General features: G+C 44.3%; 1 protein-coding gene and 2 pseudogenes across 2 annotated transcripts; 1 reads left to right on the plus strand and 2 right to left on the minus strand.

Moving 5' to 3' along the window:
• Positions 1–21,137: 21,137 nt before the first annotated feature.
• On the minus strand, positions 21,138–33,636 carry LOC129053402 (RNA-binding motif protein, X chromosome-like). 2 transcript variants are annotated; one of them, XM_054545438.1, is made up of 9 exons: positions 33,479–33,636; positions 31,311–31,423; positions 30,793–30,896; positions 28,181–28,358; positions 25,441–25,593; positions 23,330–23,444; positions 22,312–22,425; positions 22,117–22,205; positions 21,138–21,710 (listed from the first exon to the last, which is right to left on the minus strand). In XM_054545438.1, the coding sequence occupies exons 2-9, from the start codon at positions 31,417–31,419 to the stop codon at positions 21,421–21,423; spliced, it is 1,152 nt and encodes a 383-aa protein (XP_054401413.1). In that variant the 5' UTR covers positions 31,420–31,423; positions 33,479–33,636; the 3' UTR covers positions 21,138–21,420. The 2 variants fall into 2 exon arrangements, with proteins under 2 accessions (XP_054401413.1, XP_054401414.1); XM_054545439.1 differs by lacking the exon at positions 22,312–22,425 and having other exon boundaries at positions 33,479–33,616.
• Positions 33,637–34,659: 1,023 nt separating this feature from the next.
• Positions 34,660–45,293, plus strand: LOC129053131 (troponin T, fast skeletal muscle-like; annotated as a pseudogene).
• Positions 45,294–70,249: 24,956 nt separating this feature from the next.
• LOC129053438 (RNA-binding motif protein, Y chromosome, family 1 member B-like) overlaps positions 70,250–72,089 on the minus strand; it is a 10,289-nt pseudogene continuing 8,449 nt past the window's right edge.

Raw genomic sequence — 72,089 nt, forward strand, 5'->3', positions numbered from 1 at the left:
CCTCAAATAATTTCAAATCCTGCACTAAGGATCTTGTGTTAAGGTGTAAACTTCCCTGTACAATCTTAATGATAAATATACAGCCCCCTTGGGTTTCACAACTCTGCGTTGCTGTGATATCCTCTTAACTGAAAAATCTTGGACTCTTCCGTGTCTACCGTTGACGACTTACTTTCCATTTCAAATAGTATTTAAGCCCAGTGACCGCTTTTCTGAGCAATGCTCTTGTACTTCTTAGTATCCTCACATAACCAGTAAGACTGCCTTGCATGTAAGCATTACCAAAGTCACAGCAACTGTATGGCCAGGCAAAGTGGCTCGCGCTGGAGCCAGTGTGGAAGGCTGAGGCAGACGGACTACTTGAGCCAGGGCTTTAATGTCAGCTATGACAATGTAGTGAGATGCTGTCTCTACAAAACTATAGACCAAAAAAAGCATACAATTGGATAGGTGTGGTGGTGCATGCCACTAGTCACAGCAGTTCAGGAGACTGAAACAGAAGAATTGCACTAGTCACAGCAATTCAGGAGACTGAAAAACAGAAGAAGTGCTCAGGAATTTGAGGCTGCAGTGAGCCATCATCTCACCAATGCACTCTGCCCTGGTGAGAGCAAGACTCCAAACTGACAAAGAAACTGAACATGCAATTTTTAGATTGGAACACCAGGGGTCCAATATAAAGGGACCTAGGAAATGGAGGATTTGATTAGGTTAAGAGGCCTATCATCAGACAATACTACCAGGAACTTTAAGAAAACTTAAGAGGAATTCTCTAGGAAGCAAACCATTAAATGGAGTGTTTGCCTCACTGTAATCACTTCTTTGATCTGCAAGTATTTCTTCACCATGGATCTGAAATTCACCTGGTGAGATGGAAAGTGTAATAAAAGCTATGGATCAAAAATTTGTCATGTATGTGACAATTCTAATATGTTTCTCAATCTTAAAGTTAAGCATTCGGGTAAATAGCTCATTTTCAGTCATACAAAACCTACGGGCTGCCTCTCAGGTAGCATTTACCTTGACCTCCCATCCCACCATTTCTTCTTGCCATAGTGGAAGGAGCAGATTTTTTAGGAGGAGGACTCCGAATTCTTGAAGATGGACCTCTTTTAACCCCAAATGTTCCCTTAGAAGAACTCATGTTGAGATCAAGAGTGTGTCCGCCCTCATCTGTATTTCAAACAAAATCTTTTCAGTTGAGAAATATCACTGTTTCTTAAATGGCTAAATTTTAGATGTCTGCAAATCTTTCCTACATATTGTAATCTTAAAATTGCACATTTCTCTAAATAAAACTTAGCATTTGTGTATGAAATTAGTGTAATTCAAGCAATAAAATTCTGTTTAGAAAATCTACAAAAATCATCAGGAATCATTACACATTGGTGTGTGAGAGATGGGAAGCAGAAATCTATCAGTTAAATATCTAATTATAATCTAGATCAAGAAAAACCTATTAGGAGATCAATGATAAATGGCTGCTCATATCATTATGGTATGAAGAAAGCTTCTTCAGAACATCAGAATGTTAAACCAAATTCCACTCAAAGGAAATCAAATAGTTACAGAATCAAAAAGTGACACCTCAGAAAAATAGATTAGCTGTAAAATGTGTTAACAGAATTTAGAATTCCTACAGTTCCTTTATGAGATAGTAATTTTCAGCGTGGCTATGTTCATTTTGATAATCTTTAAGAATTGCATTTTAAATAACGAAAAATGTTTTATATGTCTACAAAAAATGTAGAAATATTCCAGTTCCCTTGTGGTGTCACAGATATCAACAGGGACATTCTCGTACATGGCAGAGTATTATTAAACTTCACCTTCAAGATCAGTTGAGACTAAAAAGGACACAAAGCTCTCTCTTAGAATGGAACATACACTGCAACTTCAACCTGAGAAAACATCTCCAATGAATTACACATCTAGTTGTTCAAACTCCAAATGACACGTTAGGTTTTTGAAGGTTGGTTAATAGACAATACAATGCAACCAATAGGTATAGTTTTAATGCATGATTCGCTTTTTTTTTTTTAAGTAAAAATTGACCCCTCATTCCTATCAAGTTAATCTCTCATAAAAACCATTTTCAGTGACTCATCTTCCAGTGAGGAACTACAAACTTATTTGTGAAGCAGTGGTTTTTAGACTTTTCCTGAGTCACAGACTCTTTGGAGAAATTAAAGTTCTACATTCCTGAAATGAAAGATTCTGCACGGCAGGCCAATGTGCATCTTCTCCACGTCAAAGTGAAAAAGGAATAGATTTGTGTATGTGTATGCACGTATATTCACAGGAAAACAAATATTGTGAAATCGATTCCAAAATACTGAGTTACGAATGTTCTTTTGGAAGGTTGTCATGATTTCGGCGTATTTTGACAATGTAACTTTTATGAACTTGGGGGCCCCAAAGTAAGAAACTCTAAAGTATTATGAGTGGGAATGAGTTCTGCAGAAATCCTGTTGAGTACAGAAAATCAGCAATCATAAACTCAATTCAGTTTGAAATTTGCATTATTTCTATGCAAAGTAATTCAAATTTGAAAACAATTTTTAGATATAAGTTCAATCATTCTTATAATACTTCTTTAGTGCTTGCTAATCATTTTGCTCATTAACAAGAATTTTTACTTTTCATAGGAAGTCAATATAATTCAGAAATTTCTACATCTTCAAACACTGTCTTTCATTCGTATGGTTTCATCTTTATATGTTAAAATATTATCCCAGTGTCCTCCACCTGAGGGATGCCATCCTCTTGTTCCTCCACTACTTTCTCTTTTCAATCTGAGACTTCCTAAAGGGCTTATGTGTCTTGAAGGAGGTGGTGTTCTCCGCATACCACCACTTTGAAAAGATGGTTTGTTGCCTTGTTCTACTTGTATTACTTTTCCATACCAAAACTAAAAGTACTAGGTATACTATCAATAGAATTGTTACATTTAACCTAAACATATTTTACAAACATTTTTTCAACAACTGTGTTTCAGTTCTAGATGTTTTCTTTGAAATACACTTTTTTCTATTTTTTTTTCCTGAAATGACCACATCGTTCACAAGGTGAAACTTGAGACATTTACTGAGTACATGCCTTCCTTGAAGAAATTCACACATATTCTATTATTCAAATTACTTGAAAGGCCTCCAGTATTAAAAAATAACACCTCAAGAAAAATTAACCTATCATAAATTCTGTAAGACAATGTAGCACATCTGCGCCTTACAATACATAATTTACTTCATCTTTGCATCCACATCACTTATTTAAAAACTTCAGTGTCTCAGGTGTATATGAAAGAACGTCTCAATAGAAAAGTAAGGTTATTGTGTGGGCGTGGTGGCTCAGGCCTCTAATCCCAGCACTTTGGAAGGCTGAGGCAGGCGGATCATGAGGTCAGGAGATCGAGATCTTCCTGGCTAACACAGTTAAACCCCATTTCTACTAAAGAAAAGAAAAAGTAACGGGGCGTGATTGCGGGTGCCTGTAGTCCCACTGCTAGGGAAGGCTGAGGCAGGAGAATGGCGTGAACCTGGGAGACAAAGCTTTCAGTGAGCCAAGATCACGCCACTGCATTCCAGCCTGGGCGAGAGGGAGATCCCCTCTCAAAAAAAAAAATAAAAGAAAGAAAGAAGAGAAAAGAAAAGAAAAAAAAAATTGAGGGGAGGTTATTTAGTCAAAATGATTAGTCACATTATCGATTTTGTATTATTTCTTGTTTATTTTGCTTATAGATACGTACGATGTATGTGTGATTTAAAATTCTATACTTATGATTTAAAATACGTACAATATATATATGATTTAAAATTCTATATTTACTCTACTTCTGTTTCCTTAAATGTGATCCTTCGTTGGTCTCATTCATTTTTCTGCCTTACTCATTTCTTTTTTTCCCTATTTTTTTAAATTATACTTTAAGTTTTACGGTACATGTGCACAACGTGCAGGTTTGTTACATATGTATACAAGTGTCATGTTGGTGTGCTGCAGCCACTAACTCGTCATTTACATTAGCTATATCTCCTAACGCTATCCCTCTCCCCTCCCCCCCACCCACAGCAGGCCCCGGTGTGTGATGTTGCCCTTCCTGTGTCCACGTGTTCTCATTGTTCAATTCCCACCTATGAGTGAGAACATGCGGTGTTTGGTTTTTTGTCCTTGCCATAGTTTGCTGAGAATGATGGTTTCCAGCTTCTTCCATGTCCCTACAAAGGACATGAACTCATCATTTTTTGTGGCTGCATAATATTCCATGGTGTATATGTGCCATATTTTCTTAATCCAGTCTATCATTCTCGGACATTTGGGTTGGTTCCCAGTGTTTGCTATTGTGAATAGTGCCGCCATAAACATACGTGTGCACCTGTCTTTATAGCAGCATGATTTATAATCCTTTGGGTATATACCCAGTAATGGGTTGGCTGGGTCAAATGGTATTTCTAGTTCTAGATCCCTGAGGAATTGCCACACTGACTTCCACAATGGTTGAACTAGTTTTCAGTCCCACCAACAGTGTAAAAGTGTTCCTATTTCTCCACATCCTCTCCAGCACCTGTTGTTTCCTGACTTTTTAATGATCACCATTCTAACTGGTGTGAGATGGTATCTCATTGTGGTTTTGATTTGCATTTCTCTGATGGCCAGTGATGATGAGCATTTTTTCATGTGTCTTTTGGCTGCATAAATGTCTTCTTTTGAGAAGTGTCTGTTCATATCCTTCACCCACTTGATGATGGGAATGTTTGTTTTTTTCTCGTAAATTTGTTTGAGTTCATTGTATATTCTGGATATTAGCCCTTTGTCAAATGAGTAGATTACAAAAATTTTCTCCAATTCTGTAGGTTGCCTGTTCATTCTGATGGTAGTTTCTCTTGCTGTGCAGAAGCTCTTTAGTTTAGTTAGATCCCATTTGTCAATTTTGGCTTTTGTTGCCATCGCTTTCGGTGTTTTAGACATGAAGTCCTTGCCCACGCCTATGTCCTGAATAGTATTGCCTAGGTTTTATTCTGGGTTTCTATGGTTTTAGGTCTAACATGGAAGTCTTTAATCCATCTTGAATTAGTTTTTGTGTAAGGTTTAAGGAAGGGATCCAGTTTCAGCTTTCTACATATGGCTAGCCAGTTTTCCCAGCACCATTTATTACGTAGGGAATCCTTTCCCCATTGCTTGTTTTTGTCAGGTTTGTCAAAGATCACATAGTTGTAGATATGTGGCATTATTTCTGAGGGCTCTGTTCTGTTCCATTGGTCTATATCTCTGTTTTGGTACCAGTACCGTGCTGTTTTGGTTACTGTAGCCTTGTGGTATAGTTTGAAGTCAGGTAGCTTGATGGTTCCAGCTTTGTTCTTTTGACTTAGTATTGTCTTGGCAATGCGGGCTGTTTTTTGGTTCCATGTGAACTTTAAAGTAATTTTTTTCCAATTTTGTGAAGAAAGTCATCGGTAGCTTGGTGGGGATGGCATTGAATCTATAAATTACCTTGGACTGTATGGCCATTTTCACAATATTGATTCTTCCTACCCATGAGCATGGAAGGTTCTTCCATTTGTTTGTATCTTCCTTTATTTCATTGAGCAGTTGTTTGTATTTCTCCTTGAAGAGGTCCTTCACATCCCTTGTAAGTTGATTCCTAGGTATTTCATTCTCTTTGACGCAATTGTGAATGGCAGTTCACTCGTGATTTGGCTCTCTGTTTGTCTGTTATTGGTGTATAAGAATGCTTGTGATTTTTGCACATTGATTTTGTATCCTGAGACTTTGCTGAAGTTGCCTATCAGCTTAGGGAGATTTTGGGCTGAGACAATGGGGTTTTCTAGATATACAATCATGTCATCTGCAAAGAGGGACAATTTGACTTCCTCTTTTCCTAATTGAATACCCTTTATTTCCTTCTCCTGCCTGATTGCCCTGGCCGGAACTTCCAACACTATGTTGAATAGGAGTGGTGAGAGAGGGCATCCCTGTCTTGTGCCAGTTTTCACAGGGAATACTTCCAGTTTTTGCCCATTCAGTATGATATTGGCTGTGGGTTTGTCATAGATAGCTCTTAATATTTTGAGATACGTCCCATCAGTACCTAATTTATTGAGAGTTTTTAGTGTGAAGGGTTGTAGAATTTTGTCAAAGGCTTTTTCTGCATCTGTTGAGATAATCATGTGGTTTTTGTCATTGGTTCTGCTTATATGCTGCATAATGTTTATTGATTTGTGTATGTTGAACTATGGCCATACCACCCTGAATGCGCCCGATCTCGTCTGCCTTACTTACTTCTCATGTGGCCTTAGCATGTCCCTAAAAAACAACTCTTAGTGAGTACTGCATGCCATTTCTCAGAAATGCTTGAAAGTCCTAATTAAAATCACAGTAACTTCCTTCAGTTTAATCTTTTCTATAGGCCAAAGTAATGTTTAAAAACAGTTCAGCTCATAACTCTATTTAAAATTTACATGGCTTTTGTTACTTGGTGGAAGATCTTAAATCCCTTCCAAGATCTCTTTCAGCCTCTTAGCCGATTTTCCCTACCTTGAGACTTCTTTTGTTATTTCTGGTCCTAAACCATTTTCCCCAGATCTGCATATGGGTGCTTGCTTCCTAGTATTTTGAGGTTAGTCAAAATTTCTTAAACTATTCATTCCCCTTGAAAAGTCTAAGTACCACCTTTATGTCCATTCTTAATACTTAGGTACATATAACATATACATATATATATATATATATTCATACAATAAACTTTGTGAGATGTAGTAATTTAGAAATCACATCTACACAAATTACCTGTATTCTGCTTGAAAACTAGTGGAAAAAATTATCATAGATTACTATACATAGATCAAAATTACCTCCAGTCCTGACTCCATGCCGTGAACCAAAGGTAACTTTCAAGTTCTACCACACCTTCAGATGCAGAAGCGTAAGAATGAATAAAAATGTACTGTCTGCTGTGTACCTGGAATTGTGCTACATGTAACAGAAATAAAAGCAACTATGAAAATTTAAATATGTACTAAAGGCAATTTAACAATCAAGAGATACGTTATGCATGGTACAGGGAATACAAAATACCTCTTATATTGAATGAGGAAGAAACTATAAGTTCTAGGTTGTGTTTGAAGGATCAATTGTTATTTCTGGGACATTTACAGAGAACAGTAATGCTCATGAAGTTCAAGAAGGCATATTCAAGATGGCGTGAGGGGTAACAGAAACTACAATCAGTTTGTGATAATGTTATAAAACATAAAAAGCTCCTAAGGGTCCAGAATGGAATGATCTTGACAGCAACGTAAAGGAATTCCGTAGTTAATAGTATTACAGAAAAGTTTAAAGCTGTAATAAACAAACAGTCCCTTGAATGTTAAGACTCAGTAGGACAAGGGACCATTGATAGTATCAAAACAAGTTATCGGACACACTGGGAAAAGCAGTAATTACGTACGCATGTTACATAAACCACTCTGATGACTAAAGACGTTCTTAGGAGAAAAGGGCAAAAATGGGGCAAAAATGCCGGTTCCTTGTTCTGTTATCCAACTTCAATGTCCTCATATTATTTTCTGTTTTCAATTTCCTAACACTTCCTTAAATGAAAATGTCTTCATTAAATATACTTTCTCTGGAATATATTTTCAGAGAGTGGGAAAGAATGTTTCCACCTTGTGATTCTGTCTAGGTGTCTTCCGCAGAACATTTCTTCTTGTAAGTCCGTGTCTATCCACAGTGTGTGTATGCTACAGAATTATTTCTGTAAATTGGAAATAATTCCCTTACTAGCATTTAATAAAGATTGACTTATTTCTCTCATTTTCCTGAGGGTTTCTTCCAAGTTTTAAAGCTCTTTGTAAGCTTTGAAAACCTGTTGACACTCCTGTTGAAATACAAACATGGAAACAGGATTACCATATACTAATTTATATAATGTTTATTCCTATGTCCTTTCAACTACACCTGCAGTTATACAGCAAAAGGAAGAGGGTGGCTAAAGCATTTCGGTTCATATGGCATTCTGCTATCTTCAAAAGTTCAGTCATACTAAAAAGACCTAGTAATACTGTTAATTGAAAGATAGAGTTAGGATATTATTCACTAGGGACCCTTAGCTTTCCATTCGTATCTTTGGCAGAATTCTTAGTATCTGCAGGGTTCTCACAGTTAATAAATGTGAAGCCTCTGCACTTGTGGGTTCGATCTTTCTTCAAAGGAACTAAAATATATGAAAACATTTTACATTTATATAACGGAATCACTATAGTACTAACCATCTGAAAAACCATCTGAAAGTTACATCAAACCAAAAAAAAAAAAAATGCATTTTACATCATTAGTGTGATTCTTAAGATTCTTAATACTAAGTCACCCATACAGTCTGCATATTTTATTTCATTTTGTTTGCTACCTGCACAAATAATGGACTTTTTCTTGTTTTCCTTTTGCAGTAGTAGGTGACTCTTAGCACAGACACTTCACCTGCAGGCCACGAGAATTTTTCAAGTATCAGATTGAAACTTCAAACCAGCAATTTAAACGCACACACAAAAAATCACTTTGAATGTATGTATTCAAGCAAATATATTGAGTATGTGTTTACTGGGGTAAAAAACATATACAGAATATACGAAAATGTATGTTGGTGTTAAGAGTTACCTTCCGACAAGGGACCCTGTTTCCCAAGTACTGCCTTAAGTGTCCTTTCATTGGCCTCTCTACTTAGACCACAAACAAACAGCTTGCCAGGCTGATCCGCTTCCATCATTTTGCTGTAAATGGTAAAAAATTATCTACATTTAGATAACGATAAGGAAGCCCAAAAGATAAAATTTTATTACATAGAGTGTTGAAAACTCAAGTGAAATACCTTTACAGAGGCTGACATCTCCTTAGTATTTCTTCCTTGAAATATGAAAACTGTGTAATTACGTATGCATGTTACATAAACCACTCTGATGATAACATACGGAGCAAAAGAAGCACTGACTTCATGGACAAGTGCGGCATTTTACTATGAACCTCACAAACTTGTTTGTGCAAATTAGACAACAAAAGCCTTGTGATTTTCTAAAGTTGCAATACACAGGAAGCCCATTTAAATACTTTAATTTGAAAATTATGCATTTAGAAGGTACAATGTGATTTTGTTTGTTTTCTTTTTTTTTCTTTTTTCCCACCTAGAGACTTCAATTTCCTTCAGCCAAAGTGCACTGCCCACTGAAGCGTCCTCCGCCCAGCCTCAAGTGATCATGCCACGTCTCAGCTTCCCAAGTAGCCTGGAATACAGGCTCTCGCTACCTTAGCTGAGTGTGTGTGTGTGTGAGTGTGTGAGTGTGTGTGTGTGTGTGTGCATATTGTAATAGACACAGGTTTCCCCATGTTGCCGAAGCTGGTCTCAAACTCCTGGGCTCCAATGAACCGCTGGCATGGGACTATAAAATCGATGGGATTTCAAGGGTGAAACACCACGCCAAGCCTGGTATTTTGATAAATGATTAAATTTACCTAATCAATGTACATGCTTTCTTGCGGAGAATATTTCAACTATTTTACAAACTTTCAGTGATTTGAAATATACGAGAGATCAGGGATCCCCGAACACTGGCCTCCAACGGGTACCTGTCTCTGGCCTTTTAGCAACCTGGATGCAGAACAGGTGGTGAACCACTGGCACTGCCTGAGCCCCGCCACCTGTGGGATTAGCGGAGGCGTTGTATTCTCACAGGAACCCTACCGTGAACTGCGCATGCAACAAGTCTAGGTGGCGATCTCCTTATGGAAATGTAATGTCTGAGGATGACCTAAGGTGGAACAGTTTCATCTGGAAACCATCCTACCTATCCTCCCGCTGCCACACCCTGTGCTCCTCACAGATCCCCTGCCCAATTCCTGCCCCCATCACACTGCTGTGACCCGCAGCCCCACCACACGCTGTGCGCACTGGAACCCTGATGCCCACACCCTCCCCAGCGTGTCCAACTCGCAGCCTTCTCCCCCTACCCACCCCTTGTCTGGGGAAAAATCATCTTCCACTAAACAAGTCCTTGGTGCCAAAATGGCAACAGATTAAATGAGCTCATTATGTTACACAGGCTGGTCCCCATCTCCTGACCTCAAGCCATCCTCCCACCTTCACCTCCCAAAATGTCAGGATTACAAGAGTAAGTCAGTGTGCCAGGTTAATAAAATAACTTAAGCACGTATATTTTGCTTCCGTTTTAGGGTGTCTATCGCCGTTTATCTTGATTACACTCACTTATTCGGTTTAAATCATTTACGATACCAGAGATACAGGAAACACGTTTCAAATACTGTCATATAAGGAGGGAGACAATTCAAGGCTTTACAGGGGCAAATTTGAACTGTGATTATTTATGGTCCCAGACTTCTACGTACACTAACGGAATGCAATTTACGTCAAAAATCCACAATTTCTGTCAAGCAAACCAGCAATTTGACAAATGCTGACTAAAAGGACAAGTTTTTAATCACAGTGGATAAGTAGATTGCCTGTCTATTTAAATTATGGCCACATTCACAAAGGAAAACCACCTTAATAAAAAGTGCACATGAAAACGATGGCGCCATAACTCGTTGTCCCACAATTTGCCCACCCGTCACATATGGCCAACAGTAAAAGGAAGAATCCTCAAGAAACAGACAATGAGTTTACAAAAAAGTTTCTTAATGTCACTAGCTATTTCTTTCTCTGTAGGCTCCTCCCATAATTCAACACAGACACATTACAAACCCATCCTGTTTTGTAGACAACACCCAAAAACCTTGCTGTCTCTGTATTTTTGCAAAGAGAACAACCTGACAGAGAAATAGAAAATAAAGGTGCTTTAGAGTAGGACAAACAGCCTCTGGGTCACGGGGCCCTCACGGCGCATGCATCTGGCTTGGGGACCACGGCTGGCCGACTGCGGAGTAGGGGGCCACAGCCATACTATACCTAAAGGATGCCGAAAGTGCTGGAAAATCCACCCTCTCTCCGAGGCTGATCGTGCGAGGGCAGTGGGCATCTTCTGGGGCTCCCCGCGTCCGCATCCTGGTGGCCTGCTGTTCCACCCTCCTGGGGAAAGACTCCTGTGAGAAGGCATCAGATCAGAGCTTGTACCAGGCGGCGCCGGCAGCGTGCGCTTTGGAATTGGGTGCTTGGAAGTCCTACACCCTAACTGGCATCCTGACAGTTGCAAACCATTGTCCCACAGTGAACACATGAAACATCTCCCTTCCTTAGGCAGGCCAGGCAGATGGTACTGAAAATTGCCGATCTAGAGGAGAGAGAGAGGGACCAGCGCTGGTTGCTTGGGCGTCTTGGGTGCAGTGGACCTGGGCAGGAGTGTGGCAGGAAAGTCACCTTGTACAGTGGAATTCCCCAGCTCCTCAGGCCAAGACCTCTGCGGGGACTCTCGCAGGTCTAGGCAAATAGAGTCTCCCAGTACCATGGTTCCTCCCTGAGCATGATACCATGCTGAACTCCCAGGAGCATCCTGAAGGACCTCTTGTCCAGTGCCCTGGAAACACCGGAGGCCAGCAGCCAGGGACGCCCATGGATGGCAAGTGTGGACACTGCTGTGCACTGCCTTGCCGCCCCCGAGGCTCCTGGAAGCACAGAGGTGCCTACGATGCTTGCTGGGAGGGCTCTGCAAGACCAGGACTTTGGCCTATGGCTCTTAGACTTCTGTATGCAGCAGACCGTGCTGTGGCCCAGGGTCCCGCAGACAGTGCAGCAGGCCACGGGCATGGCGGGGCTTCCCAGGAAACCTGGGTCAACGTAGGTGTGGCAAAGGATTGTCATCAGGGGACGCCCACGGACCTCCATGGGAGCAGCCCCCAGAGGCCAGGAGTTGCGATGGTGTGGGGTGGGAGGAGTAGGTCATGGTATGCGGGAGCTCCGGAGGAGGGCGCCCCGTTCAGCCCTGAGGCAGGGGAGGGCACCCGGGGTGCAAAACAAAGAGGCAGCCTTGGGGGACGATGCAGTGCTGGTGGTGGACAACATAATGGCGATGGTCAAGCTGGTGGCCGGGGAGGAGGCCGATGAGAAGTGGCAGAAGGACCAGAGGCCACAGCATGGCCTTGGCCCCAGCCGGCAACAGACTCTCTAGACATCCATCTCTTGGAGGTTGGCTATGTGAACACCCCAGGCCCCAGGGCATCCCTGGTTTCTGGACCAGATCCTAAACCTTGCAGCTGCCCATTCGGTACGGCTGGCAGCTGGGGCTGGGTGTTAGGCTTCCCGAGGCAAGATGGAGTGAGGCCGCGCTGGAACCATAGGGGGTCAGCCAGAAGACAGGGGATGGAGGACAGAGGAGAAACCAAGTCCAGGCTCTTGTAGATAGGAGGGCAGCTTGTTTGCGGGTGCCATGAGCGCACGTGGTAGGTACGGGTAGCCAAGAACATCACTAACCATGGAGAATAATGGCACCAAGGACCCTTCGCACACAGCACAATGTCGAAGGGCATTTTTCTCTTGGAAGGTCCCTGGAGGAAGGGGAGTCTGCATGCGGATGCCAACCATGAAACCATCCTCACTCCCCATGTCTGTTTCTAGCAGGCTCACCCCAGAAACCCAAGTTGCACGCCCAGAAGTCGGCCCGGATCACAGAGCATGAAGAAGTCCTGCTTAGCTACATGATGGAATTGCATGTCAGGCCGTGGAGACTGGGTCTGGGGAAGGGGTCGGGTTTCTGAGGTACCACCACCCTGGTACCTTGGGGTGTCTCAGCAGGAGAGCTGAGAAGAAGAAAAGCATGCTTCACCCCAGCTAGCAGGCCACCTCAGCCCATCTAGATGAAATGGTCCCTTTGAGTTTCTCCTCTTTCTCCTTCTTAGCCAGGCAGGTGGAGGAACTCAGCCATCCCAGGTACCAGGGCAGGATGAAGATCTCCTCTTGTCACAACACTTACTCCTACGTTGAAGTGATCGTTAAGGAGCATCGCGTTGGCGTCCTCCTAAAGGAATGCCTCCCAGCAAGGTAGGGAAGGTGGTATGTCTGCCACGAGCCTTTGGGACTCCTCTCCCTCTAGGATGCAGGGTTTCTCCTTCCACTGCAGTCTAGGGGTTCTGGGATCATGAAGGTCAAGCCCCCAGCTACAGGCAGGACACCGCCTAACTGAGTTCTTCAGCTGGTTGGCTGACCGTGACTACTCATGGTCTGGCAGCCTTGCAAAGGTGGGGCCGCTGTGGGGCCTCACATGAAAGGAGCTTGGGCGTTATTCCTTGGCCTCTGGGGAACTGGCTTTGAGGCAAGAACTGACCTGGCCTGGAACCCTTTCCCCAGTCCCCCCAGGGCCTGTAGCTCAATCCCCTGTAGCACTACCTGAGGGAGTTAGGGCCTCAGATAGGGAACAGAGGGGAGGCCAGGGCTGGGAGCTGAGAGGCCTGTGGGTGCTGGAGCTGGGACACTCCTGGACAACGCAAAGCTCAGGGAAGAGACTCCAGTGAGCAAACCCAGGCCATCCACGGGCTGAGGCAGAAATGCCCATCAGGGAACGGTAACGTCCACATGACAGGACTGTGGAACCTTCAGCCACCTTAGAGGCATAAGCAAGTGTCAGTGGATAGCTGCTTCATCATGCCTTAAAGGCTTCCTTTCTTGCCCTGAGGCCTGCTACAACCTGAGGCTTACTTTGGGTTCAACTAGGGCCCTCTCACCCTCTATGCTGATGTCCAACCCAGGCTCTTCTATGTCTGTGTGCTTTCAGAATGGCTCTCCCAGGCCAGTCATATACTTTTACAATGACCCCAGGCTTTCTTAACATGTTTTCTCCCCGCTGCAATCCTCACTCACCCTGCCATGGCAACGCAGACAAGTCAGGCCACTGCACAGGGAATCTGGGTGACCATACTAAGCTCACAGAAGGGAGGGAATTGAAGAGATGTCCAAATGTCAGGGGACAATCTGTGTGTGTCCAGGGATGGAAGCTGTCTGCACGTTACGGCCCTCCTAAGCACTGATGTGAATACCCAGTGTCACTTGTCCCTAAGCATGTGCACCCAGCCACAAGGATTAAACGACATTTGCATCAGTACCACCTAAGTGACCTACAGAGTCTACGCAAACCCTTTAAAAATATCAACAACCGTTCCTCATACAAAAGCAAACTGAAAATCCTAAATTTCCTATGAAATTGAAGAAGACGCTGCAGAGCCAGAGCAATCCAGTAGAAAGCACAAAGCTGGAGGCATCACACTACCTCACTTCACAATACTCTGCAAAGTTTTACTTACCAAAATAGCACAGCACTGGAGGAAAAGAAGACAGATGAGCTAAAGAAAAACAATAGGGGAGCAGAACTAAGTCACTGCTTTTGCTTCTCGTGACCTTTTTCCAAGGAAGCAAGAACGCACAACGCAAAATCGAGTTTCTTCCATAAACAAGGTGAGGAAGAATCTGAATATCTACGTAAAGGATTTTAAAATTAGATTATTTTGGCCATGTGTAGTGGCTCACGTGTGAGATTCCAGCCCTGTGGTAGGCCAAGGTGGGCGGATCATCTGAGGTCAGGAGTTCAAGACTAGGCTGCCTATCATGGTAAAACTCTGTCACTACTAAAAATACCAAAAAGAAGCCAGGCATGACCGCAGGTGACGGTAATCCCAGCTCCTCGGGAGGCTGAGGCAGGAGAATTTCTTCAACCCGGCAGGCGAGGTTGCAGGGCACCAAGATCTCGCCACTGAAGTCCTGCTAGAACAATAAGAGCAAAACTCTGTCTCAAAAATAAATGAATAAATATGTAAAAAATAAAAGAGTAGATAATCTCCCACCAGTCTCCAATGTCAGGAATGCAACGATAAAAATACCAGAAGAAATAAGAAGGAAGAAGCTCCATGACAAGTGTTTGTAATGATGATTTCAAAGTGACTGCAAAAGCACAGTAAAGAACATCACAAATAGAGAATGGGGTTATATCAAACTAAGATGCTTCAGAACGCCACAGGAAACTAAACAGAAAGAGGACACATCCTACAGGATGGGAGAAGTTATTGGATCACCATACATCTTACAATAAGTGAATATTTACAGTACATACACGACTCAAATGACTAAATAGCATGAAAATGAATGGGCTAATGACGTGAATACTCATTTATTTTAGTAAGACATACAGTTGCCCAGCACACATACTACAAAGTGCTCATCATCCCTAATCCATCAGGCAAATGCAAATCAAACCCACGGTGAAATGTCATCTCACTTCAGTCAGAACGGCTCTTATCCAAAAGGCAAAAGAAATGCATTTCTGGTGAGGATGCAGAGTAAAGGATATACGTGCACCCTTTTGGTGAGAATGTAAATTAGTGCAGGCCTCACACAGAGCTTTATGTCAATTTAAGTATGGAGAGTCCTAAGAAGTCTACAAGCAGAACCACCCATCATATGATCCAGCAATCCAAGTAGTGGGGCAACACCATGTGTTTGGTTCCCTTCTTTCTAGCATATTTCCTCAGTGGACATTATTTAATGAGTCCCTATGTTGGAGACCAATTTTCCTTAAGGGGATTTTTCCCATTTGCCTGGTCTTTATGGAAGATTCTCTCTCTATATCACTATGTCTATGACTGTGTATGTCTATGTCCACGTCAAGGTCTATGTCTATGTCGTCTATGTCTATGTCTATGTCTATGTCTATGTCTATGTCTACGTCTATGTCTTTGTCAAGTCTACGTCTTTATCTATGTCTATCTCTATCTCTCTGTCTGTGTCTCTGTCTGTATCGGTAGGTATCTCTATCTCTATTTCTGTCTCTATCTCTATATCTCTCTCTCTTTATCTCAATTAAAGCTGTCTGACACCTCTTTGTTCTTTATTTGGATACTTGCCTCTGCCATGAGACTCTCTTAGTCAACTAAAACCCATCTTCTTGAACCCTGGTGAATTTAGGCTTTGCTAAATAGACATCCTTGTTGTTGGGATGCTTTTGTAAGGATACTTTGGAACTTCAATGATCTTTGAGAAACTTAACATCTCACTACACTGGTGCGTTTTGACGTCTTCCTTCCTATTACTCGTGTTCCTTGCTTGTCCTCTTACTATCTTCTATCTACTATTCAGCTCCCTTGAATTCTTTGACATATCCTACTTTAAACCTCTCATTGTCCATCCTTCTATCCACTAAACAAGGCTTTTTCTATTTCAGCCTCTCAGCCCACTATAGTCACAAGAAATTTAGGCTCTCTAAATCAGAGGCTCTTCAGGGACTCAACGATCTTCCCCACCCTCCAAAAAATTATCTGACTGAAGCGGAAAGAAAAATAGCTAATTAGAAGAGATTGAGCATTTTAATTGCCCAGCTTTTGGAGGTATTCAGACTGTCACTGGATGTATATTATAAGTAAAATGTAGTCCTCTGACTCACTAGATTCAATCCTATGGCAAAATATTCTCAGAAAATTCTTCTTTACCAATACGGACGCAAAGTATTAGACCTCCTATGGAATAGGTAACCTTGTCTCATTTTGCCGAAGCACAGTTTAGATTAAATATCAAATGGATATAAACCAGTGAGATTTCTATTACCCTATTGCTTAATTCATGGCTACATTTGAGGAGAGCTGTAAACTCTGTTTTCCGCTATCTATACTTTTTGCATATACATTATGTGTGTGTGATATATTACTACCTCTGGATGTGATTACCCTGTTAATTTTGAATATCACTTAAAAGGGTGCCATATTAATTGGCTTAGAGATAAGTAAGCACTATTGTGAATTACATACTCTTAAAAATCCCAGAAATAGAAGGCCAAGTTCACATGATTCATGCAAATATTTAGTAAATGAGATTAGTTTAAAATGGTTTATTGCACACAGCCACATGTTACGAATTGCTGTTATTATTAAGTGCAGGGATACATTTGTGGGCCAGGCATGGTAGCTCATGCCTGTAATCCCTGCACTTTGGGAGGCCAAGGCAGGTGGATCCTCTGAATTCAGGAGTTTGAGACCACACCAGCCTGGGCAATATGGCAAAACTCCATCCCTCCTAGAAATACAAAAGTCAGCCAGGAATGGTGGCGCACACCTGCAATCCCAGCTATGCAGAAGGCTGAGGCAGGACAATTCCTTTATCCCAGGAAGCAGGGGTTGCACTGAGTTGAGATCTCACCACCGCACTCCAGCCTGGGCGAAAGAGGGTGACTCTGCCAGTGAAAAGAATAAACAAACAAACAAACACACAAACAAAAAACCTTAAAAAGGAGAATACATTGGGATTCTTCTTGGATGTACTAATTCACTAATTGAGCTGCATTACATTCACTGGACGTTTAATATTTTATAAATATTTTTATGACAATAGAGGCATTTCTTCTGTTCAGTACAAAAGTGTCCTTTTTTGAACTGAATGTTCTTGGGAACTGGTTTTATTGCCAAGCCTCGTCTGAAATATCAAACACATTTAAGAATGATTTCCATAGAATCAGACATAACAAGGCAGCATTAAAAACTAAAGTTGACTGTGGGGACAATACTTATAAAGCCCTCTTGGGAAAAGCGGCCTCATAATCGGTTACAGAGTTCCTAGCCCAAGAGATGAGAAAAACAGGTCACTTCTGGGCAAGTTCTGGAACCTCACGATATTTGGGGACTCTGAGAGGAGACGAATTCAACCCAATCTACAGGTTCTCGTAGAAAAGCCTGGTGGGAAGTTCCTGGCTTAGCATCTAGTCTCAAGGCTTTAGAAAATATAAGCTGAGCCTAATTATAGAAAGGTCACAGGCCCGGTGTGGTGGCTCACGCCTGTAATCCCAGCACTTTTGGAGGCCGAGGTGAGTGGATCACGAGGTCAGGAGATTGAGACCATCCTGGCTAGCATGGTGAAACCCCGTCTCTACTAAAAGTAGAAAAAAAAAAAAAACAACTTTGCCAGCCGTGGTAGGGGGAACCTGTAGTCCCAGCTACTCAGGAGGCTGAGGCAGGAGAATGGCGTGAACCTGGAAGGCAGAGCTTGCAGTAAGCTGAGACTGAGCTACTGCACTCCAGCCTGGAGACAGAGGAAGACTCCGTCGCGAAAAAAAAAAAAAAAAAAAAAAAAAAAAAAAAAAAAAGACACTTGGTTCTCACAAAGCAAACTGGAAAGGCCTCTGTGGCCAGGCATGGTGGCTCTCACCCGTAATACCAGCACTCCCACAGGTCAAGGTGGGAGGAACACTTGAGCCCAGGAGTTCACATCTAGCCTAGGCAACATGGTGCAAGACAATATCCCCAAACAAACAAACAAACAGAAATACAAAATTAGCCAGGTATGATGGTGTGTGCCTGTGGTCTCAGTTACTTCGGAGGCTGAGGTGGGAGGACCACTTGAGCCCAGGAGGTGGAGGCTGAAATGAGTCAGACACTGTTTCTAATTTAGAAAGGAATAGTGAATACATGAAGAAATAAATAAATAAAGGCCTCGGTGGTCAATGACCATTCTTACTGCATTTAGATAAATAATGACAAAACTAGTAAGACCAGACTTATTTTGTGAATAAGAGTCAGGAGAAGTAACTGCAGAGAGAATTATATTTCAGTGGAAAACTACAGAACATCCACATGAGATGTCTTACAAATTTTATTAGTCTCCATTTTCAATTCTTCTTTTATTCAATACATAGCTACAACTCCCCAAACTCAAACTTCAACTTTGTGTCCCCCTTTCATGATTTAGCATCACTGACAACTAAAACTGCCCAATTATCCCCAAAACTTGTAACCTGAAGCCAGATGACTATGTATGAACATTTTAAAAAATCATCTTCATGCCTCTAATAACTGATGGCAACACCAGAGACACTAAAAACTGCAAACCAGGGAATTCATTCAGTCTTCACTGCCATCCTCACTCCACCATCTAAAATATACATTAAGCTCAACATAGAGAAATGTCAATTGGCTGCCCTCTGGATGGGGAACAGGGCCTTTGATTAGAACTGATGAGGTCAGGAAGACAGCACCCTCATAAATGATATTAGTACCCTCCTGTAAGCAACCCAAGAGGTCCCAAGCCCCTTCTACCATGTGTAGACTCAGCAAGACGGCTGTTTAAAATCCACAAAGTGGGCCCTTGCCAGAACACTGTATTTGCTGATGCCTTCATCTTGGGCATCTCAGGCTCTAAGATTATAAGAAATGTTTGTTATAAACCACCAAGTCTAGGTATTTTCTCATAGCAATCCTAGCAGACACAGATCGTAAAATGTATCCTATTATTCATTAAAAAGTACACTTTTCCTATGAAAATTAAGGAAGAAGTCTTTAGCTCTTGTTATATGAAGGCTTTTCACCATTTACTCTAACTTGCTGAAACACAGCCCCTATTCCAGGGTTGATAAATTGTATCTTACAGGTTGTGCTTCTGTTCCCCATTCCTTTAAGTCATTATGACAGAATGGCTCAAGAAGATAATTTGGGTTAAAAGTTCCCAGGGTCAGAGTATCATAGACACTTTTATTTATTTTTATTTTTTGACAGGGTCTCACTTTGTCACCCAGGCAAAAATGCAGTGGAGCAAACATGCTCACTGCAGCCTTGTCCTCATGGCCACAAACGATCCTCCCTCCTCAGTTCTGAGGGAAGGGGACTGCACTGATGCACTACCACATCCAGCAATTTTTTGTCTATTTTATAGGGACAAGACTGCTGCATGTTGCCAAGGCTTGTCTCAAACTCCTGAGCTAAAGAGATATGCCCACCTCAGCCTCCCTAAATGCGGGGAGTAAAGACCTTCACCATCACATCTTGAAAGACACTATTTCTTATGAGGCCACTGTGAAGATACTAGGGAGTTTCATCTTTTCATTTAATCCTCACGGTCCTACATTAAAGGTGAAGGAAAACATAACTTCATGAGATAAATAACTCACTTGAAAATCAAAGTTGGTAACTTCCTCTTTAAAATTATTTGCAGCCTTTCCCTTTAAAAATTGATGATTCTGTCAACGTTTTCTCATGAAGATGCTTCCTCTTCGCAGATTATTTTGCTACTTGAAGAATTACAGACTATAAAACTTATGGAACTTTGTATATTCCATTCTGTACACTGCCTGTTCAGGAAAGCTAAATGGTTTACCTGTTTGGCTCCTATTCTTTATGTATTTATCATTAGATAATTTATTAAATCTTTAAGCCATCCCCTATCTGAAATTTTTTGCTGTTGTTTTATACACTTCACTTTACAAAAAGCATAAGGTTTAAGGTATTCCTATTCATACCTTCAATGATATCTGATAGGCTCAGCGTGATGGCTCATGCTTGTAATCCAAGCACTTTGAGAGGCAGAAGAGGGTGGATCAGGACTTTTAGAGAAGCCTGGCCAACACAGTCAAATGCTGTCTGTATTAAAAATACAAAATTTCAGCTAGCTGTGGTGGCACACACCTGTAATGCCAGTTACTCGGGATGCTGAGAAAAGAGAATAGCTTGAACCCAGAAGGTGGAAGTTGCAGTGAGCCAAGGTCCAGTCACTGCACCATGGCTTAGGTGATAAAGCCAGACTCTATCTCAAAAAAAAAAAAAAAAAAAAAAAATTGATAAATTCCCAACCCTCCTAGATTATTCCTATTTGTAAGAATATATTGCTAAAACATTGCTTACAACATTCATTGTCAAATATTTGAAGACAATATTAATGTGAGTACCTCCCAAAACTAAACACTCATTTTTCACTATGTAAACTAGGACCATTTAATTTCATTAAGCTAAGTACCTAGGAAACTTAGCAGGTTCAGTTTGATTTCAGTGGAAAATATGTTTCCATTACCACTGTCCCGCTTCAGTCACAGAATGCTTCAAGAAGAATGTTCTGGATGTTTTAAACTCTAGTTTCAACAGTATCTATTACTTTTTGACCTTTACTATTCCTCTGAAGGACAAACGTTTCAGGGTGAGGCAGACAGCTTCTGAGGGCTTCTGAAACTTGAATTTGTGATTTGTCCACCTAGGTCCCCCAAAGAGAAGAGATTATGGGCGTGAGCCACCTTGCACAGCTGAAGCTGGTAAGTTTTTTAAAAGAAACGCAGCCTAATTAGGAAACTTGTGCAGCTTCCAAGGAAGACTGCAATTGCGCCTACTTTTGTATGTTTTTATGTGCAAACCAACAAACGCAAGTTTTTACAAACAACACAGTTTACTCTGCTATTGAATTTGCTTTTGAGCACGTGTAGCAATAAAATCAGGCACTTTGCATTCCATGTATAGATTTATTCTGAAAATTTTACTACACACATTACACCTAAACAGATAGCTTTCAAATGGTATTAAAAATAATGAAATTACTTTGATAAAGATTCCTTTTCAGCTCAAAAAATTCATGGAGGAAGTTAATAGCTACCTCTCCCTACAAAACTAACTTATTTCTAGTAGTGGTACTCAGGTAATAATACAGAAACAACATTGTAATTTTCGATACCCACGGAAGAACTCTTATTTTAAATATCTGCTTCAGTCTCCTTTTTCAGATCGGCTTCCCCCAACACCTTTTCTAGAAGCCCTGTAACTTGAGCTCCCATATTCTTCACGAGGATCACGGTGCACCCTATCCACTGAAGGTGGATAGGTTTGTTCTTTTCTGCCACTGTGCTCACGACCACTGGAATAGGAATCACGATGGCTCCTTGAGTAACTCTCCCGGCTTCTGTCATATCTATCTCGTGTATTGTTATAATCACGGCGACTGCTTCCACTGAAAGTCATCCGAGGACCTGGTGCAGGTGGTACACCACGAGAGGTCCCTGCAGGGTTGATAAAATAATAGCACTTATGTTGAACTACATTGAAACATTTTTACTGGTATCACTAAACCACGAATCAGTTAAAGTTCTATTTGGAAATACCTGCTTTCCTCTGCCTCTCTTGACAGGATATTAATTGTGACTGCAATAGTCAAAATGTTTTATTTAAAAGAAGTGTCAGTGTAGTATTTTGAAGCTTAAGAAAGTCTATTCTAAAATAAAGGTTGAGTCACGTTTTCTGTAAATGAATTGAAGTTCTAACCTTCCTATAGATCCCTAGGCTTTACACTGTTAACCTTTCCCAACATTTAAACATGTTATGGTTTTCCTTTGTAATTTTCCCTAAAATTTTGTTACAGCAATGATCTGCTCTACTAAATATAATTGTATAATTTACAAAACATACCTGGACGCTTACTATAACTCTGACATGCATGTCTGTAGGAACTTCCACTTGGACGTTCTGAATCATCTCTACCATGGCCGTCATGATCACTATTAAACAAAAAACAAAACAAAACAAAACAAAAAACCTCTTCGTTAGTGTCAGAATGAACAATTTAAGACGTATATTGGAGAAAACAAGAAAATGTTATAGTACCCATATCGTCTAGAAGAATGTTCATCACGGAGAGAACGACCATAATCACGCCATGCACAGTCTTTACGTGGCGGAGCATAACACCTGGTGTCTCGGGAACTTCGATGATTTATGCTTGCATAAGTTTTAAAGAAACAAATTTTAAATGATCAACTTCTAGTATCCAAAACATAACCTGTTTACAACTTTAAAAAAAAAAAAAAAAAAAAAAGGCCAGACATCTAAACAGACATTTCTTCAAGTACAATATATTCAAATACCCAAAAAGTACGGGGAACTGATACTCCTTATTAGGGATTCGGAAAATGCATTTCTAAGCCAAAATGTGATACCATACTTCCCACATACTGGAATGCCTATAAATTGTAACAAGCTGGAAATATCAAGTCTTTCAGAGGATGTAGGTAAACTGGAACCCTGATACAGTGCTTGCTGGAATGGAAAATGAGGCAGCTACTATGGAGACATGTGGTGGGTCCTGAAGAAAACAAACATAATTATCATATGATCAAGCAACTCCACACATACATAGCCAGAATTGAGTAAGTGTACTCAAGCTAATATTTGTGCCTAGAAATACTGCGGTGGAAACAACCCAAACAAAATAATGGGTTAACAGCCTGTGTAAGGAGTGAAGTGCGATGACGTAAACGAACCTTCAGGACATCCAGCAGAAAGAAAAGAGACAGACAAAAAAGTCGTGTAGTGTTTGAGCCCATTACAAGGAAATGCCCACAACAGGTAAGTTCATAAACAGAACACAGATTGATGTTTCCTGGTGGCAGCGGGAAGGGAGAAAAGGAAAGGGACTGCTTAACTGATAGTGGAGCTGTAGTCCGGAGTCATGAAAATGTTTTTTTTTTTTTTTTTTTTTTTTTTTTTACTAAATAGAGGTGGTTGTTACACAACACAGAATGCATTTAATGCCATTTAATTGTTAACCCAAAGATGTTTAATTTTGGTATGTGCATTTCATCACCACAACAAAAAACCAACTATTTTTTCAATTTTCCTTTACCTATCTTTAGTTGCATAAGCATCATCTCTTGTTGAGGTACTGTTCTTTCTCCGGGAGGAGGATGGCTCTCTGCGTGAAGGACCTGCATAGTTCTCTCTTCCACGTGAAATGGGACCTTTAATTTAACATGATGACATATTACGTAAAGTACAGAAAATTTGAAGAACTATCTTTTCTACTCTAAAACAACTTTAAAAATTATTTCTCCCATGACTCTCCTTCTCTTTCCCTGATTTACCAGACATTCATGACACCTTCAGCATAGCTTACAGCTTTGTATAATCTCTTGGCTCCTAAAAGGCCAGTTCCTCTTAAACACAGTTTAAGCTAAACATTAATTCTCAGGTTAACAGTTCATTTTTAACTGGAAATAACTAGTTAGTTGTTATCTTCCTTTTCATGTGAATTACTGATGACTATTAATGACACAGGGAAAATGCATAAAACCGTCAAAATTTACACTGATTTTAAAGTTTGCATATGGTGTCCTATCTCAGCCAAAGAAAGTACATTTACCCATCTTGTTCAATCTGTCTCACACACACACACAAGTAGTGCAACCCATGAACTACTGAATGTGAAATCTGTACACAAAAGTTCTTCTTTATCTCCAAGTGGTTGGCTCTATCTTAAATGAGGACAAATTAAAATATGCTCCTCCAGCTTTTCTAACGATGGCTAAGATTTATTTTACATGGAATAAGAAATACTGGTAAAAGAGTCATTACATCATTGTGCCTCATTCAAAATAGAACAGTTTTTCCTTTAATACAGGCTTCACGTGCTATTTCTGACAGGTCAGTCTCTCACCTATGATGTGTTCACTGGCTAATCTTTAAGTGGAAATGTGCTAGCTTAAGTATTGTGAACTCAATTACTACCTAACTTCACCAATCCTCTAATACGAAATGTAAAATTGAAAACAGAAGGTTTCCATTTCCTCCATATTATGATGCATGCCTTAGTAAGAATTTTAATTTGCTCTGCTTAAACTTCTTTGCTGAGAACGGTGACTTTTTTATCGTGCTTTCTTCTGTTCCATCTGAAATCTTACCCTTCTCCTCCTTCTCAAGATTATTACTTCTATTCAATCCTACTGCTCACCTTGTGTTGCTTAGTTCTAAATTCTCTCCTCAAATAATTTCAAATCCTGCACTAAGGATCTCGCGTTAAGGTTTAAACATCCCCGTACAATCTTAATGATAAATGTACAGCCCCTGAACTTCACGACTCTGCATTTCTGTGATATCAACTTAGCTGAAAAATGTTGGACTCCTTCATGTCTACATTTCAATCCTTACTTATCTTGTTAAACAGTATTAAAGCCCAGTGACTGCTTTTCTGCTAAATGCTCTTGTAGTATCCTCAAAGAACCAGCAAGAACACCTTGCACACAAGCATTACCGAGGTCACAGAAACTGTCTGGCCAGGCCCAGTGGCTCACGCCTCGAGCCACTGTGGAAGGCTAAAGCAGGTGGACTGCTTGAGCCCAGGGCTTTAGTGTCAGCTATGACAATGTAGTGAGATCCTGTCTCTACAAAAATAGGGAAAGAAAAATTGGATAGGTGTGGTGGTGCATGCCATGAGTCACAGCAACTCAGGAGGCTGAAACAGGAGGACTGCATGAGCTCCGGAATTTGAGGCTGTAGCAAGCCATCATCTCACCACTGCAGCCTGGCCTGGTGACAGCAAGACTCTAACCTGACAAAGAAACTGAACACACAATTTTTAGATTGGAACACCAGGGGTCAAATAGAAAGGGATCTAGGATATGCAAGGATTCATTAGACTAAGAAGCCTCCCATCAAAGAATACTGCTGGGAACTTTGAGAAAAATTAAGAGGAATTCTCTAGCAAACAAAGCATTAAATGGAACGTTTGCCTCTTTGTAATCGCTTCTTTGATCTGCAGTTAAAAGGTCAAGTATTTCTTCACCATAAATCTGAAATTCACCTAGCGAGATTCAAACTAAAATAAAAGCTATCAATCAATAAGTATGTCCATGTATGTGTCAATTCTAATGTGTTACTCAATCTTAAATTAAGCATTCAGGTAAATAGCTCATTTTCAGTCATACAAAAACTACGGTCTGGCTCTCAGGTAGCATTTACCTTGGCCTCCTATCCCACTATTGCTTCTTGCCACAGTTGAAGGAGCAGATTTTTTAGGAGGAGGACTTCCAATTCTTGAAGATGGAACTCTTTTAACTCCAAACGTTCCCCTAGAAGAACTCATGTGGAGATCAAGAGTGTATCCACCATCACCTGTATTTCATACAAAATCTTTTTAGTTGAGAAACGTCGCTGTTTTTTAAATGGCTAAATATTAGATGTGTATAAATCTTTCCTGCAGATTGTAATTGTAAAATTGCACAATTATCTAAACTAATAACCTTTAGTATTTCTATATGAAATTAGTTTAATTCAAGCAATAAAAGTCCATTTAGAAAATCTACAAAAATAATCAGGAATCATTTCATATATTGGTGTGAGAGAGAGATGTGGGATAAGTGGAGAGTGAAGAGAGAGCAGAAATCTATCATTCAAATATCTAAATATAATCTAGATCAAGAAAAACATATTAGGAGATCAGTAATAAATGGCTGCTCATATCATTCTGGTATGAAGAAAGCTTCGTGAAAACATATCATAAAATTAAACCAAATTCCACTCAAAGGAACTCAGATAATTACAGAATCAAAAGGTGACACCTTAGAAAAGTACATGATCTCTAAAACTTGTTAACATAATTTAGATTCTTAAACTTCCCTTATGTAATAGTAATTTTCAGCTTGGGCTATGCTCAATTTTAATAATCTTTAAGAATTGCATAATAAATAATGAAAAAATTTATATATGTGTGTGTGTATATATATACACATATATAAATATATGTATATATACACACACATATAAATATATGTATATATACACACACATACAAATATATGTGTATATACACACACATATAATTATATGTGTATATATACACACATATAAATATATGTGTGTATATATACACACATATATAAATATGATTTATATGTGATCTTTAGACTTTTCCTGAGTCACAGACTCTTTGAAGAAATTAGAGTTCTACATTCCTTAAACGGCAGATGCTATATGGCAGGCCAATGCGCAAGTTCTCCATATGAAATGAAAAATAAAATAGATTTGCTTAGATGCTTGCACATGTATAGACAGAAAAACAAATATAGTTGAATCAATCCTAAAATACTGAGTTACAGCCAGGTGCGGTGGCTTACGCCTGTAATCTCAGCACTTTGGGAGGGCGAGGCGGGCGGATCACGAGGTCTGGAGATCCAGACCATCCTGGCAAACACGGGGAAACCCCGTCTCAATTAAAAACACAAAAAGATTAGCCTGGTGTCGTGGTGGAGGCCTGTAGTCCCAGCTACTCGGGAGGCTGAGGCAGGAGAATGGCATGAACCCAGGAGGTGGAGTTTGCAGTGAGCCAGGATCGCACCACTGCACTCCAGCCTGGGCGACAGAGCGCGACTCCGTCTCAAAAAAAAAAAAACAAAACAAAACTGAATTACAGACATTACATCTTAACAGACAGTTTTCAAATAGCATTCAAAATTATGAAATTACTTTGAAAAAATTCATTTTCATCAGTATACCTCAAAAAATTCATGGAATAAGACAGTATCTACCTCTCCCCACAAACCAACCTATTTCTTTTACTGGTACTCAGCTAATAATGCTGAAACAACATTTTAATTTTCGATATGTGAGAAAGAATTGGTATGCAAGAACTATTATTTTAAAGATCTGCTTTAGTCTCCTCCTTCACATCAGCTTTCCCTACCACCACCTCTAGAAGCCCTGTAACTTGAGCTACAATGTGCTTCACAAGGAGGATGGTGCACCCTATCTGTTCCTTTCTTCCACCGTGCTCACCATCACGGGAACAGAAATCACCACGGCTCCTTGAGTAACTCTCCAGACTTCTGCCATGTCTATCTCATGTATTGTTATAACCGTGGTGACTCCTTCCACCCTAAGTCATCAGAGGCCCTCCCTCATGTGGTGTACCACGGGAGGTCCCTGCGGTGTTGATAAAATAATAGAAAGTACGTTGAGCTACATTTCAACATTTTTACTGGTATCACTAAAGCATGAACCAGTTAAAGTACTATTTGGAAATATCTGCTTTCCTCTGTCTTTGGGGTCACGATATTCATTATGCCTGCAATAGTCAAAAGGTTTTATTTAAAAGAAGTGTCAGAGTAGGATTTTGAAGCCTAAGAAAGACTTAAACTTAGATATTTCCTGAGTCACAGACTCTTTTGACTAATTAACGTTCTACATTCCTTAAGTGGAAAATGCTTTATGGCAGCCCACTATGCAAATTATCCATATCAAAATATTTGCATCCATGTGTGCACGTGTATACACAGAAAAATAAATGTTGTGCAAGCAATCCTAAAATACTGAGTTTCTACTGTCCTTCTGGAAGGTTTTCAAGATTTCACTGTATTTTGACAATGCAACATCTATGAACTACGGGGCCCCAAAGAGAGAAACTCTAAAGTATTACGAATGTGAATGAGTTCTGCAGAAAACCTGTGGAGTACACACAATCATCATTCATAAACTCAGTTCAGTTGAAATTTATGTTATTTCCGTGCAAAGTAATTAAGATTTTAAAACAACTTTTAGATATTAGTTCAATCTTTCCTATAATACGTCTTTAGCACTTACAAATGATTTTGCTTATCAACAAGAATTTACTTTTCCTGGGAAGTAAATAAAATTGAGAAATTTCTACATCTTCCAACACTGTCTTTCAGTCCTATGGTTCCATCTTTATATTGTAAAACATTACCCAAGTGTCCTCCACGTGAGTGATGCCACCCTCTTCTTCCTCCACTGCTTCTTCTTGTAGACCTCAGACTTCCCGAAGGGCTTCTGTGTCTTGAAGGAGGTGGTGTTCTCCGCGTACCACCACGTTGAAAGGATGGTTTATTGGCTTCTTCTACTTTTATTGCTTTTCCATACAAATACTGAAAGAATAAAGTATACAATCGAGAAAACTGTCACAGTTAACCTAAACACATTTTACAGATGTTTTACATCAACTCTATTTCAGTTCTACACGTTTTCACCAAAGACAAACATTTTTCTTTTTTTTTTTAATTTTTTTTTTTTTTTCCTGAAATGATCGCGTCCTTCACAATGTGAAATTTGAGACATTTGCTGAGCACATGCCTTCCATGAAGGGATAAACAGAAATTCTATTATTCAGTTTCCTTGAAAGGCCTCCAATATTAAAAAATAACACCTCAAAAAATTAACCCATCACACATTCTGCCAGACAATGTGGCACATGTTCTTTACAATACATAATTTACTTCACCTTTGCATCCACGTCACTTATTTAAAAGCCTCAGTGTTTCAAGTGTATATAAAAGAATGTGTCATTTTAAAAAGTAAGGTTATTTATTCAAAGGCATTAGTTACATTATTCATTTTGAATTGTTTCCTGTTTATTGTGCTCATACTCACATACAAGGTCCCAGTATAATTTACAATTCTGTATTTACTCTACTTCTGTTTCCTTAAATGTGATATAGGGTTGGTCTCCTTCATGTCTTCTGCCTTACTAATTTCTTATTTGGCCTTAGACGTGTCCCTGTAAAACAACTCGTAGTAGAGTACTGCATGCTGTTTCTCAGAAATGCTTAAATGTCCTAATTAAATTCACGATAACTTTCTTCAATTTAATCTTTTCTATAGGCCAAAGCAATGTTTCAAAACAGTTTAGCTAAGAACTCTATTTCAAAATCACATGGCTTTTGGTAGTTGGGGGAAGATCTTAGATACTTTCCAAGATCTCTTGCAGCCACGTAGCCAGTTGTTCCTACCTTGAGACTTCTTTTGCTACTTCTGGGCCAAAAATATTTTCCCCAGATTTGCACATGGCTGCTCGCTTCCCAGTATTCCAAGGTCAGCCAAAATTTCTTAAACTCCTCATTCGTCCTGAAAACTCTAAGTACCTCCTTATTTCCGTTCTTAATAGTTATGTGCATATAACACTTATATTTATTTTTATACAATAAAATATGGGAGATGAAGTGATTTAGAAATCACAGCTACAAAAACTACCTCTTCTTCTGCTTGAAAACTAGCGGAAAAAATTATCATAGATTACTATACAAAAGTCAAAATTATCTCCAGTCCTGACACCATGCCATGAAGAGAAAGCAGCTCTCGTGTTCTACCACACCTTCAAACACAGAAGTATAAGAGTGAATAAAAATGTACTGTCTGCTGTGTACCAGGAAGTCTGCTAGATATAACAGAAATGAAAGCAACTAGGAAAGTTTAAATATGCACTAAAGACAATTTAACGATCGAGAGATTAATACATGGTACAGGGAGTACAAAATACCTAGTATATACGATGAGGAAGAAACTCTAAAATCTAAGTTGTTTTTGAAGAATAAATTATTATTTCGTAGACATTTACAGAGAATGGTAACGCTCACCAAGTCCAAGAAAGCATACTCGAGATAGCACAAAGGGTAACAGAAACTACAATCAGATTGTGATAATGTTATAAAACACAAAAAGCTCCAAAGCGTCCAGGATGGAATGATCTTGACTGCAACACAAAGGAATTCGGTAGTTAACAGTATTACAGAAAAGTTTAAAGCCGTAGTAAACACACAATCCCTGGAATTTAAGTCTCAATAGGACAAGAGTCCATGGATTGGATCAAAACAAGTCCAACAACACACTGGGAAAATCAGGAATTAGGTATGCGTGTTACATAAATCACTCTGGTGACAGACTAAAAATGTGCTTAGGAGAAAAGGGCAACGATGGGACAAAAATGTCAGTTAGTTGCTCTGTTATCCAAATTCAATGTTCTCATATTATTTTCTATGTTCAACTTCTTAACACTTCCTTCAGTGAAAAGGTCCTCTTTAAATATACTTTCTCTAGAATACATTTTCAGGGAATGGACAAGAATGTTTCCGTCTAGTGAGTCTGTCTAGGTGTCTCTTTACGGAAGACTTCTTTCTTGTAAGTGTGTCTAGGTATATATCCACGGTTTGTCTACGCTACAAAAGTCTTTCCAGGAATCGGACGTAACTCCCTTAATAGCATGTCATAAATATTGACTTCTTTCTCTCATATTCCTGACGGTTCTTTCTAAGTTTTAAACCTCTTTGTAAGCTTCTGAAAATCTACCTACGCTCATATTGAAGTACAAACATGGAAATTGGGTTACCATAGAGTAATTCATACAACGTTTATTTCTATATCCTTTCAAAAACACTTGCATCTATGAGGCAAAAAGAAGAGGATGGCTAAAGCATTTCAGTTCACACGGCATTCTGCTATCTTCAAAAGTTTAGTAATACTAGAAAGACCTACTAATACTGCTAATTGAAAAACAAAGTTAAAACATTATTCACTAGGGACCCTTACCTTTCCATTCATATCTTTGGCAGCATTCCTAGCATCTGCAGGGTTCTCAAAAGTAATAAATGCGAAGCCTCTACACTTGTTTTTTCGATCTTTCTTCCAAACAACTAAAATACATGAAAACATTTTACATGTACATAACTAACTCACCATAATAACACACATCTTAGAGTTACATGAAATCAGAAAATAATTACATTTCACATCATTACTACGATTCTTAATACTGAGTCACCCGTATAACCTGCCTATTATATTTCATTTTGCTCTCCAGCTGCACAAATAATTTACTTTTGCTCATTTTCCTTTTGAAGTAGTAGGTGACCCTTTCCACAGACCCTTCAGCTGCTGCCATGAGAATTATCCGAATATCAAACAGAAACTTCAAAACAACAGTTTAAAAACAAACAAAAAAAATCATTTTAATTTAAGAATTCAAGGAAATATTTTCAGTGTATGTCTACTTTGGTAAAAAAATAAATATAAAATATACAGAAATATATGTTGGCATCAAGAGTTACCTTCCGACACGCGACCATGTTCCCCAAATACTGCTTTAAGCGTCTTTTCATCGGCTTCTCTACTTAGCCCACCAACGAAAAGCTTGCCAGGCTGATTCGCTTCCATCATTTAGCTGTAAAGGATGAAAATTTATCTATATTTAGATAACAATAAGAGAGCCCAAAACATAAAATTTTATTACATACTGTGTTGAAACCTCAAGTGAAATACCCTTACAGAGGCTGACATCTTCCTAGTATTACTTACTCGAAATATGAAAAATGTGTAACATACAGAGCAAAAGCAGCACTGACTTCATGGAAAAACGCTGCATTTTACTACAAACCTCACAAAAACTCCTTTATAAAACTTAGATAACAAAAGCCATTGCGATTTTATAAAGTTGCAATACTCAGGAAGCCCGCACTTAAATACTTTGATTTGGTAACTAAACATTTAGGAGGTACAATGTGATTTTGTTTGTTTGTGTGTTTGTTTTCTTTTTTTTTTTTTTCCAGAGACTTCAATTTCCTTTAGGCAAAGTGTACGTCCATTAATAGCATTTAATAAATACTGTCTTCCTTCTCTCATATTCCTGAGAGGAGGACTGAAGCGTCCTCCAACCAGCTTCAAGTGATCGTGCCACATCTCAGCTTCCCAAGTAGCTGGGCGTACAGGGGCTGGCGATCTCAGCTGGGCATGTGTGTGGGTGTCTGTGTGTGTATAGAAACAGCTTTCCCCATGTTGCCGAAGCTGGTCTCGAACTCCTGGGCTCAAGTGATCTGCTTGCATGAGGCTATGAAACCGATGGGATTTCAATGGTGAAACACCACGCCAAGACTGCTATTTGGATAAATGATTAAATTCTCCTAATTAAAGTACATGCTTTCTTGGGGGAGTATATTTTAAATATTTTACAAACTTTTAGTGATTTGAAATATACGAGAGATCAGGGATCCCCAAACACGGGCCTCCAACGGGTACCTGTCTCTGGCCTGTTAGTAATCCCGACGCAGCACAGGTGGTGAACCACTCGCACTGCCTGAGCCCCGCCACCTGTGGGATCAGCAGAGGCATTGCATTCTCACAGGAACCCTACTGTGAACTGCCCATGCGAAAAATCCACGTGGCGCTCTCCTTACGAAAACGTAATGCCTGAGAACAACCTAAGGTGGAACAGTTCCATCTAGAAACCATCCCACCTATCCTCCCGCTGCCACACCCTGTCCTCCTCACAGATCCCCTGCCCGGTCCCTGCCCCCTGTCACACCGCTCTGACCCGAAGCCCCGCCACACCCGGTGCCCGTTGGGGCCCTGACACCCACCACCCACCCCAACGTGTCCAACTCGCAGCCTTCTCCCCCTACCCACCCCTTGTCTGGGGAAAAATCATCTTCCACTAAGCCCGTCCTTGGTGCCAAAATGGCAACAGATTAACGGAGCTCATTATGTTACACAGGCCGGTCTCCATCTCCTGACCACAAGCCATCCTCCCATCTTGACTTCCCCAAATTGCCCGGATTACCAGAGTACGTCTGCATGCCAGGTTAATAAAGTAACTCAAGCGCGATTATTTCGTTTCCGTTTTAGGCTATCTATCGCCATTTACCTCGATTACACTCACTTACTCGGTTTAAATTATTTACGATACCAGAGATACAGGAAACATTTCCAATAGTGTCTTACAAGGAGGGAGACATTTCAAGGCTTTACAGACACAAATTTAAACTGTGATTATTTATGGCCCCAGACTTCTACATACACTAAAGTAACGCAATTTATGTCCAATGTTGATCATTCCTGCCAGACAAATCAGAAATTTGACACGTGCTGACTAACAGGACAAGTTTTTCATCACAGTGGTTAAATTAAAGTGCCTGCATATTTAAATTATGACCACATACCGAGAGAAAAACCGCTATAATAGAAAGTGCACACGAAAACAATGGCGCCCTAGCTCGCTGTCCCACACGACCTTACCCACCGGTCAGACATGGCCGACAGTGAAAGGAAGACTCCTCAAGAAACAGACAACGAGTTCATGAAAATTAGTTTCTTAATAACACTAGCGATTTCTTTCCCTCCTTTGTCCTCCCGTAATTCAACACCGACACATTGAAAACCCATCTGCTTTTACAGACAACATCCAGAAACCTCGCTGTCTTTGTATTTTTGCTGAGAGACCAACCTGAGCAGAGAAACAGAAAATAAAGATGCTTTTGAGTAGGACAAACGGCCTCTGGGTCGCGGGGCCCTCACGGCGCATGCATCTGGCTGCCGCACAACGGGTGGCCGACCGCGGCCTAAGATGCCACAACCGGACCGTGCGCCAAGCACGCCGGAAGTGCCGGAACAGCCAGCCACTCTCCGCGGCTGATCAGTGCGTGGGCGGAGGGCGTCTTCCGGGGTTTCCCGCATCCACTGGCCCGCAGCTCCACCATCCCGGGGAAGGCCTTCCGCGAGAAGCCGCGAGAGCTTGTAGCAGGGGGCGCCGGCAGTGTGCGCTTTGGAAGTGGGTGCTTGGAAGTCCTACACCCTAACTGGCATCCTGACTGTCGCAAGCCGTTGACCCACAGTGAACACATGAAACATCTCTGTTCCTTAGGCGGACCAGGCAGATATTACTGAGAACTGCCGATCTAGTGTATAGAGAGAGGGACCAGCGCCGGCGGCTTGGGCGGCTTAGGCACGGTGGGGCCGGGCGGGAGCGTGGGAGGAAAGTCGCCTTCTTTTACAGAAGTACAAGAATTCCCCTGCTCTTGAGGACAGAACGCTTGCAGGGACTCTCGCAGGTCTAGGCAAATGCAGGCTCCCAGTATCATGCTTCCTCCCTGAGGATGCTGTTCTCCCAGGAGCATTCCGAAGGACTTCTCATCCAGTGCCCTGGGTACGCTGGAGGCCAGCAGCCAGGGATGCCCATCGATTGCCTTCGTGGACGCTGTTGTGTACTGCCTTACTGACCCAGAGGCTCCCGCAAGCGCAGTCGCGGCCGCGATGCCCGCTGGCAGGGCTCTGCAAGACCAGGACTTCTGCCTATGGCTCCTAGATTCCTGCACGCAGGTGACCCTGCAGTGGCCCATGGCCCACGGCGAGTAAGGCGGGCTGCGGGCCCGGTGGGGCTTCCCGGGAACACTGTGTCCACGTAGGTGTGGCAAAGGATTGTCAGCAGGGGACGCCCGCGGGCTTCCGGGGAAGCGGCCCCCAGAGGCCAGGTGTTGCGGAGGTGTGGGGAGGGAGGAGTAGGCCGTGGTCTGTGGGAGCTCCGGAGGAGGGCTCCCGTGGTCAGCCTTGAGGCAGGAGAGGGCGGCAGCGGTGCAGAGGGAGGAGGCGGCCTTGAGGGAGGATGCGGTGCTGGTTGTGGACAACATAATGGCGGTGGTCCAGGTGGTGGCCAGGGAGGAGGCCGACGCCAAGTGGCAGGAGGAGGATCAGAGGGAACAGCCTGGCCCTGGCCCCAGCTGGCAAAGGACTCTCTGGACATCCTTCTCTTGGAGCTGGGCTACACGAACACCCCAGGCCCCAGCGCATGCCCAGTTTCTGGGCCAGATCCTCAACCTTGCAGCTGCCCATTCGGGCTGGCTGGCAGCTGGGGCTGGGTGTTAGGCTTCCCAAGGCAAGATGGGGTGGGGCCAGGCCAGAGCCGCAGGGGCTCAGCCAGAAGACAGAGGATGGAGAACGGGAGGGAAACCGAGGTCAGGCTCCTGTAGATAGGAAGGCAGGTTGTTTGTGGGTGCCATCAGAGCACGTGGTAGGGACGGGTAGGCAAGCTCATCAGGAAGTGGGGAGAATATCCGCGCCAAGGACCCGTCACACACAGCACAATGTTGAAGGGCACTTTTCTCTTGGAAAGTCCCTGGAGGAAGGGGAGTCTGCATGCCAATTCCAGCCATGAAACCATTCCGGCTGCCCATGCCTGTTTCTAGCAGGCTCATCCCAGAAACCCAAGGTGCACACCCAGAATTCGGCCCGGATCACAAAGCGTGAAGACGTCCTGCTTAGCTACCTGAGGGAACTTCACCTCAGGCTGTGGACATTGTGTCTGGGGAAGGGGTGGGGTTTCCGAGTCAGGTTGGTGTCACCTTGGTACCACAAGGTGTCTACGGGGAGAGCTGAGAAGAAGAAAAGCATGCTTCACCCCAGCTAGCAGGCCACCTCCGCCCATCTAGATGAAAAGGTCCCTTTGAGTCTCTCCTCTTTCTCCTTCTTAGCCAGGCAGGTGACCGGAATTCAGCCATCCCAGGTACCTACCGGAGGCAGGATGAAGCTTTCCTCTTGTCACAACACTTATCTCTGCATGGAAGGGATCATGAAGGAGCATCGTGTCGGCGTCCTCCTAAAGGAGCGCCTCCCGGCATGGTAGAGGAGGTGGTATGCGGAAGGGTACACCTGGCATAAGACTTTGGGACTCCTCTCCCTGGAGGATACAGGGTTACTCATTCCACTGCAGGCTAGGGGTTCTGGGATCATGAAGGTCAAGCCCCCAGCTACAGGCAGGAATCTGCCTAACTGAGGTTCTTCAGCTGGTTGGCTGACCATGAATGCCCAGGTCTGCAGCCTTGCTAAGGTGGGGCCGCTGTGGGGCCTCATGTGAAAGGAGCTTGGGGGTTGTTCCTTGGCCTCTGGGGAACGGGCTTTGAGGCAAGACCTGACCTGTCATGGAACACTTTCCCCAGTCCCCTGGATCATCAGCCAGGGGCTGTAGCTCAATCCCCTCTAGTACTACCTGAGGGAGTTAGGGCCTCAGAGAGGAGGCCAGGGCTGGGGGCTGAGAGTCCTGTGGGTGCTGGCGCTGGGACACACATGGACAACCCAAAGCTCCGAAAAGAGACTGCAGTGAGCAAACCCAGGCCATCCATGGGCTGAGACAGAAATACCCATCAGGGAACTGTAACACGCACATTTCAGGGCTGTGGAACCTTAAGCCGCCTAAGTGGCCTGGGTGGCTAAGTTCAGTGTGTGAGAAGCAGGTCTCAATGGATAGCTGCTTCAGCATCCCTTACCGGCTTCCTAAACCCACCCTTAGGCCTGCTACAACCTGAGGCTCAGTTTGGGCTCCACTAGAACCCCCTCACCCTCTAGGCAGATGTCCACCCCATGTCCGTCTATGTCTATGTGCTTTCAGAATGGCTCTCCCAGCCCTCTCGTGTACTTTTCCGATGACCCCAGGCTTTCTGGCCCAGCCCAGTTGACAGTGAACAGCTCTTCTGGTGGCAGTCCCAGCTCACCGGGGCTGACCAGAGATGAAGGACTGACCCCCATCTTTTACCGCAGCCAAGCGAGCCCAGGCCCTCTTCTCTCAGCCGGCCAGCCTCCTGTCCTTGCGGCCCGAGTATGCGCTAATCACTGTCTCTGTTTCCTCTCTCCCCCATCCCTGCCTTCTCCTGCTCCAGGCTTCTCCAGCTCTCAGAGGAAGCCCAGGAGGAAGGTAAGTGGGATGCGAGGCCCTGGCCCCCATGTCTCCTCCCCAGCGTTCCTGCTCCAGAAGACGTTGACCTCCACGCCACCTCTAAGAATTGCCACGTGTCCCTGTCTAACCCTCTCCTATCTCCCCCTGCCACCCGCAACCCCCAGCTCTCATCCACTGCAGAAATCCATGAGGAAGGTACGAGAACACAGGACTTCTGGTCCCCAAGAGGGGCCCAGGGCCTGGCTTGAGCCCGTGTGGGGGTGTGGGAGAGGGTGGGGAAGCCACGAGGTACCAGCCAGCCAAGGGGTCCCCACAAGTGGACCTAATGTAACCCACTAACCATGGCCAATGCTTGACCAGAGACAGCATGGAGTCTCGAGGGTGGGACGCCTTCCACGCAGTCCCCCAGGAAGTAGCAGGGCCAGGGACTCCCCAGGCAGGTGTAGGCTAGGCTCTTTGTCACCAGGGCAACCGCAGGCATGGGCCAGAGGGGACGCTTCATGGCCAGAAGTAGGCCCACCCCAGCTTCCACCCCAGGGCGGGAAGCCGAGAACCCGTGGTGGCATTGAGCCCTGGGCCTGGCCGGGACCCCAGCCACATCGTGGGACAGTACAGGGTCGGGGGAGGGAAGGCAGCTGGGGGCAGAGCCACTGTCGGGTCCCTTGTGCACATGCCCTTGCCACCCCCCTGTCGCCAGGCCCCCTCACAGCCTTCTGCTGTGAGACCCTTGTGGTGCACACGGCCTGGGGGCAGATAAGAGGGCTGGGGTCTCATGCCCAGATCAGCAGGCAGAGATGTCATTAGCACCCTGGGCTGCCAGTACCCTCGGAGGGTGGAAAGAATCCCATCAGGGACTGAACGAGTGGGCCCTCAGCTCTTGGGATGGCAGGAGGAAGTGGGGGTCCTGGGGACACCTCCCATAGCCCATCTGTGGCTCTGCCTCCCAGGGCTACCAGCCCTGCCCTTGTGGGCCCCTGGTGCTGCCCAGCCAGGTTAGAACCTCATGCATGGGCCTTGGCGCCCCGGCCAAAGGCACGGACCCCCTTCTGGGGGCACCCCCGGACAGAAAGGGGATGGGGTCAAGCAAAGGAAGGTCCAGCCCCAGTGCCGAGCCTCCTCCACCCAGGGCAAGAGCCACAGCTCCTGGCCACCCTCTGAGGCTCCGTTTTCCCATCTAGGGTTCTCCCGGATGCTGAGAGCAGGGTTTGGGGACATGGGACTGGGGCCGTGCTGGTGCCTGGGCCAATTCTGACCGTGTCCTGCTGGCTCCCCGCACACACCCCACCCTCGGGCTGCAGTGGTGACGGGCCGCTTTTCCATTCACCTGGGACCCTTCTCCTTTGACCTCTGACCCACGGTTTTGCCTCTTGTTCAGTGGCCTCCTTGTCCCATGAAGTTCATGTACCAGGTACTTGCGTGACTTCAATGCCATGTGGGCGCAGGTGTGGCCATCTGGGGGGTGCAGGACCCAAGAAGGAACAAGAGGGGCCGTGTAACCCCGCACGGCCTGGCCTGCTTGCCCCATCACCTCGACCCTCCCCTCCCCTCCTCTGTGTGCTGCCACCGCTCACACTGGTTCTCCCTCCCTCCTGCCCTTTCTGCCTACCATGATGCTGCGTCTGCAGAGGAAGTTCAAGAAGGTACGCCGGCGCTCCTCAGCCTCCAGGCCAGAGCCCCCGTCCTCCCTTTTGTCCTCTCTCGCTTCCTCCCTCTTGCCCACCCCTTGTGCAGTTTGGACCAACAACGTAACCCGATCTGGCCTCTGGGCTCGGGACAGAGTGAGGACCCTGGCTTAGGAAGGGCTGGCCGATGGAATGCAGACTTCCTCTGGGTCTCCCAGGCAGAGAGGATTCATTCTGTAGCTTGGGGACAAGGAGGGTGTTCCTGGGCCGCCAACAGGAAGATGGGAGGTGGGGGTGGCCAGCCTTGAGTCTAAGGCAGAGCAGGCCTTGGTAGGACGGTGCTGGGGTCCACTGGGACTCTCTGGATCCACCGGAGTGGGGTGGGAAGAGCTCAGGACGAGAGGCCTCCACCCTGCCCCGGTTAGCAAGCCAGAAGCAGGAAGGTAGGGAGGGGTGACGTGGAAGGGATTGTGGAGGGGCAAGTGGAGTGAAGCAGAAAGGCAGGCTGAGGCCCAAGCTGGGAACGCTGGGGACCCGAAACAGCTGTGGGCCATGTGTGCAAAGGCCCAGTCAGGTCCCAGCATCCCACCCAGCGCCTGGGCCCGAGCCAGACACACCCGGTGCGAGGACGCCCCCTGGGTGGGCCTGGCCTCGCTGGCAGTGGGGCTGGCAGAACCCCTGGGTGGAGGTTGGAAAGCTGAAGATTCAAGTCAGGGGCCCCAGCTGGGGAATGCTTCTCAGCTTCCGCCGTTCATGAGCCTGTGGGGCTGAGGGGCTCCTCCCTGTTGGGACTGAGCTATTGCATGACTCCAGCCTCAGAGAGTCCCCTGGACAAGAAAGTGCATGCTAGGCGGGGGATGGGGCTCCAGCTGTGCAGGGAGAGGGTGCCCAGGAGATGGCCTGTGGGGGTGACAGGGCTGCCAGGTCACTCTGGAAGCAGCACTGAGGCCGACAGATAGACAGCAAGGCAGAGTGGCGCAGGAGCAGAGGAGGCAGGGCCGCCAGGAGAGCTTTGCTGCTTGGCTATGTGGTCGCTCCCCCCAAGCACTCAGGCACTCAGCCTCCCACCACATCCTGCCCTTCTTTCTGGCTGGCCTTCCCACCCCGAGGGGTTCCTCCTCAGCCAGGCGCTGCGTCCAGCAAAACCCCTAAGTCAGCAAGGCCGGGGCCGGCATCCCATTCATCGTCCTCACCACACCATTCCTTCTGGGCCCTTGGCCAGACTTTGGCGCTCAGGATATCCCAGTGCTCACTCCCCATGCACACGCACCCACCAAGGTATCTGGAACGGGGGACCTCAGGGCCCCCGGCAAAACCAAGAGTGCTGGCAGGCTCTCTGTGATGTGCAGGGGGCTCCCAGGCAACCGAGGGATCTGCCAGCCTGGACACTCGAGGGCCACCGGGCCCCGGGCTGGGCACTGGCAAGGCAGGATCCCTACCCCCACCCCCGGGCCCAGGCCTGCTGGCATCAGCCAACTGCAGAGGAGGGCGTTGGTTCAGACTCGGAGGGCCGAGGGCATCTTTCTCTTCCCCTGACGCCTGGGCCTCGGAAGGCCAGGCCTTGCTGCTCCACATGGTGCCACCGGGTTCGGGCTGTCAGGGCCTCGCAGATGCCAAGGCTCTGAGCTTCTGCCACACAGCAGAGGGGGAAGTGGCAGGACCACCCGGCAGCGCCAGAGCCCCGGCAGGTGCGCCCCCTCTCCCCTTTCTCCCGAGCCTCTTCCTTCCCCATCTTCTTTCCAAGCCCCTATCCTCTTTCCTCCCACTCCTCCCTTCCCAGCCTTCAAAGACTCTGCCTGTCTAGCTCCTATTTCTTCCCTTCCTCTTCCTCACCCTCCCTCCCGGCTCCAGGCCCTGTGCTCTTCCCCTTCAAAGCCCTTCAAAGGGGCTTTTGGAGGCCTAGAGCAGAAACTGGGCTGTCTTATTTCTGGGGGGTGGGGGTACACCCAGCTGAAAAGGAGGGCCGCCTTCAGCAGGGGGATCCCAAGGCCCCCGGCCTCCGAGTCTCACGCGAGCTTTCTCTCTCCCTCTCCCCACGCTGATGGTGTGCTGACCAAAGGAGAGGCCAAGGCCCAAGTGAGTGTGGGGTCCTGGCAGACCTGGTGCTGAGTGTGTTCCGTGGTGGAGGTAGGGGAGCAGGCCAGGGCCCGCTGCCTGGAGCCTGCACTCAGAGAGATGCTCGGAGGGATGCTCAGACTGCAAGGTGGGAGGGATGAGGCTCACCTGGAAGATGGGCTTGGGAGTCCCAGAAGGGTGTGATTTTGCCCAAGGTGATGCGGTGCAAACAAGGAGGGCTTCCTGCAGGAGGAGGCTACAGACAAAGAAGGGAGGAGACGGGGGTGGGAGAGAGTCGAGGAAGGAAGGCGGGGTGCAGGGAGTCGGGCCACCACAACACCCCACGGCCTTCGGTGGACTGCACCATGCCCCACTATACTTTGAGGACTCCCAGAGCCCTAGATGTGAAAATCGACAGGAAAGTGAGTCAGGAAGTGGGAGAAAGGTGGGGGACTCACCCCAGAAACTCACTGCAGAATGACACCTTGACCGTGTCTAAAATAGCTTTGGCTGTGCAGGGGCCCCTGTTCCCCTTTTGGGCAAATTTGGAGGCTCTCGTCCTCAGCGTAGCTGCTTGTCAGCACTTCGTAGATTTGTTTTTTTAATGCAGCTCTTGCGAATTTTCTGCTTTTGATCAGTACTCAGAAGCCACAGCACTCACTATATGATTCATCTCTTGAGTGCTTTTGCCGTCGTTTTTCTCTGCACGAGGAGCAATCTTAGAGCATCTTAGCACACACTCACTGTTGGCTCCCACTTGGGGAGCACTGCAGAGTCTCAGAAGAAGAGTGAGCGCATCTAAAGGGTATAGCCGGCCTATTTCCATCCTTTGCGTTTTATTTGTCAGTGATTTTAAGAAAAGTAATGCCAGATCACGAGATATTTTCTCCTTTTAGAGAAAACGTTTGTTTATTCATTAAGAAAATAAAACACCTCATGAAGGAACATTTGGAAATATATAAAAGTCAAAGGAGAAAAGAAAAGTCACCTATAATTCTCCCACCCAGCCAGCCCGACTGTGGAAAAGAGCAGAAGGAACTAAAAAGCCTTATCTCTTCCTTTCTTCCATACATAGGGCTGGGAAAAAAAGATTTCAACTTGGCGCTGTTTTTCAAACATCATACTGTCTATACAGCCTTGAATTCTGCTTTTTAAAAAATTTAGCACTATTCATAAGTATTTTTCCAAGTTTTCACACTGTCTTCTTAAATACTTTGAATAGCCACATGATATTCCACCAATGGACAAACCATAATTTTCCTAACCATTCCCCTATTGCAGGCTTTCCCCAATATTTTACTATCATAAATAACGCCGGTTGGAAAGCATTTTCCATCTTTAGGGTTATTTCCCAGAACTGGAATTACAGCGTGAAAGACGATGAATGATCTTAAGTCTGTGACATCCACTGCCAAATTGCTTCCCACAAGGCCTGGCCAACACTGTCTTCTACCGTGGGATGTGAGCAGGTCTGTGTCCCACACCCTCCTCACCCAAGGACAGAAATGTGCTTTGATGTCGCAGCCTCGGATGGATGAGAAAGGGCACCTCGTGGTTGTTTGGCTTTGAGCCCCAGTAGTCACTCGGGGCCAACGATTCCCTCTGTTTGTGGATGGGTGGTCTCTTCTCTGAGAACTGGTAGCTATGGCCGATGCTCATTTGCCTCATGGTAGAGGTGTCTCTGTGTTTTCTTAGTCATCAGCTTGCCTAAGGTTATAAGTCTTCTCTGTATTTGCTGAAAATATATTTTGAGTCTTTTTTTTTTTTTGGCCTACATATTGTTCTTTTTTTTCACGTACAGAAGTTTTTCATTTGTGTGGCATCATGTGGCCTTCCTTCCCTTAGAGCCACCTTCTGCTGCTTCTGAGCCTAGGAAACCTTTTACTGCTCCAGTTTTTGATTGATATTGTTGAAAAAAAAAAAAAGTGTTGTTTTAACTCTTTACTGCAACTGCAGTATATTGGTTAGAGGAGGGGATCGCACACTGAACCGGAGAGGGGGCCTCATTTCCCCTTCAGATTGCTTCCTTCCCAGCCTCGACTCCTCTTTCCTTTGGACCCCAGAGAGGAAGATGAAAGAGGGGCTGGGGAAAAGGAGGGGCTGGAGAAAAAGAGGGGCTGGGGAAATGCCCAGGCTCGCAGCAGCCATTCTTGCCCAGGGAGGCCACCGCACCGTGGCTTCTCACACGACCTGGCTGCCTTTGTTTTTCTGTTTGAGAAGGAAACAGAGGTACCCTCCCTGGTATCTGTGGTGCAGCGACACTTGCAATGGAAAGAAGCTGAAAGGCAGACAGGGGCGCTGGAAGGTGAGGCCTTCTTGACGAGGCTCAAGCCACTCTCAGGATGGTGGGCTACAAACCTCAGAAGCATAAAGCTGGGGCAAACCTGCCGTTAGGCAGGGCATCCTCAGTTGGAGGCCAGAGCAGGAGGGCACCAGGGTCAGGAGGAGCCAGGCAGAGAAAGGCACCAGGCTGACCCTCTGGGTTGGCTTCCCGTGTCTCTGCTCATCGGCCTCTCTGTCTGCTCTTGAGACTCACAGCTCCTAAGATCCCAGAAAAGGAGAAAGGAGACTTCCATGTAAGTTTATAGGACTCTGGTCAACATGGCCACAATTTCCCCACCACCCAGGTTTTGGGCTCCAGGCCAGGCCTCAGGAGGTCACTTCCTCCCAAGTACTCAGAGCTAGGGACCCCTGGGTCTGGGCAATTCTACCGTAACCTATTCCTGGACCAGAAGAAACCCCTCTAAAAAGAAACATCTCTCTACCCTTCTCCTCCATCTATCCTTCTATCCATCCATCCACCCACCCACATAAGCACCTTCCCATTCACCTACCCATCAATACACTCACCCATCCACCCATCCATCCACCCAACCATCTATCCCTCATTCATCCGTCCATCCACCTACCAACTTGCCCACCCATGCAACCCCCTAACCATTGATCTCTCCATCCATCCATCCACTGACCCATCCACCAACCCATTCGCCCTTCAACTCATTCATCCATCCGTTATCCACTCACCTATGCAATCACCCACCCACCCACTCATCCACCCATTCATCCATCCATGGACCCTTACTTCCATCCACCCAACCAGCCACGTATCCACTCACTCATTCATGGATCCATCCACACACCCAATCACCCATGCATAAACTCACCCAACTATCCACCCACTGTTGTATCCATTCACCTATCCATCCACCTGTCCATCCCCCATTTCTCCAATCATCCATCCATCCATCCACTCACTCATCTGTGTCCATCCTGTATCATTCATCCACCCATCCGTGAGTTCATCTGTTCACATTCCCATCTATTTATCCAACGAATTTCTGTCACTCAGCAGTCTTTTCTCTGACAGGTCCATTCAGGGAATCTCTGAGGTTGATGACAGAGCCAAGTCTGAGCCAGTCCACCCCAGTGATGCTGAGGACCTTGTGGCTGGGCACCATCCCGGCCGTGTGGCTCTGAAATCAGGTCACCCTTGGCCCCTATGAGGATAGCAGCCATGGCAATGTGAAGAAGGCAAAGCATTCCTTGCCACTTGCCATTTTCATGGTGGCCGAGGGAGACAGGGCTTCTCTGCTGGAGCAAAGGAAGGGGCCTCTTGCTGCAAGGCAGGCCAGGCAGGGCAGAGGTTGGAGAGAGGGGTGGGGCTGATGCCCACTGCCCCTGCCCACAGGACATCCAGAAGAAGTGTCAGAACAAAGACCTAATGGAGCTCCAGGCCCTCATTGATGGACACTTTGAGGCTCAGAAGAAGGAGGAAGAGAAGCTGATCGCTCTCAAGGAGAGAATTGTCAGTGGGGCAGTTCAGGTTGCAGCAGGGACTGGGGGGAACCATGGGAGCAGTTGGGGAGAAGGCCCAGCAGACCCCCTTTTCTGGCCACACCAGAAGCACCGTGCAGAGAGAGCAGAGCAGCAGAGGACTCGTGCAGAGTAGGAGAGCGAACGCCAGAGCAGACTGGCGGTGAGGAGTGCACCGTCCCCACCCGTGCCTCATCAGCAAACGAGACCCAGGCCCAGAGAAATGCAGGGTGCTGCGACCTTCCTTCTCCTGGGTTTCCCATTGTCATTGGCAGCTGATCAGAGCCAGTGACTAAGGCCTCCACACCCTGCAGAAACCCGTGCAAGAGAACGAGTCCTGGCCAAGACCTGGAGCTTCCTTCCAGACAGTTCTAAGCCCAGGATGGGTCCCTAAAAACTGCCCAGGAAGCACAGCACTCCCTCCATCCCTGAGCATCTTGGGGACAGGGTGTCCACTGGAGGAAAAGGCCAGAAGGGAGGAGGAGGACACCACGAGGAGGGCAGAGGACGATCTGAAGAAGAGTAAGGCTCTGTCTTCCATGGGAGCCAACTAGAGCAGCTATCTGGCAAAGGTGCATACCGCTGCTAGGAGCATGGTGGCAGCCTTCAGTGTGGGCTGCACCCAGTGACCTCCAGAGACTGGGCCCCTCTCTTTGGGCCTGCACCCTACAGGCTGACCAGAAGAGGGACAAGAAGCGGACAGCCTTCGAAATGAAGAAGATTCTCACTGAGAGATGCAAGCCCTCTCTTTGGGCCTGTCCCCTACAGGCTGACCAGAAGAAAGGCGAGAAGCAGACAGCCCGCAAACTGAAGATTCTCACTGAGAGATGCAAGCCGCTCAAGATCAACCACCTCAGTGAAGACAAACTGAGGTGAGGGGTAGGTGTTGCCAGACTCAGCGCCAGGGTGTAGCCCTGCAGGACCTGGCGACTGCTACCCAGGCTACCAAAGTCCCTGTTTGTCCATGGCGGGAGGAGGACACCAGGCGCCTGGCCTTACCTTTGGGGCTTATTTAACAAAGCCTCACCATTTCCTCTGCCCCAAAGACAAGGCTGAAGGGAGCCAGAGTTCGTAAGGAGGTGTCCACAGGCCTCACCTGCACCCTCTCCCCATCCATGCTCCAAGGCCCCGGCCCCACATCCTGCCACAGGCTAACGGTAAGTGGCCAGGTCCAGGCTTCCATGTGTGGCAGCCCAGTCCGGTACAGGCCGGTGAGAGTAAGTCCAGGCACGAGCCAGAGGGCCAAAGGATAGTGTCCCCCTGCACAAAGAGCCAGGAGGCAGTAAGGGAGCCAAGGAGCCCTAGTGGTGTCCCAGCAGCTCCACCCACCCTGCGGTGGAGATGGGCCTTTGCCCAACACACGCAGGCCTGGCCCTCGGCTCACCACAGTGACTCATTCGTGTTTTTCACAGATCACCACGCTCAGGAGCGGCATCTACCAGGCCCAGAACCAGTGAGTAGCCCTGCCGTCCTTGCTCCGTGCTGCACACAGGGGCCCTCCGGACCAGCTGCTGTAGCCAATCCCTAACAACGGCTGGTGGTGGCTGGCCTCAGTAGGACAGAATTGAGACTAATTTGGCCAGGTCACTTGGGACAGCATGTGCAGGCCTGTGGCCAGGGACCCGGAGCCTCCTTCCTCTCCTGCACCCAGAGGAGCCCTAGGGGATAGCAAAGCCAGGAGGAGGGTGCCCAGTGGGACTCGCCCATCATGCCCTCACCCTGAGTCTGGCAATGGCTGCAGGGAGAAGGTAGCCAGGGAACCTCCAGATGGGGCTGCAACGGCGGCCTTTGGTGTGGCCAACCTGGGCCCCGGGTCATCCCTCGAGCGTCCCACCCTCCAAGGGACCTAGGACAGGAAATTAAGCAGCCAGGGCTTCATCACCAGCCCCTCTGTTACACTGGCCAAAATCATGGACTCCTCAGGATGATGATGATGCCTCTTCCATAAAATCGTGTCCCTGCAGGCTGTGGCATCCCTTGGCATAGCTACTCGATCACCTGCATGGGGCTGCACCCAGGTGCTTCCAGTGATGCCACTCTGGGGGTCCTGTCACCGAGCCCAGCGGTGCAGCCAGTTCCATTTCCCCAAGGATTGCAGTGTTTGGGGCTACTTGGGGTTTTGATGTTTTCTGGGATCCCTCTCCCTCCTCCTGTGGCCCTGGCTTCCTTGCAGCACCCAGGGCAGTGTCTTCCATGGTGCACGTGACCTCAGAGCTTCCCTGTTGTGTCATCAGGGATCCTTGCAGGTCCCTCTGATGGCAGGCAGTTGACATGGTGGGCAGGCGCCTGCCTGTGTCCATGTGCTGAGGGTGCTCAGGAACACGTGAGAAGGCACAGCCTTTGCCAGCCATGTGTCCTGCTGAACAGCCTGTCTGTAAGGGGCCCGCCTGGCAGGCTGGTGCACTCCTGTCCCCTGCCTGCCTCCATGGCTCACCGGCACCCAGCTCTGCCTCACTCACGGCCATGTGAAGGGCTCAGACAAATGGGGCAGGCTCCTGGGACTGCCAGACCTCGGAGGCCACCGCCTGGAGGGGCATGAGCTCTTTTGAGGCCTGGGAGGATTATCATTATCTGCAAAGATCGTCTTTCCCAGCTCGGGGCTCTGTCTGCAGTGGTACCTCAGGCAAGGAAGGGAGGACAGAGGGAGGGTGTCCCAGGCTCACGTGCCAGCCCCCTAACCACACTAATGACCTCTGTCTGCCAGGCACAGGTGAGTGTGCACTACCTGGACTGAAGCCGGGGGTGTGCCCTGAGAGCACCCTGGCGTCGGGCTGACAGTCCTCCCAGTGTGGGGGAGCAGGAGGGACACGGCCAGAGGCCCTGAACCTCAAGGACCACTTGCTTCCCATTTGCAGCAGCAAGAAGGTTGGTTCCTGGGCCAAGGGAAAAGTGGGTGGGCGCTGGAAGTAGAGAGGCCAGAGAGGCCCCTCGAGGCAGAGACCCTCCACCACTCGTGGGACTCCACATCCTCCAGCCCCCACAGTCTTGTAGGGGCTCCCTGACAATCCTGGGGGTGGAGAGGCCATCCTGGAGCACCATCCCATCCCCGTCGTCTCTGTCCTTGCTGCCTCCATCCCCTGGGGCCTGTGAATAAAGACTCAGACCCCCCTCCACAGTGTGCTCTTGTTTCTGCATGTGGGCCCCAGGGAACATGGTCTGAGGGAGGGTAGGGGCTGCCCAAGCTCAGAGCATCCTGGCCACCTGCAGGCTAGCTGAGGAGAGGACTGGCCAGCACAGGCCACCTGCTGCTACAGCCAGGGCGGTGCCCGGATGCCCATCAGACGCTGCCCATGGCTTTTCCTTCTAAAACGCGGGCTTCATCCCCACCAGAGCCTATAGGACCCCTCTGCTGTCCACTTCCATGGGGTCTTCATGCAGGAGGGATCTGCAGGCTTCACCCCCAGCCCCCCACCCTGTCCGTCAGTAACAGCTCTCAATCCATTGCCTCGGGAGGAGGTGAGGGAGGAATACAGGGCTGTGAGGGAGATTTTGCCGCCCCCAAGAAAGGCGGAGCCAGGCAGGAGGGGATGCCATGTCAGGGGTGCACCCCAGGCCCTGGTCAGGGAAGAGCAGTGCAAGAGAGCAGCGCACTCCCAGCAGACAGCAGGCAGGCCAGACACAGACGGCCTTCTCTGGAATGCATGACAGCAGAGCGTATGCGGGTCATAAATCTGAAAATCCTGACCAGAGAGAATTATGGAAAGTATAAATCACAACAACACAGCAATTGGATCAAGACACTGACTTGTACAGCAAAATTTTCATAGAGGAAAGTATGGAGTACAGAAGGCGGCCCAGAAAGTCTCAGGGCCCGGCAGCCTCCTCTGGGAGTTCTGCTGCTGCGGTTGACCGGAAAATGCAGGGTGGGTGGCAGCGCAGCCCCCCTTGGTCTGCGATGGGGATGGGGACAAGGCCAGGAACCGGAGGACAAAACAGAACTTCCAGATAGCATCACACACGTGTGCAGACCCTGAAACCCACACACACAACACTCCCCACAACACACACACACACACACACACACACACACACGCGCGCTGAAACATCATCTCAGGGGTGTGACCCCACAACACACACACACACGCATGCAGAAACATCATGTCAGGTGTGTGACCCCACAACACACAAACACACACATGGAAACATCATCCCAGGTGTGTGACCCCACAGCACACACACACAGCAACATCCCAGGTGTGAGACCCCACAACACATACACACAAAGGATCACCCTTCCAAAACACACACACACACACACACACACACACACACACACAGCAACACAGTCCCAGGTGCGTGAGATCCCACGACACACACACATACAAAACATCACCCCTTCACAACAGAGACACACACATACAAATGTCACCTCATGTGTGTGACTGCAGAACACACACACACACACACACACAGAAACATCATCCCAGGTGTGTGAGAACCCCCAACACACACACACACACACACACACAATCATCCCAGGTGTGTGACCCCACAACACACACACAGAGGGAAACATCATCCCAGGTGAGTGACCATGTAATTTACACACACACACACACACACACACACACACACACAACATCTGTTAAAGGTTCTCCGTGCTATTTCTTGGAGGTCAGTCTTTCACCAGTGTGTTCACTGGCTAATCTTTTAGTGGAAATGTGCTAGCCTGTGTATTGTGAACTCAATTATTACCTAACTTCACCAGTCCTCTAATAGGAAATGTAAAACTGAAAATGGAAGGTTTCCATTTCCTCCATATTATGATGCAGGCTTGAGTCAGAATTTTAATTTGTTCTGCTTAAACTTCTTGGCTGAGAACTGTGACTTTTGTGTCTTCCTTTTTTCTGCTCAGTCCAAAATCTTACTCTTCTCTTTCTCAAGAGTATTCCTTCTATTCTATCCTACTGCTCACTTCATGTTGCTTAGCTCTAAATTCTCTCCTCAAATAATTTCAAATCCTGCACTAAGGATCTTGTGTTAAGGTGTAAACTTCCCTGTACAATCTTAATGATAAATATACAGCCCCCTTGGGTTTCACAACTCTGCGTTGCTGTGATATCCTCTTAACTGAAAAATCTTGGACTCTTCCGTGTCTACCGTTGACGACTTACTTTCCATTTCAAATAGTATTTAAGCCCAGTGACCGCTTTTCTGAGCAATGCTCTTGTACTTCTTAGTATCCTCACATAACCAGTAAGACTGCCTTGCATGTAAGCATTACCAAAGTCACAGCAACTGTATGGCCAGGCAAAGTGGCTCGCGCTGGAGCCAGTGTGGAAGGCTGAGGCAGACGGACTACTTGAGCCAGGGCTTTAATGTCAGCTATGACAATGTAGTGAGATGCTGTCTCTACAAAACTATAGACCAAAAAAAGCATACAATTGGATAGGTGTGGTGGTGCATGCCACTAGTCACAGCAGTTCAGGAGACTGAAACAGAAGAATTGCACTAGTCACAGCAATTCAGGAGACTGAAAAACAGAAGAAGTGCTCAGGAATTTGAGGCTGCAGTGAGCCATCATCTCACCAATGCACTCTGCCCTGGTGAGAGCAAGACTCCAAACTGACAAAGAAACTGAACATGCAATTTTTAGATTGGAACACCAGGGGTCCAATATAAAGGGACCTAGGAAATGGAGGATTTGATTAGGTTAAGAGGCCTATCATCAGACAATACTACCAGGAACTTTAAGAAAACTTAAGAGGAATTCTCTAGGAAGCAAACCATTAAATGGAGTGTTTGCCTCACTGTAATCACTTCTTTGATCTGCAAGTATTTCTTCACCATGGATCTGAAATTCACCTGGTGAGATGGAAAGTGTAATAAAAGCTATGGATCAAAAATTTGTCATGTATGTGACAATTCTAATATGTTTCTCAATCTTAAAGTTAAGCATTCGGGTAAATAGCTCATTTTCAGTCATACAAAACCTACGGGCTGCCTCTCAGGTAGCATTTACCTTGACCTCCCATCCCACCATTTCTTCTTGCCATAGTGGAAGGAGCAGATTTTTTAGGAGGAGGACTCCGAATTCTTGAAGATGGACCTCTTTTAACCCCAAATGTTCCCTTAGAAGAACTCATGTTGAGATCAAGAGTGTGTCCGCCCTCATCTGTATTTCAAACAAAATCTTTTCAGTTGAGAAATATCACTGTTTCTTAAATGGCTAAATTTTAGATGTCTGCAAATCTTTCCTACATATTGTAATCTTAAAATTGCACATTTCTCTAAATAAAACTTAGCATTTGTGTATGAAATTAGTGTAATTCAAGCAATAAAATTCTGTTTAGAAAATCTACAAAAATCATCAGGAATCATTACACATTGGTGTGTGAGAGATGGGAAGCAGAAATCTATCAGTTAAATATCTAATTATAATCTAGATCAAGAAAAACCTATTAGGAGATCAATGATAAATGGCTGCTCATATCATTATGGTATGAAGAAAGCTTCTTCAGAACATCAGAATGTTAAACCAAATTCCACTCAAAGGAAATCAAATAGTTACAGAATCAAAAAGTGACACCTCAGAAAAATAGATTAGCTGTAAAATGTGTTAACAGAATTTAGAATTCCTACAGTTCCTTTATGAGATAGTAATTTTCAGCGTGGCTATGTTCATTTTGATAATCTTTAAGAATTGCATTTTAAATAACGAAAAATGTTTTATATGTCTACAAAAAATGTAGAAATATTCCAGTTCCCTTGTGGTGTCACAGATATCAACAGGGACATTCTCGTACATGGCAGAGTATTATTAAACTTCACCTTCAAGATCAGTTGAGACTAAAAAGGACACAAAGCTCTCTCTTAGAATGGAACATACACTGCAACTTCAACCTGAGAAAACATCTCCAATGAATTACACATCTAGTTGTTCAAACTCCAAATGACACGTTAGGTTTTTGAAGGTTGGTTAATAGACAATACAATGCAACCAATAGGTATAGTTTTAATGCATGATTCGCTTTTTTTTTTTTAAGTAAAAATTGACCCCTCATTCCTATCAAGTTAATCTCTCATAAAAACCATTTTCAGTGACTCATCTTCCAGTGAGGAACTACAAACTTATTTGTGAAGCAGTGGTTTTTAGACTTTTCCTGAGTCACAGACTCTTTGGAGAAATTAAAGTTCTACATTCCTGAAATGAAAGATTCTGCACGGCAGGCCAATGTGCATCTTCTCCACGTCAAAGTGAAAAAGGAATAGATTTGTGTATGTGTATGCACGTATATTCACAGGAAAACAAATATTGTGAAATCGATTCCAAAATACTGAGTTACGAATGTTCTTTTGGAAGGTTGTCATGATTTCGGCGTATTTTGACAATGTAACTTTTATGAACTTGGGGGCCCCAAAGTAAGAAACTCTAAAGTATTATGAGTGGGAATGAGTTCTGCAGAAATCCTGTTGAGTACAGAAAATCAGCAATCATAAACTCAATTCAGTTTGAAATTTGCATTATTTCTATGCAAAGTAATTCAAATTTGAAAACAATTTTTAGATATAAGTTCAATCATTCTTATAATACTTCTTTAGTGCTTGCTAATCATTTTGCTCATTAACAAGAATTTTTACTTTTCATAGGAAGTCAATATAATTCAGAAATTTCTACATCTTCAAACACTGTCTTTCATTCGTATGGTTTCATCTTTATATGTTAAAATATTATCCCAGTGTCCTCCACCTGAGGGATGCCATCCTCTTGTTCCTCCACTACTTTCTCTTTTCAATCTGAGACTTCCTAAAGGGCTTATGTGTCTTGAAGGAGGTGGTGTTCTCCGCATACCACCACTTTGAAAAGATGGTTTGTTGCCTTGTTCTACTTGTATTACTTTTCCATACCAAAACTAAAAGTACTAGGTATACTATCAATAGAATTGTTACATTTAACCTAAACATATTTTACAAACATTTTTTCAACAACTGTGTTTCAGTTCTAGATGTTTTCTTTGAAATACACTTTTTTCTATTTTTTTTTCCTGAAATGACCACATCGTTCACAAGGTGAAACTTGAGACATTTACTGAGTACATGCCTTCCTTGAAGAAATTCACACATATTCTATTATTCAAATTACTTGAAAGGCCTCCAGTATTAAAAAATAACACCTCAAGAAAAATTAACCTATCATAAATTCTGTAAGACAATGTAGCACATCTGCGCCTTACAATACATAATTTACTTCATCTTTGCATCCACATCACTTATTTAAAAACTTCAGTGTCTCAGGTGTATATGAAAGAACGTCTCAATAGAAAAGTAAGGTTATTGTGTGGGCGTGGTGGCTCAGGCCTCTAATCCCAGCACTTTGGAAGGCTGAGGCAGGCGGATCATGAGGTCAGGAGATCGAGATCTTCCTGGCTAACACAGTTAAACCCCATTTCTACTAAAGAAAAGAAAAAGTAACGGGGCGTGATTGCGGGTGCCTGTAGTCCCACTGCTAGGGAAGGCTGAGGCAGGAGAATGGCGTGAACCTGGGAGACAAAGCTTTCAGTGAGCCAAGATCACGCCACTGCATTCCAGCCTGGGCGAGAGGGAGATCCCCTCTCAAAAAAAAAAATAAAAGAAAGAAAGAAGAGAAAAGAAAAGAAAAAAAAAATTGAGGGGAGGTTATTTAGTCAAAATGATTAGTCACATTATCGATTTTGTATTATTTCTTGTTTATTTTGCTTATAGATACGTACGATGTATGTGTGATTTAAAATTCTATACTTATGATTTAAAATACGTACAATATATATATGATTTAAAATTCTATATTTACTCTACTTCTGTTTCCTTAAATGTGATCCTTCGTTGGTCTCATTCATTTTTCTGCCTTACTCATTTCTTTTTTTCCCTATTTTTTTAAATTATACTTTAAGTTTTACGGTACATGTGCACAACGTGCAGGTTTGTTACATATGTATACAAGTGTCATGTTGGTGTGCTGCAGCCACTAACTCGTCATTTACATTAGCTATATCTCCTAACGCTATCCCTCTCCCCTCCCCCCCACCCACAGCAGGCCCCGGTGTGTGATGTTGCCCTTCCTGTGTCCACGTGTTCTCATTGTTCAATTCCCACCTATGAGTGAGAACATGCGGTGTTTGGTTTTTTGTCCTTGCCATAGTTTGCTGAGAATGATGGTTTCCAGCTTCTTCCATGTCCCTACAAAGGACATGAACTCATCATTTTTTGTGGCTGCATAATATTCCATGGTGTATATGTGCCATATTTTCTTAATCCAGTCTATCATTCTCGGACATTTGGGTTGGTTCCCAGTGTTTGCTATTGTGAATAGTGCCGCCATAAACATACGTGTGCACCTGTCTTTATAGCAGCATGATTTATAATCCTTTGGGTATATACCCAGTAATGGGTTGGCTGGGTCAAATGGTATTTCTAGTTCTAGATCCCTGAGGAATTGCCACACTGACTTCCACAATGGTTGAACTAGTTTTCAGTCCCACCAACAGTGTAAAAGTGTTCCTATTTCTCCACATCCTCTCCAGCACCTGTTGTTTCCTGACTTTTTAATGATCACCATTCTAACTGGTGTGAGATGGTATCTCATTGTGGTTTTGATTTGCATTTCTCTGATGGCCAGTGATGATGAGCATTTTTTCATGTGTCTTTTGGCTGCATAAATGTCTTCTTTTGAGAAGTGTCTGTTCATATCCTTCACCCACTTGATGATGGGAATGTTTGTTTTTTTCTCGTAAATTTGTTTGAGTTCATTGTATATTCTGGATATTAGCCCTTTGTCAAATGAGTAGATTACAAAAATTTTCTCCAATTCTGTAGGTTGCCTGTTCATTCTGATGGTAGTTTCTCTTGCTGTGCAGAAGCTCTTTAGTTTAGTTAGATCCCATTTGTCAATTTTGGCTTTTGTTGCCATCGCTTTCGGTGTTTTAGACATGAAGTCCTTGCCCACGCCTATGTCCTGAATAGTATTGCCTAGGTTTTATTCTGGGTTTCTATGGTTTTAGGTCTAACATGGAAGTCTTTAATCCATCTTGAATTAGTTTTTGTGTAAGGTTTAAGGAAGGGATCCAGTTTCAGCTTTCTACATATGGCTAGCCAGTTTTCCCAGCACCATTTATTACGTAGGGAATCCTTTCCCCATTGCTTGTTTTTGTCAGGTTTGTCAAAGATCACATAGTTGTAGATATGTGGCATTATTTCTGAGGGCTCTGTTCTGTTCCATTGGTCTATATCTCTGTTTTGGTACCAGTACCGTGCTGTTTTGGTTACTGTAGCCTTGTGGTATAGTTTGAAGTCAGGTAGCTTGATGGTTCCAGCTTTGTTCTTTTGACTTAGTATTGTCTTGGCAATGCGGGCTGTTTTTTGGTTCCATGTGAACTTTAAAGTAATTTTTTTCCAATTTTGTGAAGAAAGTCATCGGTAGCTTGGTGGGGATGGCATTGAATCTATAAATTACCTTGGGCTGTATGGCCATTTTCACAATATTGATTCTTCCTACCCATGAGCATGGAAGGTTCTTCCATTTGTTTGTATCTTCCTTTATTTCATTGAGCAGTTGTTTGTATTTCTCCTTGAAGAGGTCCTTCACATCCCTTGTAAGTTGATTCCTAGGTATTTCATTCTCTTTGAAGCAATTGTGAATGGCAGTTCACTCGTGATTTGGCTCTCTGTTTGTCTGTTATTGGTGTATAAGAATGCTTGTGATTTTTGCACATTGATTTTGTATCCTGAGACTTTGCTGAAGTTGCCTATCAGCTTAGGGAGATTTTGGGCTGAGACAATGGGGTTTTCTAGATATACAATCATGTCATCTGCAAAGAGGGACAATTTGACTTCCTCTTTTCCTAATTGAATACCCTTTATTTCCTTCTCCTGCCTGATTGCCCTGGCCGGAACTTCCAACACTATGTTGAATAGGAGTGGTGAGAGAGGGCATCCCTGTCTTGTGCCAGTTTTCACAGGGAATACTTCCAGTTTTTGCCCATTCAGTATGATATTGGCTGTGGGTTTGTCATAGATAGCTCTTAATATTTTGAGATACGTCCCATCAGTACCTAATTTATTGAGAGTTTTTAGTGTGAAGGGTTGTAGAATTTTGTCAAAGGCTTTTTCTGCATCTGTTGAGATAATCATGTGGTTTTTGTCATTGGTTCTGCTTATATGCTGCATAATGTTTATTGATTTGTGTATGTTGAACTATGGCCATACCACCCTGAATGCGCCTGATCTCGTCTGCCTTACTTACTTCTCATGTGGCCTTAGCATGTCCCTAAAAAACAACTCTTAGTGAGTACTGCATGCCATTTCTCAGAAATGCTTGAAAGTCCTAATTAAAATCACAGTAACTTCCTTCAGTTTAATCTTTTCTATAGGCCAAAGTAATGTTTAAAAACAGTTCAGCTCATAACTCTATTTAAAATTTACATGGCTTTTGTTACTTGGTGGAAGATCTTAAATCCCTTCCAAGATCTCTTTCAGCCTCTTAGCCGATTTTCCCTACCTTGAGACTTCTTTTGTTATTTCTGGTCCTAAACCATTTTCCCCAGATCTGCATATGGGTGCTTGCTTCCTAGTATTTTGAGGTTAGTCAAAATTTCTTAAACTATTCATTCCCCTTGAAAAGTCTAAGTACCACCTTTATGTCCATTCTTAATACTTAGGTACATATAACATATACATATATATATATATATATTCATACAATAAACTTTGTGAGATGTAGTAATTTAGAAATCACATCTACACAAATTACCTGTATTCTGCTTGAAAACTAGTGGAAAAAATTATCATAGATTACTATACATAGATCAAAATTACCTCCAGTCCTGACTCCATGCCGTGAACCAAAGGTAACTTTCAAGTTCTACCACACCTTCAGATGCAGAAGCGTAAGAATGAATAAAAATGTACTGTCTGCTGTGTACCTGGAATTGTGCTACATGTAACAGAAATAAAAGCAACTATGAAAATTTAAATATGTACTAAAGGCAATTTAACAATCAAGAGATACGTTATGCATGGTACAGGGAATACAAAATACCTCTTATATTGAATGAGGAAGAAACTATAAGTTCTAGGTTGTGTTTGAAGGATCAATTGTTATTTCTGGGACATTTACAGAGAACAGTAATGCTCATGAAGTTCAAGAAGGCATATTCAAGATGGCGTGAGGGGTAACAGAAACTACAATCAGTTTGTGATAATGTTATAAAACATAAAAAGCTCCTAAGGGTCCAGAATGGAATGATCTTGACAGCAACGTAAAGGAATTCCGTAGTTAATAGTATTACAGAAAAGTTTAAAGCTGTAATAAACAAACAGTCCCTTGAATGTTAAGACTCAGTAGGACAAGGGACCATTGATAGTATCAAAACAAGTTATCGGACACACTGGGAAAAGCAGTAATTACGTACGCATGTTACATAAACCACTCTGATGACTAAAGACGTTCTTAGGAGAAAAGGGCAACAATGGGGCAAAAATGCCGGTTCCTTGTTCTGTTATCCAACTTCAATGTCCTCATATTATTTTCTGTTTTCAATTTCCTAACACTTCCTTAAATGAAAATGTCTTCATTAAATATACTTTCTCTGGAATATATTTTCAGAGAGTGGGAAAGAATGTTTCCACCTTGTGATTCTGTCTAGGTGTCTTCCGCAGAACATTTCTTCTTGTAAGTCCGTGTCTATCCACAGTGTGTGTATGCTACAGAATTATTTCTGTAAATTGGAAATAATTCCCTTACTAGCATTTAATAAAGATTGACTTATTTCTCTCATTTTCCTGAGGGTTTCTTCCAAGTTTTAAAGCTCTTTGTAAGCTTTGAAAACCTGTTGACACTCCTGTTGAAATACAAACATGGAAACAGGATTACCATATACTAATTTATATAATGTTTATTCCTATGTCCTTTCAACTACACCTGCAGTTATACAGCAAAAGGAAGAGGGTGGCTAAAGCATTTCGGTTCATATGGCATTCTGCTATCTTCAAAAGTTCAGTCATACTAAAAAGACCTAGTAATACTGTTAATTGAAAGATAGAGTTAGGATATTATTCACTAGGGACCCTTAGCTTTCCATTCGTATCTTTGGCAGAATTCTTAGTATCTGCAGGGTTCTCACAGTTAATAAATGTGAAGCCTCTGCACTTGTGGGTTCGATCTTTCTTCAAAGGAACTAAAATATATGAAAACATTTTACATTTATATAACGGAATCACTATAGTACTAACCATCTGAAAAACCATCTGAAAGTTACATCAAACCAAAAAAAAAAAAAATGCATTTTACATCATTAGTGTGATTCTTAAGATTCTTAATACTAAGTCACCCATACAGTCTGCATATTTTATTTCATTTTGTTTGCTACCTGCACAAATAATGGACTTTTTCTTGTTTTCCTTTTGCAGTAGTAGGTGACTCTTAGCACAGACACTTCACCTGCAGGCCACGAGAATTTTTCAAGTATCAGATTGAAACTTCAAACCAGCAATTTAAACGCACACACAAAAAATCACTTTGAATGTATGTATTCAAGCAAATATATTGAGTATGTGTTTACTGGGGTAAAAAACATATACAGAATATACGAAAATGTATGTTGGTGTTAAGAGTTACCTTCCGACAAGGGACCCTGTTTCCCAAGTACTGCCTTAAGTGTCCTTTCATTGGCCTCTCTACTTAGACCACAAACAAACAGCTTGCCAGGCTGATCCGCTTCCATCATTTTGCTGTAAATGGTAAAAAATTATCTACATTTAGATAACGATAAGGAAGCCCAAAAGATAAAATTTTATTACATAGAGTGTTGAAAACTCAAGTGAAATACCTTTACAGAGGCTGACATCTCCTTAGTATTTCTTCCTTGAAATATGAAAACTGTGTAATTACGTATGCATGTTACATAAACCACTCTGATGATAACATACGGAGCAAAAGAAGCACTGACTTCATGGACAAGTGCGGCATTTTACTATGAACCTCACAAACTTGTTTGTGCAAATTAGACAACAAAAGCCTTGTGATTTTCTAAAGTTGCAATACACAGGAAGCCCATTTAAATACTTTAATTTGAAAATTATGCATTTAGAAGGTACAATGTGATTTTGTTTGTTTTCTTTTTTTTTCTTTTTTCCCACCTAGAGACTTCAATTTCCTTCAGCCAAAGTGCACTGCCCACTGAAGCGTCCTCCGCCCAGCCTCAAGTGATCATGCCACGTCTCAGCTTCCCAAGTAGCCTGGAATACAGGCTCTCGCTACCTTAGCTGAGTGTGTGTGTGTGTGAGTGTGTGAGTGTGTGTGTGTGTGTGTGCATATTGTAATAGACACAGGTTTCCCCATGTTGCCGAAGCTGGTCTCAAACTCCTGGGCTCCAATGAACCGCTGGCATGGGACTATAAAATCGATGGGATTTCAAGGGTGAAACACCACGCCAAGCCTGGTATTTTGATAAATGATTAAATTTACCTAATCAATGTACATGCTTTCTTGCGGAGAATATTTCAACTATTTTACAAACTTTCAGTGATTTGAAATATACGAGAGATCAGGGATCCCCGAACACTGGCCTCCAACGGGTACCTGTCTCTGGCCTTTTAGCAACCTGGATGCAGAACAGGTGGTGAACCACTGGCACTGCCTGAGCCCCGCCACCTGTGGGATTAGCGGAGGCGTTGTATTCTCACAGGAACCCTACCGTGAACTGCGCATGCAACAAGTCTAGGTGGCGATCTCCTTATGGAAATGTAATGTCTGAGGATGACCTAAGGTGGAACAGTTTCATCTGGAAACCATCCTACCTATCCTCCCGCTGCCACACCCTGTGCTCCTCACAGATCCCCTGCCCAATTCCTGCCCCCATCACACTGCTGTGACCCGCAGCCCCACCACACGCTGTGCGCACTGGAACCCTGATGCCCACACCCTCCCCAGCGTGTCCAACTCGCAGCCTTCTCCCCCTACCCACCCCTTGTCTGGGGAAAAATCATCTTCCACTAAACAAGTCCTTGGTGCCAAAATGGCAACAGATTAAATGAGCTCATTATGTTACACAGGCTGGTCCCCATCTCCTGACCTCAAGCCATCCTCCCACCTTCACCTCCCAAAATGTCAGGATTACAAGAGTAAGTCAGTGTGCCAGGTTAATAAAATAACTTAAGCACGTATATTTTGCTTCCGTTTTAGGGTGTCTATCGCCGTTTATCTTGATTACACTCACTTATTCGGTTTAAATCATTTACGATACCAGAGATACAGGAAACACGTTTCAAATACTGTCATATAAGGAGGGAGACAATTCAAGGCTTTACAGGGGCAAATTTGAACTGTGATTATTTATGGTCCCAGACTTCTACGTACACTAACGGAATGCAATTTACGTCAAAAATCCACAATTTCTGTCAAGCAAACCAGCAATTTGACAAATGCTGACTAAAAGGACAAGTTTTTAATCACAGTGGATAAGTAGATTGCCTGTCTATTTAAATTATGGCCACATTCACAAAGGAAAACCACCTTAATAAAAAGTGCACATGAAAACGATGGCGCCATAACTCGTTGTCCCACAATTTGCCCACCCGTCACATATGGCCAACAGTAAAAGGAAGAATCCTCAAGAAACAGACAATGAGTTTACAAAAAAGTTTCTTAATGTCACTAGCTATTTCTTTCTCTGTAGGCTCCTCCCATAATTCAACACAGACACATTACAAACCCATCCTGTTTTGTAGACAACACCCAAAAACCTTGCTGTCTCTGTATTTTTGCAAAGAGAACAACCTGACAGAGAAATAGAAAATAAAGGTGCTTTAGAGTAGGACAAACAGCCTCTGGGTCACGGGGCCCTCACGGCGCATGCATCTGGCTTGGGGACCACGGCTGGCCGACTGCGGAGTAGGGGGCCACAGCCATACTATACCTAAAGGATGCCGAAAGTGCTGGAAAATCCACCCTCTCTCCGAGGCTGATCGTGCGAGGGCAGTGGGCATCTTCTGGGGCTCCCCGCGTCCGCATCCTGGTGGCCTGCTGTTCCACCCTCCTGGGGAAAGACTCCTGTGAGAAGGCATCAGATCAGAGCTTGTACCAGGCGGCGCCGGCAGCGTGCGCTTTGGAATTGGGTGCTTGGAAGTCCTACACCCTAACTGGCATCCTGACAGTTGCAAACCATTGTCCCACAGTGAACACATGAAACATCTCCCTTCCTTAGGCAGGCCAGGCAGATGGTACTGAAAATTGCCGATCTAGAGGAGAGAGAGAGGGACCAGCGCTGGTTGCTTGGGCGTCTTGGGTGCAGTGGACCTGGGCAGGAGTGTGGCAGGAAAGTCACCTTGTACAGTGGAATTCCCCAGCTCCTCAGGCCAAGACCTCTGCGGGGACTCTCGCAGGTCTAGGCAAATAGAGTCTCCCAGTACCATGGTTCCTCCCTGAGCATGATACCATGCTGAACTCCCAGGAGCATCCTGAAGGACCTCTTGTCCAGTGCCCTGGAAACACCGGAGGCCAGCAGCCAGGGACGCCCATGGATGGCAAGTGTGGACACTGCTGTGCACTGCCTTGCCGCCCCCGAGGCTCCTGGAAGCACAGAGGTGCCTACGATGCTTGCTGGGAGGGCTCTGCAAGACCAGGACTTTGGCCTATGGCTCTTAGACTTCTGTATGCAGCAGACCGTGCTGTGGCCCAGGGTCCCGCAGACAGTGCAGCAGGCCACGGGCATGGCGGGGCTTCCCAGGAAACCTGGGTCAACGTAGGTGTGGCAAAGGATTGTCATCAGGGGACGCCCACGGACCTCCATGGGAGCAGCCCCCAGAGGCCAGGAGTTGCGATGGTGTGGGGTGGGAGGAGTAGGTCATGGTATGCGGGAGCTCCGGAGGAGGGCGCCCCGTTCAGCCCTGAGGCAGGGGAGGGCACCCGGGGTGCAAAACAAAGAGGCAGCCTTGGGGGACGATGCAGTGCTGGTGGTGGACAACATAATGGCGATGGTCAAGCTGGTGGCCGGGGAGGAGGCCGATGAGAAGTGGCAGAAGGACCAGAGGCCACAGCATGGCCTTGGCCCCAGCCGGCAACAGACTCTCTAGACATCCATCTCTTGGAGGTTGGCTATGTGAACACCCCAGGCCCCAGGGCATCCCTGGTTTCTGGACCAGATCCTAAACCTTGCAGCTGCCCATTCGGTACGGCTGGCAGCTGGGGCTGGGTGTTAGGCTTCCCGAGGCAAGATGGAGTGAGGCCGCGCTGGAACCATAGGGGGTCAGCCAGAAGACAGGGGATGGAGGACAGAGGAGAAACCAAGTCCAGGCTCTTGTAGATAGGAGGGCAGCTTGTTTGCGGGTGCCATGAGCGCACGTGGTAGGTACGGGTAGCCAAGAACATCACTAACCATGGAGAATAATGGCACCAAGGACCCTTCGCACACAGCACAATGTCGAAGGGCATTTTTCTCTTGGAAGGTCCCTGGAGGAAGGGGAGTCTGCATGCGGATGCCAACCATGAAACCATCCTCACTCCCCATGTCTGTTTCTAGCAGGCTCACCCCAGAAACCCAAGTTGCACGCCCAGAAGTCGGCCCGGATCACAGAGCATGAAGAAGTCCTGCTTAGCTACATGATGGAATTGCATGTCAGGCCGTGGAGACTGGGTCTGGGGAAGGGGTCGGGTTTCTGAGGTACCACCACCCTGGTACCTTGGGGTGTCTCAGCAGGAGAGCTGAGAAGAAGAAAAGCATGCTTCACCCCAGCTAGCAGGCCACCTCAGCCCATCTAGATGAAATGGTCCCTTTGAGTTTCTCCTCTTTCTCCTTCTTAGCCAGGCAGGTGGAGGAACTCAGCCATCCCAGGTACCAGGGCAGGATGAAGATCTCCTCTTGTCACAACACTTACTCCTACGTTGAAGTGATCGTTAAGGAGCATCGCGTTGGCGTCCTCCTAAAGGAATGCCTCCCAGCAAGGTAGGGAAGGTGGTATGTCTGCCACGAGCCTTTGGGACTCCTCTCCCTCTAGGATGCAGGGTTTCTCCTTCCACTGCAGTCTAGGGGTTCTGGGATCATGAAGGTCAAGCCCCCAGCTACAGGCAGGACACCGCCTAACTGAGTTCTTCAGCTGGTTGGCTGACCGTGACTACTCATGGTCTGGCAGCCTTGCAAAGGTGGGGCCGCTGTGGGGCCTCACATGAAAGGAGCTTGGGCGTTATTCCTTGGCCTCTGGGGAACTGGCTTTGAGGCAAGAACTGACCTGGCCTGGAACCCTTTCCCCAGTCCCCCCAGGGCCTGTAGCTCAATCCCCTGTAGCACTACCTGAGGGAGTTAGGGCCTCAGATAGGGAACAGAGGGGAGGCCAGGGCTGGGAGCTGAGAGGCCTGTGGGTGCTGGAGCTGGGACACTCCTGGACAACGCAAAGCTCAGGGAAGAGACTCCAGTGAGCAAACCCAGGCCATCCACGGGCTGAGGCAGAAATGCCCATCAGGGAACGGTAACGTCCACATGACAGGACTGTGGAACCTTCAGCCACCTTAGAGGCATAAGCAAGTGTCAGTGGATAGCTGCTTCATCATGCCTTAAAGGCTTCCTTTCTTGCCCTGAGGCCTGCTACAACCTGAGGCTTACTTTGGGTTCAACTAGGGCCCTCTCACCCTCTATGCTGATGTCCAACCCAGGCTCTTCTATGTCTGTGTGCTTTCAGAATGGCTCTCCCAGGCCAGTCATATACTTTTACAATGACCCCAGGCTTTCTTAACATGTTTTCTCCCCGCTGCAATCCTCACTCACCCTGCCATGGCAACGCAGACAAGTCAGGCCACTGCACAGGGAATCTGGGTGACCATACTAAGCTCACAGAAGGGAGGGAATTGAAGAGATGTCCAAATGTCAGGGGACAATCTGTGTGTGTCCAGGGATGGAAGCTGTCTGCACGTTACGGCCCTCCTAAGCACTGATGTGAATACCCAGTGTCACTTGTCCCTAAGCATGTGCACCCAGCCACAAGGATTAAACGACATTTGCATCAGTACCACCTAAGTGACCTACAGAGTCTACGCAAACCCTTTAAAAATATCAACAACCGTTCCTCATACAAAAGCAAACTGAAAATCCTAAATTTCCTATGAAATTGAAGAAGACGCTGCAGAGCCAGAGCAATCCAGTAGAAAGCACAAAGCTGGAGGCATCACACTACCTCACTTCACAATACTCTGCAAAGTTTTACTTACCAAAATAGCACAGCACTGGAGGAAAAGAAGACAGATGAGCTAAAGAAAAACAATAGGGGAGCAGAACTAAGTCACTGCTTTTGCTTCTCGTGACCTTTTTCCAAGGAAGCAAGAACGCACAACGCAAAATCGAGTTTCTTCCATAAACAAGGTGAGGAAGAATCTGAATATCTATGTAAAGGATTTTAAAATTAGATTATTTTGGCCATGTGTAGTGGCTCACGTGTGAGATTCCAGCCCTGTGGTAGGCCAAGGTGGGCGGATCATCTGAGGTCAGGAGTTCGAGACTAGGCTGCCTATCATGGTAAAACTCTGTCGCTACTAAAAATACCAAAAAGAAGCCAGGCATGACCGCAGGTGACGGTAATCCCAGCTCCTCGGGAGGCTGAGGCAGGAGAATTTCTTCAACCCGGCAGGCGAGGTTGCAGGGCACCAAGATCTCGCCACTGAAGTCCTGCTAGAACAATAAGAGCAAAACTCTGTCTCAAAAATAAATGAATAAATATGTAAAAAATAAAAGAGTAGATAATCTCCCACCAGTCTCCAATGTCAGGAATGCAACGATAAAAATACCAGAAGAAATAAGAAGGAAGAAGCTCCATGACAAGTGTTTGTAATGATGATTTCAAAGTGACTGCAAAAGCACAGTAAAGAACATCACAAATAGAGAATGGGGTTATATCAAACTAAGATGCTTCAGAACGCCACAGGAAACTAAACAGAAAGAGGACACATCCTACAGGATGGGAGAAGTTATTGGATCACCATACATCTTACAATAAGTGAATATTTACAGTACATACACGACTCAAATGACTAAATAGCATGAAAATGAATGGGCTAATGACGTGAATACTCATTTATTTTAGTAAGACATACAGTTGCCCAGCACACATACTACAAAGTGCTCATCATCCCTAATCCATCAGGCAAATGCAAATCAAACCCACGGTGAAATGTCATCTCACTTCAGTCAGAACGGCTCTTATCCAAAAGGCAAAAGAAATGCATTTCTGGTGAGGATGCAGAGTAAAGGATATACGTGCACCCTTTTGGTGAGAATGTAAATTAGTGCAGGCCTCACACAGAGCTTTATGTCAATTTAAGTATGGAGAGTCCTAAGAAGTCTACAAGCAGAACCACCCATCATATGATCCAGCAATCCAAGTAGTGGGGCAACACCATGTGTTTGGTTCCCTTCTTTCTAGCATATTTCCTCAGTGGACATTATTTAATGAGTCCCTATGTTGGAGACCAATTTTCCTTAAGGGGATTTTTCCCATTTGCCTGGTCTTTATGGAAGATTCTCTCTCTATATCACTATGTCTATGACTGTGTATGTCTATGTCCACGTCAAGGTCTATGTCTATGTCGTCTATGTCTATGTCTATGTCTATGTCTATGTCTATGTCTACGTCTATGTCTTTGTCAAGTCTACGTCTTTATCTATGTCTATCTCTATCTCTCTGTCTGTGTCTCTGTCTGTATCGGTAGGTATCTCTATCTCTATTTCTGTCTCTATCTCTATATCTCTCTCTCTTTATCTCAATTAAAGCTGTCTGACACCTCTTTGTTCTTTATTTGGATACTTGCCTCTGCCATGAGACTCTCTTAGTCAACTAAAACCCATCTTCTTGAACCCTGGTGAATTTAGGCTTTGCTAAATAGACATCCTTGTTGTTGGGATGCTTTTGTAAGGATACTTTGGAACTTCAATGATCTTTGAGAAACTTAACATCTCACTACACTGGTGCGTTTTGACGTCTTCCTTCCTATTACTCGTGTTCCTTGCTTGTCCTCTTACTATCTTCTATCTACTATTCAGCTCCCTTGAATTCTTTGACATATCCTACTTTAAACCTCTCATTGTCCATCCTTCTATCCACTAAACAAGGCTTTTTCTATTTCAGCCTCTCAGCCCACTATAGTCACAAGAAATTTAGGCTCTCTAAATCAGAGGCTCTTCAGGGACTCAACGATCTTCCCCACCCTCCAAAAAATTATCTGACTGAAGCGGAAAGAAAAATAGCTAATTAGAAGAGATTGAGCATTTTAATTGCCCAGCTTTTGGAGGTATTCAGACTGTCACTGGATGTATATTATAAGTAAAATGTAGTCCTCTGACTCACTAGATTCAATCCTATGGCAAAATATTCTCAGAAAATTCTTCTTTACCAATACGGACGCAAAGTATTAGACCTCCTATGGAATAGGTAACCTTGTCTCATTTTGCCGAAGCACAGTTTAGATTAAATATCAAATGGATATAAACCAGTGAGATTTCTATTACCCTATTGCTTAATTCATGGCTACATTTGAGGAGAGCTGTAAACTCTGTTTTCCGCTATCTATACTTTTTGCATATACATTATGTGTGTGTGATATATTACTACCTCTGGATGTGATTACCCTGTTAATTTTGAATATCACTTAAAAGGGTGCCATATTAATTGGCTTAGAGATAAGTAAGCACTATTGTGAATTACATACTCTTAAAAATCCCAGAAATAGAAGGCCAAGTTCACATGATTCATGCAAATATTTAGTAAATGAGATTAGTTTAAAATGGTTTATTGCACACAGCCACATGTTACGAATTGCTGTTATTATTAAGTGCAGGGATACATTTGTGGGCCAGGCATGGTAGCTCATGCCTGTAATCCCTGCAGTTTGGGAGGCCAAGGCAGGTGGATCCTCTGAATTCAGGAGTTTGAGACCACACCAGCCTGGGCAATATGGCAAAACTCCATCCCTCCTAGAAATACAAAAGTCAGCCAGGAATGGTGGCGCACACCTGCAATCCCAGCTATGCAGAAGGCTGAGGCAGGACAATTCCTTTATCCCAGGAAGCAGGGGTTGCACTGAGTTGAGATCTCACCACCGCACTCCAGCCTGGGCGAAAGAGGGTGACTCTGCCAGTGAAAAGAATAAACAAACAAACAAACACACAAACAAAAAACCTTAAAAAGGAGAATACATTGGGATTCTTCTTGGATGTACTAATTCACTAATTGAGCTGCATTACATTCACTGGACGTTTAATATTTTATAAATATTTTTATGACAATAGAGGCATTTCTTCTGTTCAGTACAAAAGTGTCCTTTTTTGAACTGAATGTTCTTGGGAACTGGTTTTATTGCCAAGCCTCGTCTGAAATATCAAACACATTTAAGAATGATTTCCATAGAATCAGACATAACAAGGCAGCATTAAAAACTAAAGTTGACTGTGGGGACAATACTTATAAAGCCCTCTTGGGAAAAGCGGCCTCATAATCGGTTACAGAGTTCCTAGCCCAAGAGATGAGAAAAACAGGTCACTTCTGGGCAAGTTCTGGAACCTCACGATATTTGGGGACTCTGAGAGGAGACGAATTCAACCCAATCTACAGGTTCTCGTAGAAAAGCCTGGTGGGAAGTTCCTGGCTTAGCATCTAGTCTCAAGGCTTTAGAAAATATAAGCTGAGCCTAATTATAGAAAGGTCACAGGCCCGGTGTGGTGGCTCACGCCTGTAATCCCAGCACTTTTGGAGGCCGAGGTGAGTGGATCACGAGGTCAGGAGATTGAGACCATCCTGGCTAGCATGGTGAAACCCCGTCTCTACTAAAAGTAGAAAAAAAAAAAAAACAACTTTGCCAGCCGTGGTAGGGGGAACCTGTAGTCCCAGCTACTCAGGAGGCTGAGGCAGGAGAATGGCGTGAACCTGGAAGGCAGAGCTTGCAGTAAGCTGAGACTGAGCTACTGCACTCCAGCCTGGAGACAGAGGAAGACTCCGTCGCGAAAAAAAAAAAAAAAAAAAAGACACTTGGTTCTCACAAAGCAAACTGGAAAGGCCTCTGTGGCCAGGCATGGTGGCTCTCACCCGTAATACCAGCACTCCCACAGGTCAAGGTGGGAGGAACACTTGAGCCCAGGAGTTCACATCTAGCCTAGGCAACATGGTGCAAGACAATATCCCCAAACAAACAAACAAACAGAAATACAAAATTAGCCAGGTATGATGGTGTGTGCCTGTGGTCTCAGTTACTTCGGAGGCTGAGGTGGGAGGACCACTTGAGCCCAGGAGGTGGAGGCTGAAATGAGTCAGACACTGTTTCTAATTTAGAAAGGAATAGTGAATACATGAAGAAATAAATAAATAAAGGCCTCGGTGGTCAATGACCATTCTTACTGCATTTAGATAAATAATGACAAAACTAGTAAGACCAGACTTATTTTGTGAATAAGAGTCAGGAGAAGTAACTGCAGAGAGAATTATATTTCAGTGGAAAACTACAGAACATCCACATGAGATGTCTTACAAATTTTATTAGTCTCCATTTTCAATTCTTCTTTTATTCAATACATAGCTACAACTCCCCAAACTCAAACTTCAACTTTGTGTCCCCCTTTCATGATTTAGCATCACTGACAACTAAAACTGCCCAATTATCCCCAAAACTTGTAACCTGAAGCCAGATGACTATGTATGAACATTTTAAAAAATCATCTTCATGCCTCTAATAACTGATGGCAACACCAGAGACACTAAAAACTGCAAACCAGGGAATTCATTCAGTCTTCACTGCCATCCTCACTCCACCATCTAAAATATACATTAAGCTCAACATAGAGAAATGTCAATTGGCTGCCCTCTGGATGGGGAACAGGGCCTTTGATTAGAACTGATGAGGTCAGGAAGACAGCACCCTCATAAATGATATTAGTACCCTCCTGTAAGCAACCCAAGAGGTCCCAAGCCCCTTCTACCATGTGTAGACTCAGCAAGACGGCTGTTTAAAATCCACAAAGTGGGCCCTTGCCAGAACACTGTATTTGCTGATGCCTTCATCTTGGGCATCTCAGGCTCTAAGATTATAAGAAATGTTTGTTATAAACCACCAAGTCTAGGTATTTTCTCATAGCAATCCTAGCAGACACAGATCGTAAAATGTATCCTATTATTCATTAAAAAGTACACTTTTCCTATGAAAATTAAGGAAGAAGTCTTTAGCTCTTGTTATATGAAGGCTTTTCACCATTTACTCTAACTTGCTGAAACACAGCCCCTATTCCAGGGTTGATAAATTGTATCTTACAGGTTGTGCTTCTGTTCCCCATTCCTTTAAGTCATTATGACAGAATGGCTCAAGAAGATAATTTGGGTTAAAAGTTCCCAGGGTCAGAGTATCATAGACACTTTTATTTATTTTTATTTTTTGACAGGGTCTCACTTTGTCACCCAGGCAAAAATGCAGTGGAGCAAACATGCTCACTGCAGCCTTGTCCTCATGGCCACAAACGATCCTCCCTCCTCAGTTCTGAGGGAAGGGGACTGCACTGATGCACTACCACATCCAGCAATTTTTTGTCTATTTTATAGGGACAAGACTGCTGCATGTTGCCAAGGCTTGTCTCAAACTCCTGAGCTAAAGAGATATGCCCACCTCAGCCTCCCTAAATGCGGGGAGTAAAGACCTTCACCATCACATCTTGAAAGACACTATTTCTTATGAGGCCACTGTGAAGATACTAGGGAGTTTCATCTTTTCATTTAATCCTCACGGTCCTACATTAAAGGTGAAGGAAAACATAACTTCATGAGATAAATAACTCACTTGAAAATCAAAGTTGGTAACTTCCTCTTTAAAATTATTTGCAGCCTTTCCCTTTAAAAATTGATGATTCTGTCAACGTTTTCTCATGAAGATGCTTCCTCTTCGCAGATTATTTTGCTACTTGAAGAATTACAGACTATAAAACTTATGGAACTTTGTATATTCCATTCTGTACACTGCCTGTTCAGGAAAGCTAAATGGTTTACCTGTTTGGCTCCTATTCTTTATGTATTTATCATTAGATAATTTATTAAATCTTTAAGCCATCCCCTATCTGAAATTTTTTGCTGTTGTTTTATACACTTCACTTTACAAAAAGCATAAGGTTTAAGGTATTCCTATTCATACCTTCAATGATATCTGATAGGCTCAGCGTGATGGCTCATGCTTGTAATCCAAGCACTTTGAGAGGCAGAAGAGGGTGGATCAGGACTTTTAGAGAAGCCTGGCCAACACAGTCAAATGCTGTCTGTATTAAAAATACAAAATTTCAGCTAGCTGTGGTGGCACACACCTGTAATGCCAGTTACTCGGGATGCTGAGAAAAGAGAATAGCTTGAACCCAGAAGGTGGAAGTTGCAGTGAGCCAAGGTCCAGTCACTGCACCATGGCTTAGGTGATAAAGCCAGACTCTATCTCAAAAAAAAAAAAAAAAAAAAAAAATTGATAAATTCCCAACCCTCCTAGATTATTCCTATTTGTAAGAATATATTGCTAAAACATTGCTTACAACATTCATTGTCAAATATTTGAAGACAATATTAATGTGAGTACCTCCCAAAACTAAACACTCATTTTTCACTATGTAAACTAGGACCATTTAATTTCATTAAGCTAAGTACCTAGGAAACTTAGCAGGTTCAGTTTGATTTCAGTGGAAAATATGTTTCCATTACCACTGTCCCGCTTCAGTCACAGAATGCTTCAAGAAGAATGTTCTGGATGTTTTAAACTCTAGTTTCAACAGTATCTATTACTTTTTGACCTTTACTATTCCTCTGAAGGACAAACGTTTCAGGGTGAGGCAGACAGCTTCTGAGGGCTTCTGAAACTTGAATTTGTGATTTGTCCACCTAGGTCCCCCAAAGAGAAGAGATTATGGGCGTGAGCCACCTTGCACAGCTGAAGCTGGTAAGTTTTTTAAAAGAAACGCAGCCTAATTAGGAAACTTGTGCAGCTTCCAAGGAAGACTGCAATTGCGCCTACTTTTGTATGTTTTTATGTGCAAACCAACAAACGCAAGTTTTTACAAACAACACAGTTTACTCTGCTATTGAATTTGCTTTTGAGCACGTGTAGCAATAAAATCAGGCACTTTGCATTCCATGTATAGATTTATTCTGAAAATTTTACTACACACATTACACCTAAACAGATAGCTTTCAAATGGTATTAAAAATAATGAAATTACTTTGATAAAGATTCCTTTTCAGCTCAAAAAATTCATGGAGGAAGTTAATAGCTACCTCTCCCTACAAAACTAACTTATTTCTAGTAGTGGTACTCAGGTAATAATACAGAAACAACATTGTAATTTTCGATACCCACGGAAGAACTCTTATTTTAAATATCTGCTTCAGTCTCCTTTTTCAGATCGGCTTCCCCCAACACCTTTTCTAGAAGCCCTGTAACTTGAGCTCCCATATTCTTCACGAGGATCACGGTGCACCCTATCCACTGAAGGTGGATAGGTTTGTTCTTTTCTGCCACTGTGCTCACGACCACTGGAATAGGAATCACGATGGCTCCTTGAGTAACTCTCCCGGCTTCTGTCATATCTATCTCGTGTATTGTTATAATCACGGCGACTGCTTCCACTGAAAGTCATCCGAGGACCTGGTGCAGGTGGTACACCACGAGAGGTCCCTGCAGGGTTGATAAAATAATAGCACTTATGTTGAACTACATTGAAACATTTTTACTGGTATCACTAAACCACGAATCAGTTAAAGTTCTATTTGGAAATACCTGCTTTCCTCTGCCTCTCTTGACAGGATATTAATTGTGACTGCAATAGTCAAAATGTTTTATTTAAAAGAAGTGTCAGTGTAGTATTTTGAAGCTTAAGAAAGTCTATTCTAAAATAAAGGTTGAGTCACGTTTTCTGTAAATGAATTGAAGTTCTAACCTTCCTATAGATCCCTAGGCTTTACACTGTTAACCTTTCCCAACATTTAAACATGTTATGGTTTTCCTTTGTAATTTTCCCTAAAATTTTGTTACAGCAATGATCTGCTCTACTAAATATAATTGTATAATTTACAAAACATACCTGGACGCTTACTATAACTCTGACATGCATGTCTGTAGGAACTTCCACTTGGACGTTCTGAATCATCTCTACCATGGCCGTCATGATCACTATTAAACAAAAAACAAAACAAAACAAAACAAAAAACCTCTTCGTTAGTGTCAGAATGAACAATTTAAGACGTATATTGGAGAAAACAAGAAAATGTTATAGTACCCATATCGTCTAGAAGAATGTTCATCACGGAGAGAACGACCATAATCACGCCATGCACAGTCTTTACGTGGCGGAGCATAACACCTGGTGTCTCGGGAACTTCGATGATTTATGCTTGCATAAGTTTTAAAGAAACAAATTTTAAATGATCAACTTCTAGTATCCAAAACATAACCTGTTTACAACTTTAAAAAAAAAAAAAAAAAAAAAAGGCCAGACATCTAAACAGACATTTCTTCAAGTACAATATATTCAAATACCCAAAAAGTACGGGGAACTGATACTCCTTATTAGGGATTCAGAAAATGCATTTCTAAGCCAAAATGTGATACCATACTTCCCACATACTGGAATGCCTATAAATTGTAACAAGCTGGAAATATCAAGTCTTTCAGAGGATGTAGGTAAACTGGAACCCTGATACAGTGCTTGCTGGAATGGAAAATGAGGCAGCTACTATGGAGACATGTGGTGGGTCCTGAAGAAAACAAACATAATTATCATATGATCAAGCAACTCCACACATACATAGCCAGAATTGAGTAAGTGTACTCAAGCTAATATTTGTGCCTAGAAATACTGCGGTGGAAACAACCCAAACAAAATAATGGGTTAACAGCCTGTGTAAGGAGTGAAGTGCGATGACGTAAACGAACCTTCAGGACA

This window comes from Pongo abelii, chromosome Y, assembly GCF_028885655.2.
Source record: "Pongo abelii isolate AG06213 chromosome Y, NHGRI_mPonAbe1-v2.0_pri, whole genome shotgun sequence".
In the NCBI taxonomy this organism is placed as follows: Eukaryota; Metazoa; Chordata; class Mammalia; order Primates; family Hominidae; genus Pongo; species Pongo abelii.

What these genes read in the sequence shown, in the direction of transcription:
- LOC129053402 (XM_054545438.1), bottom strand. Translation starts at nt 31,419, where the DNA reads ATGATGGAAGCGAATCAGCCTGGCAAGCTTTTCGTTGGTGGGCTAAGT. An exon ending in ACATGGTCGCGTGTCGGAAG is followed by an intron (nt 30,897 to 31,310) that starts GTAACTCTTGAT and finishes CATGTATTTTAG; the next exon opens with TTGTTTGGAAGAAAGATCGA. An exon ending in CCAAAGATATGAATGGAAAG is followed by an intron (nt 28,359 to 30,792) that starts GTAAGGGTCCCT and finishes TTATTCTTTCAG; the next exon opens with TATTTGTATGGAAAAGCAAT.